This window comes from Nicotiana tomentosiformis, chromosome 2 (genome assembly GCF_000390325.3).
Source record: "Nicotiana tomentosiformis chromosome 2, ASM39032v3, whole genome shotgun sequence".
Lineage (NCBI taxonomy): Eukaryota > Viridiplantae > Streptophyta > Magnoliopsida > Solanales > Solanaceae > Nicotiana > Nicotiana tomentosiformis.
The window spans coordinates 139,576,706-139,648,794 of NC_090813.1; the positions used below are offsets into that span (position 1 = coordinate 139,576,706).

The 72,089-nt window shown below is 38.7% G+C and overlaps 3 protein-coding genes, 1 non-coding gene and 1 pseudogene across 5 annotated transcripts; 3 read left to right on the top strand and 2 right to left on the bottom strand.

The window, feature by feature from the left end:
- Window positions 1-17,485: 17,485 nt before the first annotated feature.
- On the bottom strand, window positions 17,486-24,355 carry LOC104106961 (probable pectinesterase 53; annotated as a pseudogene).
- A 1,891-nt stretch (window positions 24,356-26,246) lies between these two features.
- On the top strand, window positions 26,247-28,304 carry LOC138905716 (uncharacterized). The gene is made up of 5 exons (XM_070194240.1): window positions 26,247-27,081; window positions 27,165-27,365; window positions 27,468-27,596; window positions 27,819-27,926; window positions 28,132-28,304. The coding sequence occupies exons 1-5, from the start codon at window positions 26,247-26,249 to the stop codon at window positions 28,302-28,304; spliced, it is 1,446 nt and encodes a 481-aa protein (XP_070050341.1).
- Window positions 28,305-29,137: 833 nt separating this feature from the next.
- Window positions 29,138-29,210, bottom strand: TRNAE-CUC (transfer RNA glutamic acid (anticodon CUC)). Its single transcript has one exon. It is a non-coding gene; the product is annotated as a tRNA-Glu (tRNA).
- An 85-nt stretch (window positions 29,211-29,295) lies between these two features.
- LOC104106959 (protein CHAPERONE-LIKE PROTEIN OF POR1, chloroplastic) lies at window positions 29,296-35,219 on the top strand. Of its 2 annotated transcripts, none has more exons than XM_018774403.3 (5): window positions 29,296-29,432; window positions 31,269-31,418; window positions 31,528-31,631; window positions 34,025-34,469; window positions 34,861-35,219. In XM_018774403.3, the coding sequence occupies exons 2-5, from the start codon at window positions 31,306-31,308 to the stop codon at window positions 35,009-35,011; spliced, it is 813 nt and encodes a 270-aa protein (XP_018629919.1). In that variant the 5' UTR covers window positions 29,296-29,432; window positions 31,269-31,305; the 3' UTR covers window positions 35,012-35,219. The 2 variants fall into 2 exon arrangements, with proteins under 2 accessions (XP_018629919.1, XP_009613924.1); XM_009615629.4 differs by having other exon boundaries at window positions 31,531-31,631.
- A 1,640-nt stretch (window positions 35,220-36,859) lies between these two features.
- LOC104106960 (fructose-bisphosphate aldolase 1, chloroplastic-like) lies at window positions 36,860-40,711 on the top strand. The gene is made up of 6 exons (XM_009615631.4): window positions 36,860-37,124; window positions 37,918-38,187; window positions 38,311-38,420; window positions 38,702-38,792; window positions 39,898-40,167; window positions 40,250-40,711. Exons 1-6 carry the CDS (start codon window positions 36,957-36,959, stop codon window positions 40,526-40,528), a joined length of 1,188 nt encoding a protein of 395 aa, XP_009613926.1. The 5' UTR covers window positions 36,860-36,956; the 3' UTR covers window positions 40,529-40,711.
- The last annotated feature ends 31,378 nt before the right edge of the window (window positions 40,712-72,089 follow it).

Sequence of the window (72,089 nt, forward strand, 5' to 3'; positions counted from 1 at the left end):
TAAGAAAGCTTAAGAACATAAAATGGGTATTGATATTTACTGATATTTGAGCCAAACTGTGCTCCTGATTGCTGCCTCTGAGTCGTGTGTTCCAGTGAGGCCTTATTCTATTTCACTTTTCTTCTCGAATGGGCTTCAAAGTTGCATAAGATGAATTTGGAGCTACTAGTTGGGGTTTGAATTTTGTGATTTTGATTGTGAGTTTGTTGATGAATTAGAGGATGGGGATTGGGTAACTAATATTTTAGTGGGATTTGCTGAATTGGCGGCTGACATGCACAAATTAATAGAGGGGTCGGGAGCCACAGTGGAGGAACATTAGGGCTAAGAACAATTTTGAATAGTGTGTTAATGGTAGGGGTGGATCTATACGAAAAATAAAACGAGAGATACAAATTGTATATGGTTAAAATCGGGGCCATCCGATTTTACTATTTGATCGAGATCGGGAGATTGCATCGAAGGACAGCTTCGTAATAGAACATACTAAATCACAAGGATTAGGTACCAAGTTCAGAACTGAGGTACCTGTCGAGATCAAGGCTAGTAGCGATCAAAGCCAAACGAGACAGACATCGAGCAAGATCGAAGATAGCACAATAACAGAAAAGCGAGATATCCGTGACTGGTCGAGAGTCATAGCATAAATCTCGGAACGGATCAAAACAGAAACGGTTAATTAGCTAATCATGGGATTTCCTTCTGTAATTAGAGTTATACCATAAGTAGAACTCATCTACTATATAAAGGGGAGTATTGACCATTTGTAAGACACATTGTTCTCGCATAAAAAAGCCAATATAACTCTCTATCTTTAGCTTATACTCTCTTGTCCATCAACTTGCTTTATTCTTAACTGTTTTGGTATCAATCAATTCGAGGACATCTGTCACGACCCAAAATTCCACCACAGGCGTCGTGATGACACCTAGTCTCTAAGACTAGGTAAGCCGATTTCTATTATATTTTGAAGCAATTTTTTTAATTAAATAAGTAACCAAAACTAACAGCGGAATAAATATGAATATACAACCTCCCAAAACTGGTAGTACTGAGTCACGAATTCTAACTGAATACATGGAATGATCACGAGGACCGAATATACAATACTGTTTGATTAAAAATTAACAGTACAATGAAATGAAAAGACTCCAAGGGACTGCGACGACTAAGCAGCTCTACCTTGAATCCTTACGGTCCCGCTTTAACTCTGCTCAAGTCCAATATCTTCAATACCCGGCTCTGCACAAAAATGTGCAGAAGTGTAGTATGAGTACACCACGATCGGTACCCAGTAAGTATCAAGACTAATCTCAGTGGAGTAGAAACGAGGTACAATCAAGACACACACTAGTCTAATAGCCTATGCAATATAATATATGAAACAGATAACAATAAGGATATCATAAAACAACCAGTGATATGCACAGCAAGACAACAAAACACCATTTAATATCGCTCAACAAATAATAAATATAAGTACACCCAATTAAATCAAATTCTTCAAATAAATGTCCTTCACATATAATTCTACCAAATAACTCTCTTTCAAATATAATTTTCCTCAAATAAATATCTTTCAAATATAATTCTTTCATATAATACTTTCTAAATAAAAATCCTTCCAAATAAATATTTTGAATATAATTCTTCAATTAAAAAGTCACCATGTGACACCTCATTTCATAATCATAAAAATACGGGTCTCAACCCATTTTCATATTTTTCATAAACACGGTTCTCAGCCCATTTTTCATATCTCCACAGCGCTTCGTGCCCATAATTAAATCATCATATTTTTCCGGCACCTCGTGCCCTAATTTCATATCACAACTGCACGGACAATTCACATGCCAATATCCTCAATATATATAAGATCCACATGATCAATTTATTTGCACTAAAGTGAGTTTAGAATTTTTTTTAAATCAAGTAAGAAATCAACAAAGAATTAAATTTATTTTTTTTTGAAATTATTTGGGTGAAGAAAATAACATTGCACTTAAATTAAAGCATCAGATAAACTACTGGTTTAGTTATAAAACTATTTAATTTAAAACATAATAATAATTCATTTTATTTAAATCAAATCAATCATCGAAAATCAGTAAGAAAACCAGAAACATACTTCTTCAGAGTCTCGTGCTAAAAGGCCAAAGCCAACACAATATAATTAGGAGCACAAAACACATAATAATAAAGTCAACTAGTACATCACGGAAGAAGACAAGAATTTACATATTAAATGAAACAAAATCACCCAAGGCAAGAACATAAATAAACAAATATCAACAGGGCACTCCTGAGGTACCGCCTCGTAGTCCCAAATCATAAATAAATTCACAATATCTCATTTTCTTATATCACCGCGGGAACCTTCACATTTAATTTTAAGGAAATCATTTTTTTCGAAATAGCATCCCGCATTTTAGCCATCCTTATCACACCGCATGACTTCTAGTAGTTCCCCTACTAGCCACGCGTTTCAAGCCACCCTTAACTCACCACATGCGTTTCAACACCCTGACCTTATATCACTGCATGACTTCTAGTAGTTCCCCTACTAGCCACGCGTTTCAAGCCACCCTTATCTCACCGCATGCATATCAATATCACAATATTTCACAAATTGCACCTCAAGTGCCCAAATATCACAGCATAATACAATTTGCACATCAAGTGCCCAAATATTATAACATTTCACAAATTGCACATCAAGTGCTCAAATCTTACAACATATCACAGATTGCACATCAAGTACTCAAATCTTACAACATATCACAAATTGCACATCAAGTGCTCAAATCTTACAGCATATCACAAATTGCACATCAAGTGCCCAAATATTACAACTTGCCACAGAAATCAACAATACATTATTTTCCACAATAAGCAGCCCATGGCTCGACCATAATGTGCACAAAATCTTAACAAAATTATCCGGAAGTGAACAACTCAACAAAATAATATTTCACATAAAATCAAGGTGGCAATCACACCAAATCATCGTATAAAATAATTTCAACAAACAAGGATCTAGGCATCACAAATAGAGGATTTAATAAGTGTCATTAATTTCCAATTTAATATCTAAGGGAGTCTAAGGATTTTAATCAACGAAATTTACACATATAAACCAAGTACGTACTCGTCACCTCGCGTACATAGTTTTCAATTACACAATTTGCACATAATACTCGATGCCTAAGGGGTATTTCCCCCCACTTGAGGTTAAGCAAGACACTTACCTTGTTGAAGTTATCCTGATATTCCAAAATCGCCTTCTTGCTTGAATTGACCTCCGTACCGCTCAAATCTATCCAAATTAATTGTATAACTTCATTAAAATTCATTGGAATCAATTCCGGATAATAATACGTCAACTTAAAAATTTATTCCAAAAAGTCAACAAAAGTCAACACGGGGCTCGCCCTCGTACCCAACATAATTTTCATGAAACCCGAACACTCATTCCGATACGAGTTCAACCATACCAATTTTATTGAATTCCAATAACAACTTGACATCCAAATCTTAAATTTTTGTTTTTGGAAGATTTTACAAAAATCTTGATTTCTTTCATTAAAATCCGAATTAAACGATGAATATAATCATAGACTCATGAAATATAAACACTTCAGTATATGGAACACTTACCCCAATCCATATGGTGAAAATCGCCTCAAAAATCGGTTCAATCCGAGCTCCATAGCTCCAAATATGTTAAAAATGGCTGAAACCTCAAAATATAGCTACTGTCCAGGCATTTACTCTTCGCGATCGCGAAGCACAAAATTTTTCAGCCCCAAAATTGCTCTTCGCAATCGCAAAAAACCAATCGCGATCGTGAAGAACAAACTCCCCAACTCTTCCTGACAACCTCTAGTATAATGGTCATAACTTTTCGTACGAAACTCCAAATAATGAATGGTTTAACTTTCTGAAAATTATACTCCAAGGGCTATAACCTTTATTTGTTGCTCATCTCCCAATTCCTTATATATTTCTAGATATAAGCTTTCAAAGTCAGCCCTATGCAACAGAGATTTCCAAACTCTTCCCGGATAGCCTATAGTGTATCCACTATAACTTTTTGTACACACCTCTAAATGACAAATAGTTTACCTTTCTGAAAACTAGACACAAAGGGCTAAAACTTGTATTTTTGGATTATCTCCAAATTCCTTATATATTGCGAGATATAAGCTTCCAAAATCAGGTCAGTGCGGTTGGAGTTTCCTTTACGCGATCGCGAAAAGTCTTCCGCGATCGCGTGATTCACAATGTCGAAACAACAAAATTTCTCTTCGCGATCGCGATGCATACCGCTGTGGCCAAAAACCAGCAACTAAAAATGGCCTAGAAATGGTCTGAAACTACCTCGAAACTCACCCGAGCCACTCGGTACCCCGTCCGAGCATACCAACAAGTCTCAAAATATATTGCGGACTTAGTCGAAACCTCAAATCACATCAAATAACGCTAAAACCACTAATCATACCCCAATTCAAGCTTAATGAAACTAAAAAATTTTAACTTCTACATTCGACACCGAAACCTATCAAATCAAGTCTGATTGATCTCAAATTTTGCACACAAGTCATAAATGACATAACGGACGTATGAAAATTTTCAGAACTGGATTCCGACCCCGATATAAAAAAGTTAACTCTCCGGTCAAACTTCCAACTTAAACTTCCTATTTTCGCCATTTCAAGCCTAATTCCACTACAGGCTTCTAAATAATTTTTCGGACATGCTACTAAGTCCAAAATCACTATACGGAGCTATTAAAATCATCAGAATTCGAATCCGAGGTCGTTTATACATAAGTCAAATCTCCGATCAACTCTTTTCATTTAAGCTTCAAAAATGAAAATTGTTCTTTTAATTAAATTCTCAATCTTCCAAAAATCAAGTTCGACCACACTCGCGGGTCATAATACATATTATAAAGCTGCTTGAGACCTTATGTCACTGAACGGGGCGTTAATTCTTAAAATGACAAGTCGGGTTGTTGCATTCTCCCCCTCTTAAACATACGTTCGTCCTCGAACGTGCCAAAAATCTTTCTGAGGACTTAATTTACTAAATGTATTTACTGCACACATACTCGTGGGTGATTCTATGTCACCATAAATTTAACAAGGGTCCAACAATACCATCTCAGTTGAGATTACTTCTTTGATCCACATTTATAAACTTTGAAACCAATTTCTTACACTCCAAACATTTCAAAAAGGCCTGATTTTCACATCAACGCACGGTATTAGTCTCAACTGCTTATAGCAACTCGTGTCTACACACATCAACTTTCTTGATAGTGTTGAAGTACTTTAAAAAATTTTCGGGGTATTACATATCCCCCGCTTAGGATCATTCGCCCTTGAATGAGAAGTAGAGTCCGCCCTCAAACATATAACATAACTTATCTCTTCTTTCGCACATCTCAATCCCCAAAATTTTACTAACTCCCAAATTTTTCAAAAATTTCGGCAGAGTCTCCCCTGTAAATGGGGCCTATCCACCTGCCAGAGTAACACCAAAACAACTCCTAACATCACATCCACAACCCAACAAAGCACCATAATATATATATATATCAATAGCACTAATCTTAACATTACAAGCACTGCATTATCATAATGATATCAGGACATGAAACACATCATATGTATGCCCATCACCACATCTCTGGTCTTAATAGTTGTTCATAATCGATTACAACATCGCCAATTAACCTCATATTAACCAAAATCTCATTTCAACTTCTCGTAACACTGACAGCAAATGCGAGACATGAATACCTCATAATTATTTATCCAAAATAACGAGTCACATTTAACGCCACCCGGGCACTCACCTCGTAGGTTAAAACTCAATAATTACAACACAATTATGGCTAAATATGCACAGAAAGATATACAAGAATTATCAAATAAGCCCATCAGGCATGACTTCCTATTAATACTATAGTACAAATTTAAATTTTACAAAGGGAGAATTTAAACTCATAAAAATTTTCATCACAAGGACCTCGTCCTTATACAACTTCCACCTATCGCCCTGAATGCAAATTTGGGTGTTGAGCCCGAAGGTAGTATACGCAGGGAAATTCGATCAAGTGGTCGAGGTAGCGGAGAAGATGGTGGAGTTAGCCTCCAATTGATATTCGAAATGTTACAGGCTTAACAAGTCGCTATAGCACAACTACAAAATCAACACCAAACACCGAGTATGATTGAACCAGAAGTCATTCAAAGGACCGAGCTTGTACCGAAAAGGTCAAATGCCAACGAATTGGGGACCAACCCCACCATTATGAAAATGTTCGAGGAGCTCACTAAACAGATTGAATCGGGAGAAAAGAAAATCGAGGCAAATAACAAGAAAGTTGAGACATACAACTCCCGAGTTGACCAAATATCGGGGGCACCGCCGATTCTAAAGGGTATAGATTCAAAGAAATTTGTACAAAAGCCTTTCCCTTCAAGTGTGGCACCCAAACCGATTCCGAAGAAGTTCCTAATGCTAGAAATTCCTAAGTACAATGGGACCATCGACCCTAATGAACATGTCACTTCTTATACATGCGCAATAAAGGGAAATGACTTAGAAGACGATGAGATTAAATCTGTTCTACTGAAGAAATTTGGAGAAACCTTGTCAAAATGAGAAATGATATGGTACCACAATTTGCCGCCTAATTCCATCGATTCCATCGCCATGCTTGCAGACTCCTTCGTAAAGGCACATGCCGGAGCAATAAAGGTCGGGACTAGAAAATCGGACCTCTTTAAGGTGAAACAAAAAGTCAACGAAATGTTGAGGGAATTCATATCTCGGTTTCAGATGGAACGCATGGAACTACCATCGGTCACAAACAATTGGACTGTTCAGGCCTTTACTCAAGGTTTGAACGAACGAAGTTCGGTGGCATCACGACAGCTAAAGTAGAATTTAATTGAATATCCAGCGGTAACCTGGGCCAATGTACATAATCGGTACCAGTCGAAGATCAGGGTCGAGGATGATCAATTGGGGACCCCTTCAGATTCTGCTTATCCAAACAGTCCCGTCGGTAGAACTCAAAGGGATATCGACAGAGAACCCCGATCGAACAGAGATCGGTATCTACCATACAATACATATCGTAGAAATAAAGTTCTATGTGATCGAGGGCGATATGAGATACAACGCACTGCTTGGAAGACCCTGGAGTCATAACGTGAGGGCGGTCCCCTCAACCCTTCACCAAATGCTGAATTTCCCAATACCGGATGGAGTAAAACTAGTGTATGGGGAACAACATGCTGCAAAAAAGATGTTTGTGATCGATGAAGTATACCGGTATCGGCGCTTTCGTCAACAAAGGGATCGGAGTCCAAAGGAAAATAGGAAGCTAAATAGCAACCACAGCCACCATCCTCGACTCAGTCAGAGAAGAAAGGAACAAACGAGGACAATGACTACTGGATCCCTCGATCCTTCATAATCCCCGAGGATTCCGACGATACCAAATCTACTGTCGAGGAACTGGAGCAAGTCATATTGATCGAGCATCTATCCGATAGAAAGGTATACCTGGGTACGGGGTTAAGCCCCAAGCTCGGGGAAAAACTCATTAGATTTCTTATCAATAATATGGATTATTTTGCTTGGTCCCACCTAGATATGACAGGGATCCAGCCGGAGATCACTACACATCGACTGAGCTTGGACCTGAAGTTCCGCCCAGTAAAACAAAAGAGAAGGCCTCAGTCCAAGATAAAACATGCATTCATCAAGGACGAGGTAACCAAACTTCTCAAAATAGGATCCATTCGGGAGGTAAAATATCCCGAATGGTTAGCAAATGTTGTCGTAGTCCCTAAAAAGGGGAATAAACTTAGAATGTGCGTAGACAATAAAGATTTAAACAAAGCATGTCCTAAAGACTCTTTTCCTCTACCGAATATCGATTGCATGATCTATGCCATGGACGGCCACGAGACCCTTAGGTTTCTCGATGCCTACTCGGGGTACAATCAAATACAAATGAACCCGAAGGATCAGGAAAAAACTCCGTTTATCACTAAGTACGGTACCTATTGTTATAATGTAATGCCATTTGGACTAAAATGGTGGTGCCACTTATCAACGCTTAGTAAATCGAATGTTCGAAGAACAAATAGGTAAATCAATTGAGGTTTATATTGACGATATACTAGTTAAGTCCCTACGAGCAGATGACCATTTGACACATTTGCAGGAGACCTTCGATATACTAAGGAAATACAACATGAATCTCAACCCGGAGAAATATGCATTTGGGGTCGGCTCGGGCAAGTTCCTCGGCTTTATGGTATCAAATCGGGGAATCGAAATCAACCCCGATAAGATCAAGGTAATCGAAGATATCACGGTTGTGGACAATGTTAAGTCCGTACAAAGATTAACAGGGCACATAACTGCCCTAGGCCGATTCATCTCGAGGTCTTCAGATAGAAGTCACAGGTTCTTCTCACTGCTCAAAAAGAAGAACAGTTTTGCATGGACACTGGAATGCCAACAAGCATTGGAAGAATTAAAGCGGTACCTCTCGAACCCGCCATTGCTTCATACCCCAAAAGCGGACGAGCGACTCTACTTGTACTAGCAGTCTCGGATATCGTGGTAAGTGGGGTCCTAGTTCGAGAAGAGCAAGGTACGCAATTTCCTATTTACTATGTTAGTCAAACTTTAGGTGAGGCCGAGACTCGGTACCCACACTTAGAAATATTAGCTCTTGCCCTAATAAGCGCCTCTAGGAAATTAAAATCATATTTTCAGTGTCACCCAATCTGCGGTGACTACGTATCCTCTTCGCAATATTTTGCATAAGCCCGAACTTTCGGGCTGATTGGCCAAATGGGCTGTCGAGATCAGTGGGTACGATATCGAGTATCGACCCCGAATGGCCATCAAGTCTCAAATCTTAGCGGACTTCGTGGTAGACTTTACGCCAACCCTCGTACCCGAGGTCGAAAAAGAACTATTAATAAAGTCGGGTACATCATCGGGGGTGTGAACCCTCTTCACAGACGGTGCTCGAACGTGAAGGGGTCCGGGTTAGGCATCGTTTTGAAGCCACCCACGGGTAATACAATTAGACAAACTATCAAAGCTGCCAAGTTAACTAACAATGAGGCTATCAAAACTGCCAAGTTAGCTAACAATGAGGCCGAGTATGAGGCCATGATTGCAGGTTTCGAGCTAGCTAAAGGTTTGGGAGCAGAAGTCATTGAGGCCAAATGTGACTCCTTGCTTGTGGTAAACCAAGTCAACAGAACCTTCGAGGTTCGAGAAGATCGAATGCAGAGATACTTGGACAAACTACAAGTGACTCTACATCGGTTTAAAGAATGGACCCTACAGCATGTGTCTTGAGAACAAAACAGCGAGGCCGATGCCCTCGCAAATTTGGGATCATCAGTCGAAAACGATGAGATTAGCTCGGGGACAGTCGTACAACTTTCAAGGTCAGTAATCGAAGAAGGCCACGCTGAAATCAACTCCACAAGTCTGACCTGGGATTGGAGGAACAAATATATTGAATACCTAAAGAACGGGAAGCTTCCATCGGATCCTAGGTAATAGAGGACTCTACGTACGAAGGCCGCACGATTCACATTAGCCGAAGACGGAACACTGTATAAAAGGATGTTCGATGGACTATTGGTAATATGTTTGGGACCAGGAGATACCGACTACGTCCTATGAGAAATCCGCGAGGGCACCTGCGGAAATCATTCTGGTGCCGAATCATTGGTTCACAAAGTCATCAGAGCAGGAGACTATTGGGTCGATATGGAAAAGGATACAAAAGAGTTTGTTCGAAAGTGCGACAAATGTCAAAGGTATGCGCCGATGATTCACCAACCCAGAGAGCAACTCCACTCAGTCTTATCCCCATGGCCATTCATGAAATAGGGAATGGATATCGTCGGCCCTCTACCATCGGCCCAAGGTAAAGCTAAATTTATTTTGTTTATGACTGACTATTTCTCTAAGTGGGTTGAAGCACATGCTCTCGAGAAAATTAGACAGAAAGAAGTCAGATTTCATCTGGGACCACATTATATTTTGATTCGGGATGCCTGCCGAGATCGTATGTGACAATGGAAAGTAATTTGTCGGCGGAAAAGTGACAAAGTTTCTCGAAGATCACAAAATAAAAAGGATCATGTCGACGCCATATCATCCTAGTGGGAACGGACAGGCCGAATCGACAAACAAGACCATCATTCAAAATCTAAATAAAAGATTGAACGACGCTAAGGAAAAATAGAGAGAAATATTGCCCGAAGTCTTTTGGGCGTATCGAACAACTTCAAAATCCAGTACGGGGGCAACACCGTTCTCTTTAGTATATGGTGTCGAAGCTCTAATCCCGGTTGAAGTCGGGGAACCTAGTGTCAGGTTTTGATATGCAACAGAAGAGTCAAATCATGAGGCTATGAATACAAGCCTCGAATTTCTAGATGAAAAACGGGAAGCCGCCTTCTTTCGGATGGCTGCACAAAAACAGCGGATCGAAAGGTACTACAATCGAAGAGCCAATCTTCGACACTTTAAAATCGGGGACTTTTTTCTGAGGAAGGTCACTCTCAATACTCGAGACCCAAATGAAGGAAAACTTGGCCTGAACTGGGAGGGTCCGTATCAGGTCCTCGATATCATCGGAAAGGGATCCTACAAACTTGGCACGATGAACGGTGAACATTTCCCAAACAATTGGAATATATCACTCCTCAAATGATATTACTGCTAAGGTATGACCTTTTCAATTTTCATTTATATTTCATACTAACCATTTGCAGGTGTTTAATCGAAGACATCGAATGATTCTTCAAACACAAAGTCCTTAGGTCTGAAAGCACGCGTTGCACTTTTTTTCCCCTTAAACCGGTTTTTGTCCCAAATGGGTTTTTCCGGCGAGGTTTTTAACGAGGCAACCATTGTTCGTGCTAACTTAAAGAAATTCAACAGTATCCGAGGCTCTTTTACAATCAACCTCGAATACTAGGGGGCATCACTCTCGGATAGAAAAATACTTCGTGTCGACAGGGTCTCGATAGACAAATTTTATAACGGTCAAATGGTTGAATGAACCATGCCCATATAGATTACTCGAGCCCTAATGGCAAACATGTACGCATGTTAATCTATTGAAAAAAGTATTTTTCCTTACCGGATATTTCATGCCTTAAAGAAATTTTGTACTTTACAATATTGTGCTTGCGATCTATTGTGGAAACTGGCTTAAGGGACAGTCACAACTAAAGTTCGAACAATTGACCCCGCACTCGGGGACCACCATCAGAAAAATCGACATGATCGAATTACTAAAACCTCGAGATCATAAGACCTTAAAAAGGCAATCCTCGATTTTATAGGCCACGACCACCCTACTCGGGGACCTTGATCGAAGTATAACAGGGGAACAAGCCCAAAAGACGAGTCCCAAGCTAAAGTCTACGACCAAATTAATACGGTTCGGAGACGTCCGATTCCGTTATAAAACTGGCCTTCGAATATTTTTATAAACCGGTTAAAAAGGCTACCCTCGGCTGAATTACTAAGGGTCTCGATAATATTGACCCTCAAAAATCCTAATGGGTACAAAGTCGTTCGAACTCTCGAACAAATTCTTTATTTCATGCTAAGGCACAACAGATTTTATATGATTAAACAATAAACTTTTCAAGCCGAAAAGGGGGAGAAAGCCATTCTTTTTACTATGGTCGTATCTGCCTAATTCAAGAGCCTAAAGGACCATTTTATTTTTGAGTTCGAGAAATCATCCTCACTCAATTAAAACCTAAGGGTCACCCTACTCCTAGTTCGAGCAAGTACTCACTCGATTATAAAAACTACACTAGTCCGGCTTCGATCAAATTGCCTAAGCCTCGAACTTATGAACAAAATTTTCATAAGGCATGAATGAAAAAAAATTTTCACAAGGTAGAAAATGAAATAAAGACAAGTCGGAAAGAGATCTTTATATATATGAGAATATTTACAAGGTCCGATCAGGATCCTACACAAAAAATCAAAAGTAAAAAATCCCAAGGTTCCTAATTTTCTGCGGGGGCAGCTTTTTCTCCATCGAGGCCCCCCCCCCCCCCCGCTCTAGGACCCGCTCTTGCTCTCGGCGTCATCATCATCATCATCATCGGAGGCCAGCTCTCCAGCATCGGCTTCATGCTCTCTAGCCTTTATTATCTCATCGATAAGATCGAAACCTCGAGCGTGGATCTCCTCGAGGGTTTCCCTCCGAGATTGGCATTTGGCGAGTTCAGCAATCCAATATGCTCGAGTTTGAGCAGTCTTAGCTGCCTCTCTCGCTTGAACTTGAGCGGCTTCAGCATCATCTCGGTAGACAGCCACGATCGCATCTGCCTCGGCTTTAGCCTTTTCGGTTTCAGATTTGGCCTTTGCAAGTTCGGAAGCCAACCGAGCTTCGAGCTCGCCTATTTTCTTTTCCTGAGCCGAGCTCTTCTCCTTCATGCCTCGAGGCTGACTTTCGGCCGATGACAATTGGGATAAAGCAGTATCTTTATCTGCAGCAAAGCGGTCCATACCTTCTTTCCACCCCAAGGTTTCCGCCTTCATCATATTGACCTCCTCGCGGAGCTGCTCGATCCTCTCGACCTTGTGCTGCTATTGTGAGATTGAAATGTTAGCCACCGTTCCCGAATTAAGCCCATGAGCTTTTAAGATTTTTATTACCTGCTCGATCAGGTCGGTCTGATCTTGGTGAGCCTTGGCCAACTCGGCTCGGAGGTCCTTGGTCTCATCTTCTTTTTGCCCACAGAGAAGTCTAAGGGCATTTCTCTCCTTCGTGAGCCCTCAGAGGTCGGCCTCATACTGACTCAACTCAGCTCGAGACCGAGAAAATGCTTCTCGATAAAGCGCTGAGGCCTACGCAGAAAGAAGAAAAGAAGTTAGACAGGAAGAGAAAAATGAACACAAGGGTAATACCAACAAGGGGAGTTAAGGCTTACCTGATTCAGAGCTTGCTGCACTTCGTTGAAAAGGCTCGATGCCTCACCCGAGTCCTTCCTCGAGACCTCCAAGTTGCTCAGGCCGGTAGCATCTTCGACCCTAGTAAAGTAATCATGGAAGAGATCTTCCCTTCCGCGGGCTCCTTCGATGGAGAGGGTCTTCAAGGACCGAGCCTCTTGAATCATCTCCTCGAAAAACGAGGGGAGCAGCGGGGAGCCTCCAATTTCTATTGCCCCAAGTGGATCACTTGGGGCGTTCTCTCCATCTCGAGAGGCCTCGAGACCAGCCCCTACAGCCGTACCCACCGTTGGCTCATTTTGGTGGGAGGCATCGTCAATCCTCGATGACTTGGGGACTTCGCCCAAGTCTCTTCCCGAGACCCTCTCATCTCGAGACACAGTCTCTGCAGTCTTCACCGATTCAGTGGCTTTTGGGGCCTCAGTGCTCATTCCCACTCGGGCCACCAGCCCGGAGCCGTCTTCTTCCTCTTCTTCGTCATCATCTCTTAGATGCCGAATAGAGTCTTCGATCAGAAGGATGATGTTCTTTCTCGGCTTACGAACGTTCTTCTTCTTAGGTTCTAGATCCTCGGAGGTTGAGATCTTTTTCCTCTTTTTGTCCTTCACCAGTTTCGGTGCCGGGATCGAAGTCCCCTCATCACCAAATAAGGGCCTCATGACAGTATCTTTGCCAAGGCATGTATGAAAAGAAATTAAGTAAGAAACGATTTAACAAAATCATCAAAGACGTGGAAAAGGGGCTTACCATGAGTTTTGGCCTCCCATCGGCCCTTTGATAAATCGCGCCATGAGTGCTCGGCATACGTAGAGGTCGAGGCCAGGTCCCGAACCCAGCTCTTGAGGTTAGGAATTGCACCAGCTATCCAAGCAACCTCTACATCATGGAAAAGGATATCGATGAGAAGAAGCAAATGAGCAAAACAATAAATAGGAGCTAACAGTGGGATTGCACTTACGCTTCATATTCCATTTCTCGGTAAATGGCATCTTCTCGGCCGGAATTAGGTCGGAAGTCCTCACTCGAATGAACCGACCTATCTAGCCTCGGTCCTTGTCCTCGTCTATGCTCGAGAACAGCACTTTGGTAACCCGGCGTTGGAGTTTTATTAACCCTCCTCGATAGAGGCGGGGGCTGTATAACCTGATGAGGTGGTCGAGGGTGAAAGGCATCCCCTCGACTTTGCTCACGAAGAATCGGAGCAGAATAACAATTCGCCAAAAAGAAGGATGGACTTGGCCTAGGGTTATTTGGTATTGATGGAAAAAATCAACGACGACGGGGTCGAGGGGGCCCAGCGTGAAAAGGTAAGTGTAAACACTTAGAAACCCTTCCACATGGGTGGTGATGTTCTCTTCGGGGGTCGGGATCACCACCTCCTTGCCCTCCAGTTGCAGTCTTTTTTTACCTGCTTAAGGTATCCCTCGATTATCGAGCATATATACATCGACACTGGCTCGCATCGACCAGGAATCAACGAGGCTTTATCAGTTATAAAGTCGGAAGTGAGAACGCACCCCCCGAGAACACACTCCTCAGGGCGCTGCTCCACCGGTGTTTTGTCGCCGGCCGGCCGCGATGAAGAAGCGTTTTCCTTTTGAAGAACAATTTTTGACGCTTTCGCCATTTGGATTTGAAGTTAAAAATAGATGGAGATGATAAGATTTGGTATTCTAAGAAGAGGTTAGTAGTAAAATTCGTAGATTTGCAGATGAAGAACTTAGAAGATGTAAAAAACTTTGGAGATTGGAAATTTGAAAGTAAAAGTTTGAAATGTTGAAGATAGGAGCTATTTATAGATTTCACAACGACGGTTCAAAATTAGCGGTGGCCGACCATCGACTGACGCGCATTTAATTCCTTGGTAACTGTACAGATGGAACGTTTTGGTCACTTCTGTCGCTTACGTCACGAGGATGACGTCATGACAGGTTGAGGTAGAAAAATCGAAGGCTCAATTCGTTTCTTGTCATTACATTCCAAAAAAATGAGGGGACTATATGTATACGGTTAAAACCGGACCCACATGATTTTACTATTTGACCGAGACCGGGAGATTGCATCGAAGGACGGCCTCGTAACGGAACAGACTAAATCACGAGGACTAAGTACCAAGTTCACAACCGAGGTACCTGTCGAGATCGAGGCCAGTAGCGATCGAAGCCAAACGAGACATACATCGAGCAAGATAGAATATAACACAATAACATAAAGGCGAGATATCTGTGACTGGTCGAGGATCACGATGTAAACCTCGGTGACTGATCGAAAATCATGGCATAAATCTCGGAACGGATCAAATCAGAAACGGTTAATTAGCTAATCATGGGATTTTCTTCTGTAATTAGAGTTATACCATAAGTAGAACTCCTCTACTATATAAAGTGGAGTATTGACCATTTGTAAGACACATTGTTCTCGCATAAAAAAGCCAATATAACTCTCTCTCTTTAGCTTATACTCTCTTGTCCATTAGCTTGCTTTATTCTTAACTTTTTTGGTATAAATCAATTCGAGGACATCCTAGCTCGAGGGTCGAATTCCGTTTCAACACTGGTTCGCTTTACTTTATAGTTCATTTCTGTCATTAATCTTCATATTTATCTATTGATATTAAGTGAAATTACATATTCTTAAAACCTCATTATAAGTTTAATTGTTATCAAATTTTAAGGATAAACACATATATAAACTATATACGATAGCAGATTGGCAAATCCGAACCTCTTTCCTTTTTATCGGGGAGGAGGAGGAGAGGGGAAGGTCCAAATATACCACTAGACCATCCAAAATGATCATTTATATCATTAAAAATCAGTCAATTTGTGGTGCTAATCATTTTCCTTTGTGGAAAAGGACAAATGTAGCCTAGTTAGGCAACGATAGAGGCAATATCGACCCGAACTATTAACAGAGGTAAACATCCACCAAACAGTTCAAGAGCAAATTCAAAACCTTCTTTTTTGTCCTTTTGAATATTTAAATTTTGTGTCAGTATGTGGAGATTGATAAAAGACGATAGTTTTTCCATATGCTTCGAGCTTGATTTTACAGTGGGATTTACTCTCGTGTTGTTGTATTTAGTGGTTGTGGGTGGACTTATAAGGAGCAAAAGGAAATGAAAATCAGGATAGAACAATTGGTCCAAAATAACAGCCACAAGAAGAGAACATTTTATAGTATATTCGGATACAATTAAATGTGTTACAAAAAAACTAAATATGTTACAGAGGATAAAAAAAAAGGGAAAAGGCCCAAAAATGATCTTGTGGTATTCGAAATAGATCAATTATAACCCCCGTTTAAACTTGAGTCCACAAATGACATTGCCGTTATAGAATGGGTCTAATAATGCCCTTGTATTATTCGAAATGGATCAATTATAACCCTCGTTTAAATTTGAGCCCACTAATGACCCCGCCGTTAAAGAATAAGTCTAATACTGCTATTTTCCTCAGTTAGTAATGATTAGGGGTGTAAATGGATATTTAAAAACCGACTAAACTGACAGAACCGTACCGTGCCGAACCGATTTTTAGGTTTCTTTTAATAAAACCGTAGGTTCTTATATAAACCTATAATTGTACCGATAATTAGGGTAGGTTTTTTATTTTATAAAAAATAAATCGAAAAAATATTGAACCGTACCGAATAAATTTACATGTGAATATATTTTTCACATGTAAATATATCGGACCTATTATTAGACCCAGTATAAATATATGTTTCGCATGTAAATTTATTCGGTACAATTCGATATTTATATATTGAGTTTAAAAATGATAATGTGTCTAATATTTATAAAGAATGGGTCAAATAAGTTTAAAATTTGAGCTCACTAATGACCCTGCCGTTAAAGAATGGGTCTAATATTTATATTTGTAAATAATAATGTATTAATATAAATAATGTATAAATTTTAATACATTATTATTTTTAAACTTAATATATAAATATATGTTTCACATGTAAATTTATTCGGTACGGTTCGATATTTTTCGGTTTATTTTTATAAAATAAAAAACCTACCCTAATTATCAGTACAATTCTAGATTTATATAAAAACCTACGGTTTTATTAAAAGAAACCTAAAAATCAGTTCGGCACGGTACAGTTCTGTCGGTTAAGTCGGTTTTTAAAAATCCATTTACATCCCTAATCATTACTAACGGAGAAAAATAGCAGTATTAGACCCATTCTTTAACGGCAGGGTCATTAGTGAGCTCAAATTTAAACGAGAGTTATAATTGATCCATTTCGAATAACACAAGGGCATTATTAGACCCATTATATAACGTCAGGGTCATTTGTGGACTCAAGTTTAAAAGGGATTATAATTGATCCATTTAAAATATTTTTCGGCCTTTTCCCAAAAACAAATTGATAGCAATTTTAGAGGAGTATCAACTATCAAGTATGACTTGTCACAAAGAGTCACCTAGTTGATGAAAAATCCATTAAGCCATTCATGGCCATCAATAAAGCTGAGTGACATAAATGGTTTGGCCTCTTGTTCCGTGAGCTCCCTAAACCATTTCACTCTGCCTCCAAAATTGGCCCCTGGTCCTGAACACTTATATTGCACATAAAACACCGTCCTGCCACAATAACGTAAGTAAGAGTTTAAGTTATATATGCCGTAGCATATAGACTTTTTATATTATTGGTGAGATTTAACAGTAAGCAGATTATTATTATATATTTTTTAGGTTATCATATCAGTCTTGATACAGAGAGTTACATGTTATTGTAGGTCAAATTAATCCGATAGTGTAAAAGTTCTTTACACTAACATTAACTCTGGTAAGAGTTGAAGTTTAATCAGGTTAAGTTGACCCATTACAACAATGACTTTTAGCAACCCTAATAAGGTAATTTTGGAAAATAGAGTAATACATGCTATACCGGGTTAAATTGCATATGGTTAATTTAATGCCAAAACATGATTTAGCATGTAAAAGATTGACATAGTCATTGTAATATCAAATTAATAAAATAAATATAGGTAAGGAAAAGGGACATACATTTGCCTGTTTTTATGGCCCAATCGTACCATCCATTGGGCATAATAACCTTATCCATGTAAGTATAGAAAATACTACCCTAGAGAAATTGCCCCAAGCTCTGCCCAAGTAAAGAGCACCAGAACCAGTAACTTTGCAATTCACAAAAGAGAAGCCTGTTTCCTCTAGTAAGCTCTCCATTTTCTGGGCTGTCAATGCCCCGTAACTTTTGGTTTTGGAACGTAAATGACATTTCTCATAAAGGGAAAGACCATTTCCAAATATAAAATCTACTGAACCGTTCTTGAAATAATGCCTGCCTCTGTGATCATATTGTTGGGAATAAACTCCTTACATAAATAATATTCACAATAATAAAAGCGGAATAATAACGTAGCACCAAGATACGGTAATTAACAAGAATAAAAGAGTGACTACGACACCAAGAATTTTACGTGGAAAACTCTTTTGAATAAGGGAAAAAACCACGGTCCCGAGACGAGCAACCGATATCACTATAGCAAGGAATTTTACACTTTGTAGGTCGAAGTCAAATACTCCAAAGACCACTACAACACTTAAAAGAAATAACCCTCTTTTGATATTCCCACATCACTACAATATTGCTCACTCTCTATTTTTCTCACAGACTATTTTCTTATACCTTGTATTTGAAACCTCACTCTTTCTTTCTCTCTTTGTTGGTGTGTAGAAATGAGAGTTGAAGCTCTCCTTTTATAGCTGAAGCCTCACTCTCTAAAGCCTACTAATTTGACAATTTGCACACACTTTTTCTTCTTTTTCTTCAATGTTGACAATTCAACAAAATTGGCTACCAACCCAAAAAAATTCAACAAAGTTTGCTATCAAACCAAAAAAATTCAATAAAATTAGCTACCAAGCCAAAGAAATTTTTCTTAGGCACATGCCTATTACTTTGGCTATTGAATGAGATGGATCCCATCAATCTCCCCCTCTAGTCTCATTCATCTAGAGGATGTAGCATTGTCTTCTAGTTTGAGTGCATGTCGACAAGTTCTTTGCATAGTTCGAACTTGTCTCTTGGTACTACCTTGGTCAACATATCAGTAGGATTTTCACTCGTGTGAATCTTTTTGACCTGTAAAGATTCGTTCTCCGCCTGCTCATGAATCCAATGATATCTCACATCTATGTGCTTTGTTCTTGCATGGTACGTGGAGTTCTTGCTCAAGTCTATTGCACTTTGACTGTTACAATAGACGACATACTCCTTTTGATGAAATTCCAGCTCTTGAAGAAACCGCTTGAGCCATACCATCTCCTTGCTAGCTTCTGTAGTGGCAATGTACTCTGCTTCAGTTGTTGAAAGTGCAACACACTTCTGCAATTTAGACTGCCATGATATAACTCCCCCTGAAAATGTAAACAAATATCCAGTAGTGGATTTTATGTTATTAATATCAGTATCTGTATAGCCCTTCAAGTTTGGATGAGATCCTCCAAATCACAAACAATCTCCCGTGGTACCTCTCAGGTACTTGAGTATTTACTTGACTGCTTCCCAATGTTCCTTTCTAGGATTTTTAAGGAATCTGCTAATAACACCAACCGCATGAGCAATATCATGTCTGATGCATACCATTGCATACATCAAGCTTTCGACTACTGAAGAATAAGGAACTCTAGCCATGTTCCCTTTCTTCTTCACTGTTGTAGGACACATCTTCTTGCTCAACTTTAGATGACTAGCAAGATGTGTGCTGACAGGCTTAACATTCTTCATGTTGAAGGGTTCCAGTACACGTTCAATGTACTTCTCCTGAGACAGCCACAACATTCTGCTTGTTCGCTCTCGAACTATCGTCATACCCGTAATTTGTTGTGATGGGCCCAAGTCCTTCATATCAAATGACTTGGACAAATCTCCCTTCAACTTTGCGATCAGCCCTTTGTCTTTTCCTATAATTAACATGTCATCCACATATAACAACAATTTAATAAAGTTATTTTCAGAAAATCTTTTAAAGTATACACATGGATTAGAATATGTCTTTGTGTAAGTTTCACTTTTCATGAATGAGTCAAACTTCTTGTACCACTGCCTTAGTGCCTGCTTCAACCCATAAAGATTCTTATTCAGTTTGCACACTATGTATTTCCTTTCAGCTACTTCAAATCCTTCTGGTTGCTCCATATAGATCTCCTCTTCCAAATCTCTGTGAAGAAATGTAGTTTTCACGTCCAACTGCTCAACTTCAAGATCTATGCTAGCTTCTAAGCTTAAGATTGTTCGAATAGAAGTCATTTTGACGACAAGTGAGAAATTTTCGTCAAAATCAATACCTTTCTTCTGCTCAAAGCCTTTTACCACCAATCGGACTTTGTATCTGACAAGCTTGCCATTTCCATCTTTCTTGAGTTTAAAGACCCATTTGCATTTGAGTGGTTTTTTTCCCTTTGGAAGTTCAACCAGCTTGTACGTGTCATTTTTTTGTAGAGATTCCATCTCCTCTTGCATGGCTTTCATCCACTGGTTCTTTTTTGGATGGGACAACACCTCCTTAAGACTTTCTAGCTCCCCTTCATCACTGATGAGGAAATACTCTGTGGAAGGGTACCTACATGACTCTACCCTTGGCCTCTCTGATATCCTCATAGGTTGAGGTTGTTCTTCTTCCTGAGTGGGGTGCTCCACTTGCTCGACACCATCATTAAGTTGCTCCTCCTACTCAATAACCTCATCAGGTTGCTCCCCCTGCTCGGCAACCTCATTGGTCCTACTTTCTGCACTTGTGGGATTGTTAGAAGTAGAAGAAATAGTAACAAGGTTAGGAATTATACCATTTTTGGTGTTCTCTGGCATATCATCGGCAGTTCCAACTTCACTTTCTCGGAAGACTACATCTCTGCTTCTGATGACCTTCTTCTTTACAGGATCCCACAATCTGTATCTGAATTCTTCATCTCCATATCCGATGAATATGCAAGGAGCAGATTTATCATCCAGCTTTATTCTCTGCTCCTTTGGTACATGTTCAAAAGCTCTACAATGTAACACCTTCACATGCGAGTAGGACACCTCCTTGTTGGTCCAAACTCTCTTTGGGATGTCAAATGCCAAACGGAACTGATAGACTCCTATTGATCAGGTAGCAGGTTGTCTGAACTGCTTTATCCCAGAATGACTTAGGCAGTTTAGCCATTCTAAGCATGCTTCTCACCTTCTCCACAATAGTGCGGTTCATCCTTTTGGCTACGCTATTGTGTTGTGGGATTCCAAAAACTGTCTTGTCATGTCTGATCCCATGGCTCGAACAGTACTCTTCAAATTCCCTTGAAGTGTACTCACCTCCATTGTCACTTCGGAGACGCTTTAGCTTATTGCTTGTCTCCCTTTCCACAATAGCATGAAACTTCTGGAAAACTTGAAACACCTGATCTTTGGTTTTCAAAATATAAACCCATAATTTTCATGAAGCATCATCAATAAAAGTAACAAAATATTTGTTACCGCCCATCGATTCAATTTTTATTGGACCACAAATATCAAAATATACCAAATCAAGTATATTCAATTTTCTTTCAGACGATGTCTGATATGAGACTTTATGCTGCTTACCAAATAAACAGTAATCACAGGGTTTTACCGTTGTACCTTTGGCATAAGAAATGAGTGATTTCTTAGTAAGAATCGGTAATCCCTTCTCGCTCATATGACCCATTCTTTTGTGCCACAAATCTGCAGAAATCTCATCTTGTGTCGCGTTCAATTTACCTTGGCATATTTCTGCATTTTTCATGTACAACATGCCATGAGCAACTCCCTTTTGCAATCACCAGTGATCCCTTGGTGAGTCTCCAATTTTGATTTGCAAAATAGTTCTCGTATCTATCTCGGTCTAAAGCGATTCCCGAGATCAAGTTCATCCACAAATCAGGTACATGTCGTATGTCCTTCAGAACCAATGTGCATCCGATATTTGTCTTGATACAAATATCACAAATCCCCGCAATCTCTGAGTAACTTGTGTTACCCATTCTCACAAGGACGGAATCACCTGCTATATATCTGCAAAAAATATCTCTTACCGGTGTGGTATAGTAAGATGATATTGTATCAACCACCCATTCTGACTCTGGACCTGATAAGTACATGCATTCCTCTTCCTCATTTATATAGAGGACAATATTATCATTGTTTTGCACCATGGCGATTGAGTTGTCGTCATTCTTCTAGCCACTAGTTTCACCTTTGCCCTTCCTTGGATTTGAAAAATCTCTTTTGAAGTGACTTGGCTGATCACAATTGTAGCAATTTCTAGCTCTTGATTTGGATCGGTTCTTAGACTTCCCACGAGCTCCGCATCTACTATAGTTGCTCGAACTCATTTGATAACTCCTGCCTCTACCTTCTGTGATGAGAGCATGTCCTTAATTTTCAGGCTTCTTTCTCATCTTCTCATTGAGTAGAAGAGCCGATTTGACATCTTTTAACTCAATAGTAGTCTTACCGTGCAGGATGGTTGTTGCCAGATTTTCGTACGAAGATGGCAACGAGTTCAACAACAAGATGGCTTTATCTTCATCCTCAATTTTCACTCCGAGATTGGCGAGCTGTGTGATTAGTTTGTTAAACACATTTAAATGTGACAAAAAATTCATACCTTCACCCATGTGTAGGGCGTATAGCTGCTTCTTCAGGTACAATTTTTTTGTTAGCGTTTTGGACATGTATAGGCTTTACAATCTTGTCCAAATGCCACGTGCGGTGTCTTCATCAATGATTTTATTTACCATATCATCCGATAAGTGTAACCTGATTGCACTAGCAACCCTTTCATCCAAGTCAGCCCAATCCTCAGCTTTCATGGTATCAGGCATTTTGGCATCAGTATCTAGTACCTTGTGTAATCCTTGTTGGATGAGCAGATCTCTCATCCTTCTTTGCCATGTTGATAAACCGCTATATCCATTAAATTTTGCTACCTCGTACTTTACTCTAGATATTTTTATTTTTCACCGAGTATAGTACTACCGACAGTGAATAGTATTTTTGTGAACGAGCAAAAAATGTGCTCTGATACCAGTTATTGGGAATAAACCCCCTACAGAAATAATATTCACAGTAATAAAAGAAGAATAATAATATAACACCGAGATACGGTAATTAACAAGAATAAAAGAGTGACTACGACACCAAGAATTTTACGTGGAAAACCCTTTTGAATAAGAAAAAAAACCACGGCCCCAAGACGAGCAACTAATATCACTATAGTAAGGAATTTTATACTTTGTAGGTCCGAGTCAAATATTCCATAGGCCACTACAACGCTAAAAAGAAATAACCCTCTTTTGATATTTCCACCTCACTACAATATTGCTCACTCTATTTTTCTCACAGACTATTTTCTTATACCTTGTCTGTGAAACCTCACTCTTTATCTCTCTCTCTTTGTTGGTGTGTAGAAATGAGAGTTGAAGCTCTCCTTTTATAGCCGAAGCCTCACTCTCTAAAGCCTACTGAATTTGATAATTTGCACATACTTTTTCTTCTTTATCTTTAATATTGACAATTCAACAATGTTGGCTACCAAACGCCTATTACTTTAACTATTGAATGAGATGGAACCATCACATATAATGTGTCTTGTGATCCCATGAACTTTCAATTTATGAATGTCTGAGATTCTTAATGCCACTGCTTGCTTTCCTAGTGCTTCACATGGTGGCGGTTTTGCTTTATTCTGTTCGCGGAGGAAACAAATATTAATGCAAAGCTTGCAACAAGAATGCATGTCCAGATTCTAGTATATGATGGAAAATAATACTATATGTTATTTGCTACAACATATTAAAATATAATGATAGCGTAAAATTTATGTCCACTAGTTTTAGCTTATGTGAATTACATCCTACCTAAAAAAAAGGATTAGTTGTTAGAAAATTCTGAGTTCTAAAAGGCTTTAGGAGAATTAAAATGCCACTACCTATGCTTATTAACACGTTTTTGTATATGAGATCATGAACCTATGATAAATACTACTACCGATGAAATTATGCTGTATTACAAAAATTGGTTATTTGAGAAATCATAGTTATAAGTAGTACATGGATTGAACTTACCAGACCTTAAATGTGATGTTTTTGGCAATGAAGTAGGGAAAATTAACAACAAAAGTTGCAGAACCGTAAGTACCCAATGGCTTGCCATTCTTTCCTATCTTATCTACAGTGTCATCCCACTGTATAATTGTTTTGCCTGAACCTTTTCCTTCCAGGCTAATGTAAGCATTGTTGCAGGTGTTTCGATTTTGTCCCCGCATTTTAATTTTCTACCTCATTAAGACAGATGATTATCATTCTCAATGAAGAGTGATGATAGAAGCAGAGGCAACTGCAATGTAATTCTATTTTACACATAACATTAATATATATGAAAAAAGAATCACTAACTAAGTTCTTAATCCATTATTGTAATAATTGCAATAGATTCAATGTGAGGGCATAAATATTCAACGCATCAAATTTAAATCATGAATTCACCTTTCGATGAAATTACAATGTACATTACATGTAAATACTAAGACTAATGGAGATAACAACTCGACAATAATTGATAATTGGGATAGAGTCAATAGTCTGTTGCACTATAGTAAAATGTCCCAATCATGGGTTTTTGTTCACCTTAATGCATTTGCAAGGCTCATACTTGTTTTTTCCTTCCTGAAATACAAAATGGTTGCATGAACCCATGCGCTTGACCCAATTCAAGTAGCCAATTTGATTAGCCATCTTCACTTTATTAAACCTCCAGGACTTATTAGCATTTGCACTAACGACAAACAAGATTAAGACAAGTAGCAACTTTAATAAAATAAATCTCCAAGAAGCCATGGCCCAATGGAATTAATTCTGATGAAGACCGAAGACTATGAGAGCTCTCCTCTCTCTCTATATATAAATATAGTACATATATGTGTGCGATAAAATCATGAAAAGTGTGAAAACAGATTAATGTAAAAAATAATTTGTCTGGGAAGAAGAAAGAGTATTATAGTTAGATACGATCTGACAAGTCGTGGATGTAGTCTGCAAGTGATCATGTGAATGTTATCTTTTTATTTCTACACTCACTCAACGAGACCTATATGTTAAGTTTAGAATTTTAATAATGATCAATATTCCTAAAAAAGTCTTGACTAATATTATATTAGTATATGCAGATTCGGGTGAGCAACAACATTTCTAAAAGGAATGAAGATCCATTCAACGGCTATGTATCTTGAACCATTGCCTTACATGTAACTCAAAGAAGATCCAGAAATAATGTGAAATAACATAATAGATGATATACTTGCAGTAAAATGGTAGATTCAAAATGGAAAGAAAACACAACATAATGGGAGACAATTTGAGTGGGAAACACAACATAATAAGAGACAATTTGAAGTGCTGCTCCTTTTTTCAATGAAACATAGAGCATGGAAGCATTCCCTAGATTAGTTAATCCAGCCCATCAAATGGAGACAATTTGAAGTGTTGCTCCTTTCTTCAATAAAGCATGGAAGCACTCCATGGGTTTCGGCATGGAGTAGAGCACTCCCTGGTTTAATTAATCTAGCCCATCTCTCATGAAGAAATCGAAGTCACCTTTCTTGAATCAAATATCAGTAAAATATTGTGGGCATCAATTAAAGACCAATCTACAACAGCTCTCAAAACTCACCTATAAGAAGATAGACAAACTCAAGGATTGACTACGCAACCACACAAATTGTTTCTAAACCTTTCTAGTTCTTAGTACAAACACTGTATTCTTGAGTCTACAAGTGTCATAAAAGATAGGAAAAGATAGAACACAAAAAGAGAGTTGTGTCAACATTACAAAAGCTATTGTTGCTGAATATCATTGATGGTGAGCGAACCAAAACCATCACCATTATAACCTATTATCAAAAATCTAAGGAAACCCTTATGACCCAAGAAAAACTGGACGTAAGTACCTCACCGGTATAAAAATTGTTGTGTCTTGTTACCTTTCAGTTTGCTTGGTTTATTTCCCTTTAATTGTTCACTGTGTAGAATCTAGTCGACTAAACTCATATTTAGTCAACTAAGTTTTAATCGACCACAGTTCACCCCCCATCTTGTACTTTCAATTGGTATCAGAGCCAAACTCACAAACTTTTCTTAACAACTAGTGAGGAAAAGATCATGGGATCAAACACAGTCGTCGGTGCATTATTTCAAGAGAGAACCTCTTATGTACGACCTCCATATTTCAACGGACAACACTTTTCTCACTGGAAAATTCGGATGGAAACATACATTATGTCATATAACATCAAAGTTTGGCGTGTGATCAAAAAGGAAAACCTTCCAATTCTGTTAAAGAAAGATGAGAATGGTCAAGTCGTAGTATCAACTGATCCACTTGACTTGGATGATTACACTGATGAACAAAGCTGCTATCATAATTGTGAATGCCAAAAAAAAAATCTTCTATATAATGCTATCGGTGGAGAAGAATATGAAAAGATTTCAAGTTGTGAAACTGCTAAGGAAATGTGGGATAAATTGGAGGTCACATATGAAGGAACCAACAAAGTAAAAGAAACAAGGATCAATCTTCTAGTTCGTGACTATGAGCTATTTCACATAAAAGATGGAGAATCGGTGGAGGAAATGTTCTCCAGGTTCAGCAAAATCCTTGGAGATCTAAAATCCCTTGGTAGACCAATCAAAAGCGGAGAACAGGTCAGAAAAATTCTTAGAAGTCTACCTATAATTTGGCAGCCCAAGGTTATTGCTCTGGAATGTCAGGACCTTAACAAAATATCCTATGATGAACTTATAGGTGATCTAATTGCCTTTGATACAACTCACTTGGACAGGAAAATTCAACAAGAAAAGAAGAAAACTGTTGCTTTTAAAGCAACTGTGGCTGAACCAGAAAATGAAGAGAAAGGAGGAGAACAAGATGAAAACATAGCAATGCTCTCCCAAGTTGTAACAAGCATGATGAGGAAAAACAGAAATAGCAAGAGAGGTAGATCAAACTTCAGAAAAGAAAGGACAAATAATAAAAATGATGGAAGATGCTATGAATGTGAAAATATGGACACATTCAAGCTTATTGTCCCGAACTGAAGAAGAAGCTCAGCAGGAACCTTCGAAAGAAGAAGCCCTTTAAAGCCTGGAGTGGTGAAGAAGAATCTGACCATGAAAAAATTGCAGATATGTGTTTTATGGCCATAAAAGAAGATAGCAATAAGGACTCAAGTGAGCTTGGGCTCATGGCAGACGAAGGAGCAGATGAGGAAGGAGACTCAGGTAGACTTGGTCTTATGGCAGACGAGGGAACTAGTGAGGTACGTCTTCCTACATGTCCCAATTGTTATGAACTCTAAGAATTTATTGATATTGCTCTTGCAGATATTGAAAGAACTCTAAATAAACTCAGAAAAATCCAAAGAGAAAAGAATGACTGGGCCTTGAAGCTGGAAGTTTGTGAAATTGAGCATGACATGCTTCAAGATGAAGTTAATGAACTTCAACTGAATGGTTTACGAAAATCCACAAGTCATAGTTCTGTCAAATCAAATTGTTCTTTATACATCTTTGATTAGAACTAGAAACTCTCAGGCATGCTCTTATTGTGGTAAAAATGGTCACAACACTAATCAGTACAAGAACAGAATCAAGGCAGAAAAGGGGCTTTGAAAATCCCCAAAATCCATCGTGTTTTTATTGTGGAAAACTTGGTCACACTTCTAACCGTTGCAGGTTCAAGGACAACAGGAGATGGGTCTGGTGACCTAAGTCCTCTAGTCAAGCTAACATTTAGAAATCTAACCATTCAGGACTCAAGCAGGCTTGGCTACCTAAAAACAAGTAATTTTGTTTTGCAGGAACACCGCAAGAAGAATCGAAAAGAAAAATAGTATCTTAACAGCGCGTGTTCCAGACATATGACTGGTGACAAACAATTATTCAAAACTGTCACCAAACTAGATGAAGGAATAGTTACATTTGGAGATAAATCAAATGGAAATGTAATTGGAGTTGAAGGTTTCTCTCAGCTCAACATGTGATGTAGATGAAGTGTATCTGGTTGATGAACTTGGTTACAATCTTCTCAGCATTAGTCAACTATGTGACAATGACTACGAGGTTCGTTTCAAAAAACATGGTTGGTTTATTGAAAATGAATCAGGTAAAGTTATTCTCTCTGGAAATAGGACAAAAATATTTATACTATCAGTAACTTAGATAGTGGCGGCAATCAAATTTGTCTAGCTTCTATTCTTGATGACCCTTGGGTATGGCATGGAAAACTTGGTCGTGCCAGCATGCATACTATTTATAAACTTTCTAAAAACGATTTTGTCATTAGTCTTCCAAAATTAGAATTTTCAAAAGATTAATTTGTGATGCATGTCAACTAGGAAAACAAACCAGATTCTCTTTTAAAGTCAAAAATATTGTTTCCACTACAAAACCACTTCAACTACTTCATATGGATCTTTTTGGACCTACTAGAACTGCTAGGATAGGTGGATGAAAATATGCTTTAACTCTCAACAGTAAAAGTTGCTTTCACCCAGCCTAACTTCCCGAAAGGCCAAGGTAAAACACTGTCGTGTGGGAAAATATTTATTCCAGCTTGCTTCGTACATCAACGTAATAACTAATGATTTGTCCTGTTTGAAAAAATTTACCCGGATCTGGTTCATATTTCATACCCTTAAAAAATGAGTGCATATCATGTTTGATTCATATAGAATTTATGACTTAATTCGTGAATAAATGCTATATGTTTTTGTCAGAACTTATCATTTAATCATTAGTAAAATTAGCATGGTTTGATACATGACAGGTTCCACATAAATATGTATTTTCTTTTGCCTGATTTGACGAGCTCCTATGTAATGGCGCTTTACTTAGTATGGCACAAATCTTCCACTTTGGCCCCTACATTATTTGTGAGAAGAACGAAGGAAAAAAGAGTGAGTAATTTCTAGTGGAATTTATAAAGAGCGATTTTGTGTTTTCGTAAGGAATACATATTTCTTTTTAAGACAATTTAAAAACAAAATAGAGCTTTCCGTTGCCGGGACTTGAACCCGGGTCTCTCGGGTGAGAGCCGAGTATCCTAACCACCTAGACTACAACGGATTTGTTAAAGGTGTGGTAATATTATTAAAATTATAATAAAGTCACATGAACAACAGATACTCTCAAAACCCTCAAATCCCTGCTTCGACAATACAATAGCTGTTTCTTTCTGCTCCTATCCATTGGGAACTCGAAATATACTTCAAAGAATTAGCCCCCATAGAGTTCACCTTTTTCATACTACAACGACAAGAAGAACGCAGCAAAGTGTTTAATCACCAGGTAGGATTTTCTAAGCTTACTTGTATGTTACCCATTTGCATTTTTGTTGTTGTTTCAATTCGTTAAAATAGCTCCAATCAGTCAAAAGATTTGATCTTTTAGCGAATTTCGGGTAGTGGGGTTTCATATATATATATATATTTGTTTGATACCGTGTTGTCCGGACCAGATTGCGTGCACCTCGACTAATTACACGGGATACCTGCCAGCTTCCACCAGCAACAGGTACCAGGTAACTCTATCCACCAAGGCTTGGATAGATGTTAATAAAATCACCTACTATTTGCCTCCACTGGTATTTGAACCTGAGATATCATGTTCTCGCCCACTTCATTGACCACTAGGCCACACCCTTGGGTGCGTGGGGTTTCATATATGTTGCAAAACTATTGTACTTGTTGAATGTGCTATAGTCATTGGAGCCGAAAAAAGCTTCATATATCCAAAATGAAAAATTGAGTACCTGAAGTAAGAACAGCAGGTAGGAACCGCTCAGTTGTCACTAGTCAGCAGGCATGGTTCTTTCTCAATTGAGATTAAGAAAAATATAATACTTGAAGAAAAGTGGGTTGAGAACCATGAGGGTCTCAGGTTTAAATCCTAGCGAAGACAAAAATACTAGGGGATTTTCTTCTCATCTGTGTAAGTCTTGGTGGACAGAGTTACCTGGTACCTGTTGTTGGTTTGGTGGGAGGAAGTAGGTATCCCATTTAATTAGTCGAGGCGCACAAGTTCGACTAGACACCACGGTTATCAAAAAGAAAACATGAATAATCAGAATGTTCAGTCGTCAAACTCCCATTGTGTCATTGGACAGCAAAACCTCGCAACCGTATAAGTATCATACTGCTACTTGTTTTAGTATGGACTTGTAAAAAAGGAAAGCCAATAATGAATTGATTTGCTAAATGGGCATACAAGAAGATTGTATCATGGGTTCAAATCCCATTTCTTCTAGCGCTGAAATGAAATGGGAGAGAAAATTTATGTGAGAGAACGAACCTATTTGGTGGCGTCGCTCCCTCTGGGGGACAAGATAGAACTTCTTAATGACTAGGAGTTGAGAGCTTGTTGCGCCTTGTTTTTCTTTGACCGGTTCCTGAGCATGTTGGTGGATTAGGCGGCAGTTGAAAGAGCTACTCGAGAGCTTTACGAACAAGCGGAAAAATGATTATCTATTCTATTTTGTTAGTTTAGTAAAAGGCTTTTCCTTTACTAGTAAAGTGGTATGGTATCCTCTCTACCTTTATAGGATAGGGGTAAGGTCTGCGTACCCACTATCCTCCCCAGACCCCACTTATGAGATTAAACTTGGTTTTTTGTTGTTGTTGTTGTTGTTGTAGTTAGGTGGTATGGTATGAAGCCAGTGTAGTGGTAAACCAAATTATAGTTCTACTTCCTCCCCAGTTCTCATATGATTGATGCTTTCTGGAATGGTCTTACTTGGGACAGTGCTCTCAGATATTTTAGTTAGTAGAATCTGCTGAATGAAACGTTGTATAAGCAACGTTTTAGGATTGCAGGTTACCTGTATGTGAACTACGCATTTGACTGCTTTCCACAGTTTCTATCTTCTTCCCTTTTCGTTCCTCCCTACATGTGCTTCTGGCGGTACGGAGTTTCATGCTAATGCTTCAATAAACAGTTCTGTTTGAAGTGTTGGGCTTTCTTCCTCAGCATGCAACATTGGAAGTTATTCTTTTTCTTTGTAGGATTTGATTCTTTGCATAGAATCTGCTTCGAACTTTTTAATTACATACATCACTTACTAATGGACTTCTAGGAAGATTTGTTCTAGTTGGCTCTTCTATTTATTCTTACTCAAATTATATGCAGTTTCACAGTTTGTCAGCAAATACCAAGGTGGGCTACAATGACAACATCAGGATTAGCTGCTAGTCCTATAAAATACTGTCTTCATTTACCTGTACAATGTCCAAGATTGCTTGCGAAGAGAGTTTCAGCTTCTAACTTAGGGAGATCAAGGTATATGCTCTATCAAGAATGGGTTTGATAAGTTTACTAATTATAGGAGTTGACTCATATGTAGAATGTATCGTGATTAGTTGCTTTCGTTTCTTTGTTCATATTGGAGAAGTCCCTGGACTGGTTCTACACAGAAATATGCCCTAAGAAGAATACCCTTAGTCAAGTGTGCAATGGAAGCTTCTTTTGGTGATTCTGCAGATAATTCTGCTGGTAATTTTGATGGCTCTTCTCATAATTTAGCTTCTTCGCAGTTTGCAGAAGTTATGCTTGAATTACATGGCTTTTGAGATGCATATAAACTGCTTTTCTGAGGTTGACTTGTGATGACTTTCTTCCCTTTTTTTGGGGCATCATTCCCTTTTTTTTATCTGGCTCAAGAACTTTATTGCCATACCTTTAGGTATCTTTCTGTTGAAAGATGTAATGAAAGCAAAATTAGTTGTCCATCGGATTATCATCAGTGATATATAATCAGGAGAAGAAGATGGAATCTTGATAAACAAGTCTTTCATATCTTATATGTATTTGCGTCTTTTTCTTTCTTTTGTTTATGATGGATCCATTGAATTTTGATAATTTTTTTTAGCAGATTAAGATGCTGCGCTTATAGCCAGGGTTATCTCCTTAGATGCATTACATCAATAGACATAGTCAATTTTGGAAAAACTCAAGTTTGAAGATTTCTGTGCTAGATGGCTTTGTAGTCAGGGGCGGAGCTATAGTAGTGGGTGCGGGTTCGGGCGAACCCGGTGACTTTTTCCGGAACCCTGTATTTGTATTGAAATAATTACTAAATCTATATAAATATATACTGCCGAACCCAGTAACAAAAGGGGTCTTGGTTCAACGGTAAGGGTTGTGGGTTCGCTGGGAAAGATGGGGGTTCGATTCCCCCTGAAAGCAGTATTTTATTTTAAAATTTAGAACCCACACACTTAAATCCCTAGCTCCGCCTCTGGTTGTAGTTGGACTCAAAATTGACTTCATTCCTCTAAGTATAGAATGACACATTCAGAAAGTGTAATGTATCTGCTTTAAATAGATGAGCTTTTCTCCTGGAGTTGGTTCTAACAGGAGTTCTTTGGACTGATGCAAACATCATATCAATGAATATCAGAAAGAAATAGTTGCCTCTCAACCTTTTCTTTTGTGCATTTCAAGACATTTTATTATTATAGCTTCTTGCGAGTTCTGTAGTCTTTGTTAGGGGTGGGCATAATACCGACCGAACCGAAAATTTCGGTTTATTCGGTTTTTCGGTTTATTCGGTCGGTTTGCGGTTTATAATTATAAAAAATTCGGTGTTCGGTTTGGTGGTCGGTTTTAATGGTTCGGTTTTCGGTTTAACCGAAAAATTGAATTTCGGTAGAGGTGGCCGATAGGCTGGCCACTGCAAGGCATTATGCAGGGAAAGAAAGTGAATCAAGACATTAATAATGCATTATTCCCACATGCATTGATCGGCTATTATGTTGACACATTTTAGGAAATGTGAATCCTTGATAATATGGTGCTGTAAAACATCCATTGATTTTAGCTTAACTAGTCTTTTCTTCTTTTTTTTTTTTACCAAAGAAATTATTCAATTTCTTAAAATAATCGTATTATTAGTAGTTAAAGATTTAAAGTGGCTCATTATCTTTGAAAGAGAAATAAACTTCAGAAGACTGGTAAAAAGATTAATTACACTAACATCTCAGATAACTGTACATGGTATTAGTATATAATTTACTGTTTCATTTGTTTTCTTTTTTTTGGAAGCTTTGAAGTGATAAATGGAAATAAAGTATGCCTTGTAATATTTATGAACACTTAGCTAGCTAGCTTTGTCCCCACAGATATTCTCTTTAGCTACCTTTTGAAGCTTTCCATATTGCATGATGCTCTATGAAATCATTGGCATTAAAGCTTGCACTTTATTCTTCATTTACATCATTAAATTTTGATTTGTTTGCTTTTTGTGGGTTCTAAATTAGCTTTGGATAAGCACATTTAGATTCACGCAAAGCAGGAGATCCTTTGTTTTTCACTCAAAATCTAGTTTTCTTGTTGCATCAAAGTACTCAGTTCGTTTTATTTTATATAATTGTGTTTGATTAATCATGAAATTTAAGAAATACATAAATATTTACATATTTGTGTGACTATAAAACTTTTGAAACTTGTCGTCTTAAATATGTCGAAACAATTATGATGATAAACGCTTGTCGTTAAAAATAAAATAAATTTTTTGCCATGGCTTGAAACCGAAAACCAAACTGATTAAACCGAACTGAACATGAATAAACCGAACCGAAGTTATTATGGTTCGGTTTTGGTTATTAAAATCACAAACCGAAAACCGAATTAACCGAACCGAAATACTACAAAACCGAACCGAACCGACCGATGTCCACCCCTAGTCTTTGTGACTTTTCATACGCACGCTACAGCAGAGAGCCTGCTATTACTTTCTATGGTTCTTTTCTTTTCATACTGCATTTGCATCTGCTTCAGCTTCTTAATTGTCTTCAGTTCAATAATCCTGGTTTCTATTACTTTTGCTTTTGTACTTGCTCTTGTTTATACATTTTTTTTCTCTGTGTTTTGCTTATCAATCGCAGCTATCTTTCCGAGAATCAATGTTGGGGACCCATACAAACGACTTGGTATTAGCAGGGAAGCTTCGGAGGATGAAATCCAAGCTGCTAGGAACTTCTTAATACAAAGATATGCTGGTCATAAACCAAGTGTGGATGCAATTGAAGCAGCCCATGATAAAATAATAATGCAGCAATTCTATGATAGGAAAAACCCAAAAATTGACTTTAAGAAGAAAATCAGGGATATAAAACAATCTCGTGTTATGCAGGCTGTCACTAGCAGGTTCAGAACACCAGCTACAAATTTCGTCGTGAAAACTTCTATCGCTTTCATAGTCCTTGGAGCTCTCACAGTTTTCTTTCCTACTGAAGAAGGTCCAACGCTTCAAGTTGCCATTTCCCTGATCACTGCCATATATTTCATTCATGATCGGTTAAAGAGCAAACTTCGAGCTTTTCTATATGGGTATGCTTTTTAATAGTCCTCTGACTTGACAAAGAAAACTGAATTTTAATACCTATGTTGCATAGTCTCTTAATTTGACCTTGATGTATTCATGTCAAATGTGTCGGAGAATGGTAATGGTTATTTTTAAGTTCTTCAAAATACACTAGATAGCTGCAAAAAAATTGAACATACACGGGTCTTCCGTCCTCTTCATACTTGAATCTAGTACTAGTATCAGAGATGATGTATTGCTTGATAAAGCACTTACTCAAAATTAGTTGTAGTCACTTCATGGAATTAAGTCTTAATTTCTTGAATTCATAGACTTCTTACATATATTGCTTTACTATTTGATAGGCCTGGTGTTCTGTTTATTGCTAAATTGTTTCTGGATTTTATTATGGTGCAGAGCTGGTGCTTTTATTTTCTCTTGGCTTTTGGGGACGTTCTTGATGGTGTCTGTGATTCCTCCTATACTTAAAGGGCCAACGAGTTTGGAGGTGACAACTTCATTAATTACGTACGTACTTCTGTGGGTTTCTTCTACTTACCTCATATAGGACCATGGCATCATCTCAATTTTGGTAGGGAAGTACATTAGTTTCTCAATACTAAAAGAGAGGAAGATTATTGAAACTCAGGCCAAGTGTCATGATTGTCTGTGACAGCTTTTATTGCTAAGTTCTTGTGAAGTTTTTGACACGAGGAAGTGTAGATTTATGTAATGAAACCTTTTTCTCTGCTTAGAAATTGGTGATTCTTAAGACAGATTCTTCTTATTCCGAGGCCGAAGAGTAGCTAGCCTTATTCTTAGCACTGCTGTTTTAGCTAAATGTACTGTTCGCTTGACATTCCTTGTCACGTATCTCCCATATGTCAATGCTTGATGAGGAAAAACTTACCCGCTGCAGGCGTTTGAACGAGACCAATAGAATGCATGTCATTCCTTTTTAAACTAAAATTTTATAACTTGACCATGATTAACTAATGGTTGAATTTGTGACTATTGTTCCTCTTAAGGAAAAAACTGGTTTAGTGCAAACATGGAGTGTGAATTAGTATAGAATGCCTATGACGTTCTTTACATTTGCACGTATGGGCTTGTCCTAAGACATATGTACACCTAGTTTTCACCTTTGATATACGCACCGCTATGTATACTCTGAATGTTGTGGTTGTAGAAGTTTTGCAATCTCCTTTTGCGTGAATGGGTATGCATAAGCACAATCTCAGCTGTAACAGTTGAGGAAGAAACAAAGAAAAGGAAATATGATTACAACTGTAGTCTGGTGGTCGTTTGTCATGGGATGTGTTTGAGTGGCTCATGAGTGACGACATTATTTCTGAAAATTTCATGGGCCATTATTGAATTCAAGCCGTTAACCTGAAACTGGGATTGATGTGATATATGTGCTCACCTTTTCTTGATTAGAGTGGTGGAATGGAGTGGTACATCTTTTGCGCATTAACATTGAGGGTTGTGGTGGGACTCCGCGCATAGCGGGAGCTTAGTGCACTGAGCTGCCCTAAAGACCAGATACTGGATGATCTTTTCCCATGAAATGTTCACCTAGTAAGTTTTCTCCATATATTTTTTTCTTGAGATATCACAAGGGAAAGAGGAACAAATTCTTACGTCTGGTTAATTGCCAAATTGCTTCGGTATCTTTTTGGCATGTCAAAAGGAAAACGTTCGCATCCCTCAATTCTCCAAATAAAATCAATTAGGTAGGACCTGCCAATCTCATCACATCAACCTTTCCTTGTAAGGTTGTTAATCTCCCTCTTCCAATGAAACAAAGATTGAGGACTTACAATCGACCATCCATTTTTTTCTGAAAAGGAGAAGCCCAAATTTGACTGCATTAGAAATTCTATTCTTGCGTTTTAGAATAATCAGAGCCCCAAATCAACCAATGCTTGATAGTTTGTACCTTGTCCCTTCTACTGCGAATATTCGAATAGAACTAGGTGTTACTTAGGTGCAGAGTTCCAAACAATGTTTACACCTCCAATAATTTTAACTTTAGTAGTTACAAATTAGAGTATGAATACATGATTAAAGTTATAAATGTGTGATATAATAAATACGGGATTGAACAAATTCTTTTTTACTGTTTGGCATCCGTTTTTCCATTTCCACGTGTCAGCTCTTCAATCTAACGGTCCACATTTGTTTGATTAAAAATTAATCTTAACCACAAATCTCCATCTCTTTAACCACCTCCAAGAGGAAGCTCTGGTTGGACACACTTCACCTCCTATCAGCGCAGCGTCATGCAATTCCTAGTTTTGCCCAAGCCCAGTCAGCAAGTTATCAAGCCACTTGGCACTTGTTGCTTGGCCAATGTATTATGGCCTCAAATTACATATCTCCCTGGAACTATATAAATGTACTGAGCATGAGGCTCTCTATTGTATTATTAAACACAGAAAGCAAACAACCAAAAAGATAAAAAAAAATCTTGTAGCTGAGGAGAGAAAGATAAGGAAAGAAAAAAAAAAATGGCATCAGCATCTCTCCTCAAGACATCACCAGCCATTGGCAAAACTGAGTTCATAAAAGGTCAGGCCCTTCGCCAGCCATCAGTCTCCGTCCGGTGCCACCCTGCACCTCCCTCCGGACTCACTGTCCGCGCCAGCTCTTACGCTGACGAGCTCATCAAAACCGCGGTACGTGTTGGTGTATCTACCATTTACTTTATTTATGCTATCAGTGTATTTTAACGTGTTGTAGTGGATAAATAGATTAATTTAATACAAGTAAATTATTGCTCTAGTACTTACTGAGTTGCTTCACTTGACACTTGAGTCTTGCAAGATTGCAGCTTTAATTACCATCTCACTGTCCTTTAATTTCCACTTCTTACTATCATCTCATCAACTTCGTTTTTACTCCTGTCAAACAACTAAAGCATGGTCTGGTTACATGTACTAGCAAATACTCCCACCATCTCAATTTATGTGGCCCATTTGACTTGGCAAAAGAAATGAAGATTTTTGAAACTTGTAATATGAAACAAGCCTTAAATATTTGTGTGGCTTTAAATCATCTCGTTAAAGGGTACAAGAGGAACTTTTGAGTTAAATTGTTTCTAAATATAGAAAGATAGACCTTTTTTTGGGACAAACTTAAAAAAAAAGAGTGCCACATAAATTAGGACGGAGGGAGTAACTTAGTTCCTACCCGCTAGTTGCATTCCCTGTAGAAGATTGATATCATGTGAATGATCAAGCTGACAAAAGAAACCCATTAAAATGTTTGTTTTTCCTCCTTAAAAGGTTATACTGTGCTATATCTGGTTTATGCACAAGCTTCTAGGGAAATAGCATGTGAATATATCATAAGTGCTACTCAAGAATTATGAGAAGTTTCAAATAGTATTAGTGGTTAAACCCCAGTATGAAATATCCTCAAGGTGAATGAAGCATATAGCTGATATAAACTAATGGTTGATTAATGTAGAAAACCGTGGCATCTCCTGGCCGTGGAATTTTGGCCATGGATGAGTCAAATGCTACATGTGGGAAGCGTTTAGCTTCAATCGGACTGGAGAATACTGAAGCTAATCGCCAGGCATACAGGACCCTTCTTGTTTCAGCTCCAGGACTTGGTAAGTACATCTCAGGTGCCATCTTATTTGAGGAGACACTTTACCAGTCCACCGTTGATGGAAAGAAAATCGTTGATGTACTTCATGAGCAGAACATTGTTCCTGGCATTAAGGTTGACAAGGTAAAGATCATACTATGTGAACTAGTCTTAAATTCTTGATTTAGTTAGGTGGTGAAGAAGTTTAAGAATATTTTGATTGCCATGTTTTAACAAGTTTTAGTTATGGTTCAACGAAAACTACAGGGTCTAGTTCCCTTGGCTGGCTCAAACGATGAATCCTGGTGCCAAGGTCTTGACGGCCTTGCCTCGCGCTCTGCTGCTTACTACCAACAAGGCGCTCGTTTTGCTAAATGGTAGCCTACCATTCTACTCTTGTATATAAATTGAATGGGATTTAACTTTATATCCATTGACAAAATCATTGAATTTTCACACAATTAGTGCAATTTAACCTGTTTTAGAAGCCCACTTACCTTGTTTTCTAGGTTACTGATTCCATTTATTATGAATTACTAACTTCAGTTACCTTTTAAGTGACCTGATAGTATAAAAAAGATTTTACATTATCAGTGAAAATTAAACTCAATGTGCTTTATTGAATCCCTTCTTATCTTCTTTATTATGAATCTTACAGGCGTACTGTGGTGAGCATTCCCAATGGTCCTTCTGCACTTGCAGTAAAGGAAGCAGCCTGGGGTCTCGCTCGCTATGCTGCAATTTCTCAGGTAAGTTGGCATACAGGAAATGGAGACCACAATAAGGGTGTTTTTGGTATGAAGCCATGTTTGGTTGTCTTAAATGTTTTGGAAAACATTTTGGAGGAAAATGTTAGAAGGGAAAACATTTTCCAAAACTATTTTTCAACCTTCTCCGCCCTATTTCCCATCCGCACCAACCCTCATCAACCCACCCCACCCCCAAACCACCCCAACCCCACCCACCCCCTACCCCCACCCACCCCAACCTTCGCCCACCACCCACCCTAAATAGAAATATCATTAAGAATATTTTCTTTTCATGTTGTAAATAAAATATTTTTTTATTTCAACAAAATGAATATATTCTTTTCATGATGTAGAAAAAATATTTTTTTTCATTTCAACAAAACGAGTACTTTTGTTTCATGATGTAGAAAAAACATTTTCTTTCATTTCAACAACATGAGTATTTTCTTTTCAAGATGTAGAAAAAGTATTTTCTTTCATTTCAACAAACTAAGTATTTTCTTTTCTTGAAATAGAAAAAGTATTTTTTTCCAACAAAACGAGTACTTTCTTTGTATGATGTAGAAAAAATATTTTCTTTCATTTAAAAAAAAAAAAGAGTACTTACTGAGTATTTTGTCTTCATGATACAAAAAATATTTTCTTTTATTTAATAAAATGAGTAATTTCTTTTCATGTCGTAAAAAAGATACCTTCTTTTTCAACAAAAAAAGTATTTTCTTTTTAGTTATCGAGCTCAAATTTCAACATTGTTCTTGTGTGAAAAAGTAAAGTTGCACATTAGTTCCTTTGGGTTTGTGTGAGTTTTGAAAAGAATAATTAAATTCTTGAAGAAAATAGAGTCCCGGAAGGGGGGGGGGGAGAAGTACAGAAAACATGATAATTTGGGGGAAAGTGCGTGGGTTGAGGAGAGTAGCATAAAAAATTATTTTCCTAAAAATATTTTATACTCTCTAACCAAACATTAAAAAATATTTTTCACTCACCAACCAAACAAGGTGAGTGAAAAAAAACATTTTCCTTTGTACCAAACACACCCTAAATGTGATGTAATTGTCTATTCTTTTGTGGTTTCAACAGAAAAGTTTCTTGTCAATTATTGCAGGACAATGGGTTGGTACCAATTGTTGAGCCAGAGATATTGCTTGATGGTGAACATAATATCGATAGGACCTTCGAGGTTGCCCAGAAGGTGTGGGCTGAAGTTTTCTTCTACCTTGCCGAAAACAATGTCATGTTTGAAGGTATCCTCTTGAAGCCTAGCATGGTCACCCCTGGAGCCGAGTGCAAGGAAAGAGCTACCCCTGATCAAGTTGCTGATTATACCCTCAAGCTCCTCCAGCGAAGAATTCCCCCCGCTGTCCCTGGAATCATGGTAAGTACCTAAACGTCCTATTATATACAGACAGTGCCAGAATAGGCTGACTATTAATTATTCATGGTTTTGCTATGTACAGTTTTTGTCAGGTGGACAATCTGAAGTGGAGGCTACTCTTAACTTGAATGCCATGAACCAATCTCCCAATCCATGGCACGTGTCGTTCTCATACGCCAGAGCCCTTCAGAACACATGCCTCAAGACATGGGGCGGAAGACCAGAAAATGTGCAGGCAGCTCAGGAAGCTTTGCTTATTAGAGCCAACGCCAACTCTCTTGCCCAGCTTGGCAAATACACTGGCGAAGGTGAATCTGAGGAGGCCAAGAAAGGAATGTTCGTGAAGGGATACGTTTACTAAGTCATTTTCGACGAAAACCTTCACATGTTTCATGATGAAGCTTGTGATGTGACCAAGATGAAGTGGATAAAAGCTTATAGCTCCTCAAGAATACTGTCTTGTTCATATAACATGTACCTTTAGCAATTAATGACATTCATGCTACTGAGTTCAGTTTTATGATATTCTTCAAATTCTTCTCCAGATTAAGATGCACTGTGTCAAATGCCATACAATCAATTTCTCCGGTGCATACTTGTAAAGACGTTACTATTTCTTTTTTGTGTTGCGTTTTCTTCTCTCTATGTTCCCAGATCTAACTTCCTCTCTTTTTGCTTCTCTCTCTCGTATCCTCTCTCTTTCCTCCTCCCTTTTTGGCTTTCCTCCCCTTTTTTGACTTTTTATTATATACATAGTAGATTGAAAATTGGGGAAGGAGAAATTGGATTCCTACAGTTTTTTGAAGAGTGGGTAGCCAATTGGAAAAAGTACATATGCAAGATTTGTGCAAAATTTTCAACGCCACATTGCTTGCCACCGTTTCGTTCATTTTTCTTTTTACTCTTTTTTATTTATTTATTTAGAGATAATAGGTAAATAACGTAAAATATTACATCTTACTAACCAAAGGATTAAAATACTAAATATTCAATATTTATTTATACAAAGTCTTTAGACTAACAAAAAATATACTAATAAAATATATTTTAAATTATTATTATTATTTTTTTAAATTTCTTAAAAACGTATAATAAGATAAAACAAAGATTTAAAAATATTTACCAACTAAAAAGTGGTGAAAAAAATTCAAATATGAACAAAAATTAGGTGATCATAGTACTCGGTGGATTAGGCGAGATAGTTGGTACCCGGTAGATTGGTGGAGGTAGTTGGTATCTTTTGGACTAGTCGATTAGGTGCAATCTGGCCTGGGCACTAGCATTTTAAAAAAAAGGATGCAGTTTCAAGATTTTGCTTGCATGGCGTTTACGTTGTTAATGTTGAACGACATCTAAACTTTTTATGTTGAGGAGGTCTGCTTGGGCTGGAGAGAACATTATGAGCTAGTGTCAAAATGAATAATTGATCAAAACAAATAAACATCTGTAATTGCATATCTAAATCCTCAATAAAGTAAGCCATATAGTGGAGATTTTGCTTGCTCAAGGTTTTGTTCCTTTTATATGATAATTTCTTCCCCTATCCACGTGGATAACTTCATTCATGCTGACATGCATCCTGGAAACATTATCAAATGACATTCACTAACATATGTTCATGTCATCAAATATGAGATTGGATCTATGACATATCTAATATACCCTAACAATCTCCCACTTGCACTAGAGCCAATTGCTCTTGTACTTCATTCCCAATTTCCACTTGTGCTTGTCAAACTTCTTTGCTCCAAGAGCTTTAGTGAATGTGTCTGCAATATTTTTCTTTCCATCAACCTTTTGAATCTCGACGTCTCCACGTTCAATTATCTCTCTTATCAAGTGATACATTTGCAGGACGTGTTTGGATTTTTGGTGTGATATTGATTCTTTTGCTTGAGCAATGGCTTCAGTATTATCACACAATAATGGAATTGCATCTTAATTTGAAGGAACCACACCAAGTTCAGTTAAGAACTATTTCATTCATACTACTTCCTTAGCAGCTTCACTAGTTGCTATATATTCTGCTTTAGTCACTGAATCAGCTACTATAGCTTGTTTGGAACTTTTCCAACTCACTACACCATCATTTAAGGTAAATACATAACCAGAATAGATTTGCTATCATCTTTATCTGAAGAGAAACTTGCATCAGTATAACATTCAAGTTTCAACTCAGAATCTCCATAAATGAGGAATTGGTCTTTAGTCTTTCTTAAGTACTTAAGAATGATCTTCACCACCTTCTAATGTTCCTCACCCGGATTTGCCTGATATCGGCTAGTCATTCCAAGTGCATAAGCCACATCAGGACATGTACATGTCATGGTATACATGATATCTCCCACTGCACTAGCGTATGTGATCCTACTCATGTGTTCTCTTTCTTCAGGTGTTTTAGGACAATCCTCCCTGCTCAGAGTAATTCCAGTGCCTATCGGTAGATAGCCTCTTTTGGAATTATCCATGTTATACCTCTTTAAGATTCTATCAATGTATAAGGATTGGGAAAGCCCAAGCAGCTTCCTAGATCTATCTCTATAGATCTTTATTCCCAATATATAAGTTTCTTCTCCCAAGTCTTTCATGGAGAACTGTTCAGTTAGCCAAATCTTGGTACTTTGTAATGTCGGTATATCATTTCCTATGAGCAATATATCATCAACATAAAGTATTAAGAATATAATTGTGCTCCCATTAACCTATTTGTACACATAAGGTTCTTCTTCGCATTTAACAAAATTGAACTTTTCAATTGTCTTGTTAAAGCGAATATTCCAACTTCGAGAAGCTTGCTTTAGTTCTGTGATGACCCAAAATGTTATCTTTAAATTTAATAAGTAATTCTGTGTTCTAAGAACTCTAAAAGCACCATTTATCATTCTTCGATTTGCGTGCGCAGTCCATACAATTTTTCGGAAAGTTTTTATGTAAAAATTGGATTAAAATGGAAAATAGAGCTTTAAAATTCAAGTGAGTTGACCTTAGTCAACATTTTTAGCAAATAGAGCCGGATTGGTGTTTTGACACTTTCGATAACTCCGTATCGAGATTTGGGACTTGGGCGTATGCCCGAAATTTAATTTGGAGGTCCCTAACTCAAGTTATGATCATTTAACGGAACTAGCAATTTAAAGGCAAAATATTCCAAGTTTGACCACGGGGTTGACTTTTTGATATCGGAGCCGGAATCCGATTCTAGAAATTTGAACAGCTCCGATATGTCATTTATGACTTGTGTGCCAAATTTGAAGTCATTCCGGATTCATTTAATATGTTTTGGCACGAGATTTGCAAATTGAAAGTTTAAAACTCAAAGTTCGAATCGGGGTATGAATTCTAATTTCAGTGTTGTTTGACGTGATTTTAGACCCCGAGTCAGTTCGTATTATGTTACGGGACTTGTTGGTATATTCGAGCGGGGTCCCGAGTACCCCGTGAGTGAAACAGATCGAAATCGGAATAAGAATTGGACTTAAGCAAAATCTGAAATTTTGAGTTCTAGTGTAATCGCACCTGCGGAATTTTGACCGCAGGTGCGAGCTTGCAGAAGCGAGACTTCCATCGTAGATGCGGTCTTCGCGTGTGGCCCTTTTGCACAGAAGCGGACGTCACAGGTGCGACAATTTTGTCTGCAGATGCGGAACCTCGCCTGGCAGCCCCACTTCGCAAATGCGAGCTTTGTCTCGCAAATGCGAGACCGCAGATGCGAAAATATAGTCCGCAAATACGAAAATGCTGGGCAGAATACATAAAATCGGGTCTTAGCCATTTTTACTCATTTTTTTAGTTTTAAGTCTCGGATTTGGGACGATTTCAAGGGGGATTTTCACGACTTTGAACTGGGTAAGTGATCTTTATCATAAAGTGATTATATGTCACAAATTCATGTCTATATTCATCATTTATTTCGGATTTAGGTGGAAGAAAATTGAAATTTTTGTAAAACTTTCCAAAAATAAAAAAAATTAAGATTTGAAGGTCCATTTGATATCGGAATTGGACAAATTTTGTATGGTTGAACTCATATCGGAACGGGTATTCGGATTTCGTAAGTTTTTCCGAGATTTGAGATGTGGGTCCCACTGCCGAATATTTTAATGAATTTCAGATTTTTATCCGAAAAATTTGTAAATTCATATGGAATTAATTAGTATTGAATATATTGAATTGTTTGTGAATAGATTTGAAGCTTTCGGAGGCAAATTTAAAAGGAAAAGTTGTGGTTGAATAATTGATTGGAATTTGCGAAACGAGGTAAGTGTCCTGGTTAACCTTGGCTTGAGGGAATAGAACCCCTAAATTATTTGTTATGTGAATTGCATGTAAACGACTTATAGGCTAGGTGACGAGTGTCTATACGTCGTCAAATTAATTGTTTGCCTGCTTACTTGAAAAATCATAAATTGTTTTTAATCATAAATTAATTATTGTAATAATTGTTTCTCTCTTATTCATTGCAAATATAAATTCTTGAATTCTTGCATTAATTGTTACATGCTATTTGAATTATGTGCCTTAATTGTTATTTGACATTTAGCATATTAAATATTAAACTGCCTATTTGCTCCCTGATTTCCATAATAATTTGCTATTTGTCATTGTTTGCTTCATAATTAAACCATAATTATTGTATGCTTGTTGTCTTGAAATTTTATATTAATTGTTATATTTATTGGGAAAATTTCTTCTATAAGAATTGGTAAATGAAAATGTTGGAGGAGCGGGTTGCATGTCGCAACATGATTGATTATAATGAATATATTGGAGGATCGGGTTGCACGCCGCAACAGACTTATTAAAAGTCAATATTGGAGGATCGGGTTGCACGACGCAACAGACTTGATTAATGTGAATATATTGTGAGAGCGGGTTGCACGCTGCAACAGAATTGAGTGTGAATATATGGATAATATTATTCTAACGTTGGCTTGCCTAGCAAGTGAAATGTTAGGCGCCATCACGGTCCGAAGGTGAGAATTTTGGGTCGTGATAGTTGGTATCAAAGCACTAGGTTACATAGGTCTCACGAGTCACGAGCAAGCTTTGTAGAGTCTGGAGGATCGGTACGGAGATGACTGTGCTTATCTTTCAGAGGCTATGAAGTTTAGGAACAAGTTTCACTTCTATTCTACTCTGTCTTGCGATTTATTTCTATCATTGACGATTGAACTCTTCTATTCTTGTCCTCTCGCAAATGGCGAGAACACGCACTGCGTATACAACTGGATAGGAGCCAGAGCTCCCAGTGACAGATACAATTAGGGGCAAAGGCCGAGGTCGAAGTCGCACCAGAGGCCGAGGTAGAAGCAGAGGTAGAGCTCAGTCCAGAGCTCGAGCATACGCACATATTGTAGAACCTTAGGTGGATCTTCAGGAGGATGTTGCAGTTCAAAATGAACCAATTGGACTAGTTCAGGTCCCGGAAGGTTCATAGCCACTCCAGCAGCCCCGCCAGTTGGGGTTGTTCAGCCAGTTATTGCGACACAGACCAGTGATAGGCTGCCATGTCTTTTGAGGCCTTATTGAGACTGGATAAGTTCACTAAGCTCTTTCCAGTTCATTTCAGTGGTACACCTTCTGAAGACCCACAGGATTATCTTGAATGCTGCCATGAGGTGCTGCGGAACATGGGTATAGTTGAGACCAATGGGTTTGATTTTGCTGTATTTCAGATGACGGGTTCCGCCATGAGGTGGTGGAGGGATTATACATTGACTAGACCAGTTGGATCGCCTGCACTTACCTGGGAGCAGTTCTCTCAGCTATTTCTGGAGAAGTTCCTTCCTATCACACTGAGGGAGGATTACCGAAAGCAATTTGAGCGTCTACAGCAGGGCAGTATGACTGTTACTCAGTATGAGTCCCATTTAGTGGATTTGGCCCGTCATGCTCTCCTTTTACTACCTACTGAGGGAGAGAGACTGAGGAGGTTTATGGAGGGACTCACTCATCTTATCAAGCTTAAGATGGCCAAGGAGACCGGGAGTGAGATTTCTTTTCAGGCGACTGCTAATGTCGCGAGAAAGATCGAGATAGTTCTTGCACAGGAGAGAGGACAGAGGTCTGATAAGAGGCCTTGTCAGTTCGGTGGTTTCGGTGGTGCCTTGTCTGGAGGCAGGGATACTTATGCCAGGGGTTAGGTACCTAGAGGTGGAGGTCAGACCGTTAGAGGTGGAGGACAAGCGGGTAGAAGGCATCCTAGAGGTGGAGACCCAGCCGTTGTTATATTTGTTTTATGGTATGGCGGAGGTCGTTACATCAAATGGTCTTGTTATGGGTACGACCTTAATTTAAAATATAGGAATAATTTCCTTAACTTGATTCGATTCTGAGTGTCAAGACGAGTCCTCCTATTGTGTTCCACGTATGTGAAAGCTTCGTAATTCTATAATCTACTTATGTGTTTACTCCTGTTGGGAGATTCTATGGAGATAACTACGCCTATCATTCCATGCTGGTTACTAATAAGAGCTGTGAGGCTAAATGTGGCTTTCTGTTACTCATTTCGGTAAGTTTTAATGTGATTTACGGATAATTAATTACAAATTATGAATTATATGCCCTATCGGTGTGGGGTTCATTATTTGTTGTGATTTTGGGTAACCGAAATTATTTAAAAGGAGAAAAATGAAATTTTTTGAATGACACAATATGCGTATTACTTGTGATTCAGAACTGAGGACGAGATCCTCCCTTTTTAAAAGAAAATAAATTGATATGTTTAAATCGGGCTACGAGCTGCGGTGGAAGTTATATAAGGACGAGATCCTTGTGATGAAAATTCTTGTGTTTAAGCTCTCCTTCGTGAAATTAAATTTGTACTATAATACTAATAGGGAGTCATGCCTGTTAGGCTTATTTGAGAATTCTTGTATGAAATTCTCTGTGCATACTTGCCAAATTCGTGTTGTAATATTGAGTTGTAACCTACGAGGTAGGTGCTCGCCCAGGTGGCGTTAAATGTTACTCGTTAATTCGGGTAAATAATTATGAGGTCTTCATGCCTCGCATCTTGTTATCAGTATTGTGAAAGTTTGCAACGAGATTTTTTTAACATGAGGTTAATTTGCAGTTCAGTAATTAATCATGAACAACTATTAAGAACAAATATCCATTGCCAAGAATTGATGACTTATTTGATCAGCTTCAGGGTGCCAAGGTATTTTCGAAGATTGATTTGAGATTTGGTTACCATCAGTTGAAGATTAGGGCGTCTAATGTCCCTAAGATAACTTTTCGAACTCGGTATGGGCATTACGCGTTCCTAGTGATGTCATTTGGGTTGACAAATGCTCCAGCAGCATTTATGGATTTGATGAATCGGGTGTTCAAGCCTTATTTGGATTCTTTTGTGGCTGTATTCATTGATGATATCTTGATTTACTCCAGCAGTCGAGAGGAGCATGAGCAGCATCTTCGAAGTGTGCTTCACACCTTGAAGAATAATCAATTATATGCCAAATTTTCAAAATGCGAGTTTTGGTTAGACTCAGATGCCTTTTTGGGACATGTTGTATCGGTAGAAGGCATAAATGTGGATCCTAAGAAGATTGAGGCTATTCAGAATTGGCCTAGACCTACCTCGGTTACAGAGATCCGGAGTTTCCTGGGTTTGGCAGGTTATTATCGTCGGTTCGTGGAAGGGTTTTCATCTATAGCAAGCACATTGACTAGACTAACCCAGAAGGGTATTCCATTCAGATGGTCAGACGAGTGCGAGTTGAGATTTCAGAAGCTCTAGACCAGACTACGGCGCCAGTATTCATATTACCCACAGGTTCAGGATCGTATACGATATATTGTGACGCATCTCTCATTGGGCTTGGTGCAGTATTAATGCAAGATGGCAAGGTAATTGTATATGCGTCGCGTCAGTTAAAAGTTCACGAGAAGAATTATCCTGTTCATGACCTAGAATTGGCAGCCATTGTTCATGCGCTGAAGATTTGGAGGCATTACCTCTACGGTATCTCGTGTGAGGTATTTACTGATCATCGTAGCCTTCAGTATCTGTTCAAACAAAAAGATCTTAATTTGAGGCAGAGAAGATGGTTGGAGTTGTTGAAAGACTATGATATCACCATTTTGTATCACCCCGGAAAGGCCAATGTGGTGGCCGATGCTTTGAGTAGAAAGGCTGTGAGTATGGGCAGTCTTGCATATATTCCGGTTGGTTAGAGGCCATTAGTTGCATATGTTTAGACTTTGGCTAACCAATTCATGAGGTTAGATGTTTCAGAACCCAGTCGAGTTCTAGCTTGCACAGTCGCTCGGTCTTCTTTACATGAGCGCATCAGAGAGAGGCAGTATGATGATCCTCGTTTACTTGTCCTTAAGTACACAGTGCGGCACGATGATGCCAAACAGGTTGTTGTGGGGGAAGATGGGGTTCTGCGAATGCAGGGTCATATTTGTGTGCCTAATGTGGATGGAATTCGTGAAATAATTCTTGAAGAAGCACACAGTTTTAGGTATTCTATTCATCCAGGTACCACCAAAATGTACCAAGATTTGCGGCAACATTATTGGTGAAGGAGAATGAAAAAGGATATAGTTGCATATGTAGCTCGGTATCTGAATTGTCAACAAGTTAAGTACGAGCATCAGAGACCTGGTGGTTTGCTTCAGAAGTTAGAAATTCCTGATTGGAAGTGGGAGCGTATCACTATGGATTTTGTTGTTGGACTCCCACAGACTCAGAGAAAATTTGACGCAGTTTGGGTCACCGTGGACAGATTGACCAAGTCAGCACATTTCATTCCAGTGGCAGTTGCCTATTCTTTAGAGAGGTTAGCTAAAAATTATATTCGTGAGATTGTCCGTCTTCACGGTGTGCCCGTGTCTATCATTTTTGATCAAGGCACGCAGTTTACCTCTCACTTTCGGAGGGCAGTACAGCGTGAGTTAGGTACGCGGGTTGAGTTGAGCACAACATTCCATCCTCAGACGGACGGACAGTCCGAGCGTACTATTCATATCTTGGAGGATATGCTTCGCGCTTGTGTTTTAGACTTTGGAGGTTCTTGGGATCATTTCTTGCCACTTGCGGAGTTTGCTTATAATAATAGCTACCAGTCGAGCATTCAGATGGCTCCATATGAGGCATTATACGGAAGGCGATGCCGATCGCCAGTTAGCTAGTTTGAACCGGGAGAGGCTCGGTTGTTGGGTACCGATTTGGTACAGGATGCCTTGGATAAGGTTAAGATTATTCAGGATCGACTTCGCACAACTCAGTCTAGGCAAAAGAGTTATGCCGACCGTAAAGTTTGTGATATTGAATTCATGGTTGGATAGAGAATATTGCTCCGGGTTTCACCTGTGAAAGGTGTAATGACGTTTGGAAAGAAGGACAAGTTGAGCCCTAGGTATATCAGACCCTTTGAAATTCTTGAAAGGGGTGAAGTAGCCTACAGGCTTGCATTACCACCTAGTTTATCAGTGGTTAATCCGGTGTTCCATGTGTCTATGCTCCGGAAATATCATGGTGGTCCGTCCCATGTGTTAGATTTCAACTCAGTCCAATTGGACAAAGATTTGACTTACGAGGAGGAGCCGGTGGCTATTCTAGCCCGACAGGTCCGACAGTTGAGGTCAAAGAGTTATCCTTCAGTTCGGGTGCAATGAAGAGGTCAACCGGTAGAGGCATCTACCTGGGAGTCCGAGTCGGACATGCGGAGTAAATATCCACACTTATTCAAATGCTCAGGTACTTCTTTCTAACTCCGTTCGAGGACGAACGTTTGTTTTAGAGGTGGAGAATGTGATGACCCAAAATATCATCTTTAAATTTAATAAGTAATTCTATGTTCTAAGACCTCGAAAAGCACCATTTATCATTCCTCGATTTACGTGCGCAGTCCGTATAATTTTTCGGAAAGTTTTTATGTGTAAAATGGATTAAAATGGAAAATAGAGCTTTAAAATTCAAGTGAGTTGACGTTAGTCAACATTTTTAGCAAACGGAGCCAGATCGGTATTTTGACAGTTCCGGTAACTTCGTATCGGGATTTGGGACTTGGGCGTATGCCCAGAATTTAATTTGGAGGTCCCTAGCTCAAGTTATGACCATTTAACGGAACTAGCAATTTAAAGGCTAAATATTCCAAGTTTGACCACGGGGTTGACTTTTTGATATCGGAGCCGGAATTCGATTCTGGAAATTTGAACAGCTCTGTTATGTTATGTATGACTTGTGTGCCAAATTTGAAGTCATTCCGGATTTATTTAATATGTTTTGGCACGAGATTTGCAAATTGAAAGTTTAAAACTCAAAGTTCGAATCGGGGTGTGAATTGTAATTTCAGTGTTGTTTGACGTGATTTTAGACCCCGAGTCAGTTCGTATTATGTTACGGGACTTGTTGGTATATTCGAGCGGGGTCCCGAGTACCCCGTGAGTGAAACGGATCGAAATCGGAACAAGAATTGGACTTAAGCAAAATCTGAAATTTTGAGTTCTAGTGTAATCGCACCTGTGGAATTTTGACCGTAGGTGTGAGCTCGCAGAAGCGAGACTTCCATTGCAGATGCGGCCCTTTTTGCGCAGAAGCGGACGTCGCAGGTGTACCATTTTTATCTGCAGATGCGGAACCTCACCTGGCAGCCCCACTTCGCAAATGCGAGATCGCAGGTGCGAAAATATAGCCCGCAAATGCGAAAATGCTGGGCAGAATACATAAAATCGGGTCTTAGCCATTTTTACTCATTTTTTAGTTTTAAGTCTCGGATTTGGGGCGATTTCAAGGGAGATTTTCACGACTTTGAACTGGGTAAGTGATCTTTATCATAAAGTGATTATATGTCACAAATCCATGTCTATATTCATCATTTATTTCGGATTTAGATGGAAGAAATTGGAATTTTTGTAAAACTTTCCAAAAACGAAAAAATTAAGATTTGAAGGTCCATTTGATATCGGAATTGGACAAATTTTGTATAGTTGAACTCGTATTGAAATGGGTGTTCGGATTTCGTAAGTTTTTCCGAGATTTGAGACGTGGGTCCCGCTGCCGAATATTTTAATGAATTTCAGATTTTTATCCGAAAAATTTGTAAATTCATATGGAATTAATTCCTATGATTAGTATTGAATATATTGAATTGTTTGTGAATAGATTTGAAGCTTTCGGAAGCAAATTTAAAAGAAAAAGCTGTGGTTGAATAATTGATTGAAATTTGCAAAGCGAGGTAAGTATCGGGGTTAACCTTGACTTGAGGGAATAGAACCCTTAAATTGTTTGTTATGTGAATTGCATGTAAACGACGTATAGGCGAGGTGACGAGTATCTATACGTCGTCAAATTAATTGTTTGCATGCTTACTTGAAAAATCATAAATTATTTTTAATCATAAATTAATTATTATAATAATTATTTCTCTCTTATTCTTTGCAAATATAAATTCTTGAATTCGTGCATTAATTGTTACATGCTATTTGAATTATGTGCCTTAATTGTTATTTGACATTTAGCATATTAAATATTAAACTGCCTATTTGCTCCCTGATTTCCATAATAATTTGCTATTTGTCATTGTTGCTTCATAATTAAACCATAATTATTGTATGCTTGTTGTCTTGAAATTTTATATTAATTGTTACATTTATTGAGAAAATTTCTTCTATAAGAATTGTAAATAAAAATGTTGGAGGAGCGGGTTGCACGTCGCAACATGATTGATTATAATGAATATATTGGAGGATCGGGTTGCACGCCGCAACAGACTTATTAAAAGTCAATATTGGAGGATCGGGTTGCACGCCGCAACAGACTTATTAAAAGTCAATATTGGAGGATCGGGTTGCACGTCGTAACAGACTTATTAAAAGTCAATATTGGAGGATCGGGTTGCACGCCGCAACAGACTTGATTATTGTGAAAATATATTGTGAGAGCGGGGGGTGCACGCTGCAACAGAATTGAGTGTGAATATATGGTAAGAACGGGTTGTACGCTGCAACAGAATTGATGAAAATGATAATTGGTTATGACTGCTGAGTTGGCTTCAATTTCTATAAATGAGTTACCTGAATTATTTCTATTATTGTTGTTGTTACTAATATTGCGTACAGGTTAATGTAAGTGACCCGCCTTAGCCTCGTCACTACTTCGTCGATGTTAGGCCCAGCACTTACCAGTACATGGGGTCGGTTGTACTGATACTACATTCTGTACTTCTTGTGTAGATTTTGGAGTTGGTCCCAGTAGCGTGCCATAGTTTTGCTCGGATTTTAGCTACTCGGGGGAGACTTGAGGTATAACTGCATGACGTCCGCAGTTTTGAAGTCCCTGTCTATTTCACTTTAGCTGTGTCTTTATTTTCAGACAACTTTACTTTATTCAAACCTTTAATTGTATTTATTCTAGAAGCTCGTGCACTTGTAACACCAATTCTGGGATGGTATTTAGACACCGTTGTTTGATGGATTATTTCACTATATTTCAAACTTTGCTTCCGCATTTATTTTCTTGTTATTAATACATTTAAAAATTATTTTAAAATGGATAATATTATTCTAACGTTGGCTTGCCTAGCAAGTGAAATGTTAGGCGCCATCACGGTCCGAAGGTGGGAATTTCGGGTCGTGACAAGTCCATAAATGGATCTTTGTAGCTTGCAAATTTTATTATGATCATACGGAGATGTGAAACTTTCAGGTTGTGTCATGTACATATCCTCTTCTATCTCACCATTAAGGAAAGCTGATTTCACATCCATTTTTCATATTTCATAATCATAGTAGGCTGCTATAGCAAGCAAAATCCGAATTGATTTGAGCATTGCCACAGGAGAGAAAATCTCGTCATAGTCAACTCCTTCTTTCTAACGATATTCCTTGGCAACAAGACGGGCTTTGTAGGTCTCCACCTTTCCGTCTGCTACTATATTTTTCTTAAAAACCCATTTACAACCTATAGGTTTTATATCCTTTGAAGGTTCAACTAAAGTCCATACTTTATTTTCCTTCATGGATTCCATTTCGGATTCCATGGCCTTTTGCCATTTCTCATAATCAGAACTTTGTATAGCCTCTTCATAGGTCTTAGGGTCTTCATCGTTATGATCATCCTCATTTGATACATCATCATGTACCAACTAGATTTAATCTAGTTGGTACATGATGTCCTCGTGTAGACCTTCTAAGAGGTGCTTATATAATTTGTTCACCTTATGCTGGATTTGGTTGTTGTTCAATTTGGTTTGGAACTGGTTCATTAACCTGTTCTTGAACTACATTTAATTCTTGAACTTCAACCGTTAAAGATGGCAACTTCCTTATCAACTTCAAAATATCCAATAAAGGTTCTTCGACTTGTGTCTCATGATCTTGATTTTGTGTTGATTCATTAGTTTCTTGAACTTCATCAAGTTCTATTTCTCCACTATAATTTCCTTCCAAAAGAAATTCCCTTTCCAAAAAGGTTGCTCCTCTAGCCACAAACACTTTATAGTCATAAGGGTGATAAAAATAATATCCCATTATTTCTTTGGGATACCCAATGAACCTATACTTATCAGATCTTGAGTTAAGTTTATCAGATTGAAATCTCTTAACATAAAACTTTAATATGCTTAAGATTAGGCTTACATCTTTTCCATATCTCATATGGTGTTGTAGAGACCGACTTAGTGAGAACTTTATTAAGTAAGTATGTTGCTGCTTCCAAAGCATATCCCCATAAATTTATTGGAAGATCAATGAACCCCATACGGATCTCACCATATCTAATAAGGTTCGGTTTCTCCTTTCAGACACACCATTGTGTTGTGGTGTTCTTGGAGGTGTCCACTGTGAGATAATCCCATTCTCTTTGAGATACCTAGTAAAATTTTTACTAAGATATTCTCCACCTCTATCAGACCTTAGTACTTTAATACTTTTATCAATCTGTTTCTCAACTTCACTACGGAACCTTTTGAACATTTCAAAAGATTCATATTTGTGTTTTATAAGATACACAAATCCATATCTTGACATATCATCAGTGAAGGTGATGAAGTAAGAATATCCACCTCTAGCTTGAATTTTCATGGGCCCACAAAAATCTGTATGAATTAGTCTCAATAATTCAGTAGCTCTTTCTCCACTTCCAGTAAATGGAGATTTGGTCATTTTTTCTTTGAGACAAGATTCACAAGTTGGATATGATTCAAAAATCATACTTGTCAAGGTAACCTTCCTTGTACAACTTGTTAATTCTTCTCTCCCCAATATGACCAAGTCTACAATGCCAAAGGTATGTATGATTTATTTGATCATCTCTTTTCCTCTTAAGACTTTAAACATACATAATCGAATTAGCATTTACATTAGGTAACACATTAACATCATGTTGGAGATAGCCATTCACATATAAATTATTGCCATAATAAATAGAGCAAATACCATTGCCTATGTTAATGCGAAACCCACGCTTGTCCAACATAGAAGTTGAAATTATGTTCGAAACAAATTTAGGAACATAATAACAATCATCTAACATAACTACTTTGCCCGAAGGCATTATTAAAGAAATTGATCCTACAACTATGGTTGCAACTTTTGCACCATTTCCAACATGTAGATTAACTTCTTCTTTCTTTAGTCTCCTACTTATCTTGAACCGTTGCAACATATTTCAGATGTTATAACCACTGCCAGTATCAAATACCCACAATGAAGAATTAGTAGTAGCTAAATAAACCTTGAAAATATTTTTCATTAATGTCTCACCTTGTTTCTTGTCCTTTAGAGTTGCAAGATACTCCTTGCAGTTTCTCTTCCAATACCCCTTCTTCTTACAGTGAAAACATTTGGCATCATATACTGACTGCAATATCAATTCTTCAGAAATCTCTTTTCCAAGCTTGTACCCCAACTTCTCATATTCTTCAGTAAGAACAATCACATGATTGACAAGGGGTTCAACTAGAGAGTTTTCAATGTCCAACCGTGTAACAACCATCTTCTTAACATATTCAATGATTACAGTTGGATCCATATTCTAATGTTTCCTCTAGAGTTCATAACTCATAGAAGCGAGAATGATGCGTTTAATAGCAAGGCTTTCTTCCAAGTGTTTCTCATAAACCTTGGTGCCTTGAACATCATTATCTGGTGGGATTATCTTTGCAGGATTATCGATCACATCAAGGAGCTTTTCATGCATGAGAACAATTCTCAAATTTCTATACCAGTCATCAAAGTTTGGTCCTACCAACTTGTTGGTCTCAAGTATTTCACGTAGTGATATAACAGACATATTGAGAAATCTAAAATATGGAAAGGAAAATGCAATAATATAAGAACATATTTACATATATATCATAAAGACATGGACTTTTATCTAAATGATATTTCCACTAATTATTTTAAACTATTTACCCTCATTATAGTTTAAGAAATCTCTATTTCTTTTAGTAGAGTAAAGGAATGCTTTAACAATATGTATGATCCCCTTGGATGTCAAGTCGTTTCTCACGTATATTTTAAAGGTAGGTACTTTTACCAATTGTATCCCCATACAATATCCTTAAATAGCTCTATGTCAAATAGTCCCATGGTAGTCAGGTCGATCCTATTGGCATAGTTGAGTTCAACCATCATGAAAGCAAGGAACTTATTAAATTTTATACTCCCCCGGATAGTCCAGACGTCTAGTGTAAAATTAAATAATTCTTCCAATCCATATATCTAGTGCAATAAATAATTTTAACATATTCTCGAACTATAAGTCTCTTGGTTGTCAGACCGATCCTTATAAATAAGAAATAAATAAAATTATTTATTTTGATGGATAACTTTACAATAAAATATCTTATATTTTATTATTTAAGAACTCAAATTTTAGTAGGAGGGAATTGTTATCAAAATAATTTTTAATAACATAAAGATCAAATCTTTTATAGAATGTGAATTTAGTTCAAGTTGTCTACATGCTTAGTCCTAAATTAATTTACATCACATGTAATAAATAATTTAAAATTATGTAATGAATAAGCACGTGACATAAAAACGAAATTCAACATCTTCTAACATGTTTATCGTATATGCCACATAAAATAATTCATGCTAGAAAATTATTATTAATTTATATCTCATAAACTAATAACAATTAAAATAATTGTATAATATAATAACTTATTATAGATTACCGTCGTATTTTGTACTAAATTTCAAATTTCAAGTTACGAACTATCTCAATTGTTTAACTTATATGAATACATATTTTATTCACAATAAAATAATATCAATCCATATGCATTCAAACAATTTGACTATTGCACAAGACACATGTATTATGGCTTGAACTCTTCAAATATAATCTTAAAATATTTCGTAAATTTTTTTTAGACACAATAAACCACGGCTCTGATACCACTGTTGGATTGCATAGAGGTATTCATAACAGGCAGCGGAAGACAATAACAATCCTAGGCATATCTTTTCGTGTTTAAAATTTATTTTGCATGTCAAAGATCGGATCTAAGACGTACCTGGTGAAGAGAGTCTCGTTTTAAATTTCTTCGATAGTATGAAGGCTCTATGCGTATCCACACCGAGACTGATCCTTGCTATCAACTCTTTGATCAATGAAATCCCGCGAACAAATTTAATAAAAATATTGTGTTGAATTTTTTCTCAAAAATCTCAACTCAAAGGTAAAAGAAGATGAAATAATTCTCTTGTACTAGTATTTTCTATCTTGGCTTTGTTTTGCACTATTACTTTCTCAAAGCAATTTTCTTCTCAAGAATAACTCTCTTGGTTTTTACACGACTTTACAATATGTGTAAGATCTATTTCACCCTAGTTCTTAATTAGGACTCACACACACATATATATATACACATAATTCCCATTGAAAAATACAAATCACATGCTTTATGGTAAATATTTTAAAAATATGTAACTCATTTATGGAATTCAATTCTAAATTGAATTCTACAACTTAATCATACTTTTAAAATAAAAACATATAACTTATTTATGAAATTCAATTCTAAATTGAATTCTATAACTTAGTCAACATTTTAAAATAAAAACACGTAACTCATTTATGGAATTCAATTCTAAATTAAATTCTACAATTTAGTCATACTTTTAAAATAAAAACATGTAACTCATTTATGGAATTCAATTCTAAATTGAATTTTACAACTTAGTCAACATTTTAATATAAAAACATGTAACTCATTTATGGAATTCAATTATAAATTGAATTCTACAAATTAGTCAACATTTTAAAATAAAAACATGTAACTCATTTATGGAATTCAATTCTAAATTGAATTCTACAAATATTAATTATAATTACCAAGTGCATATATATATATATATATCAACCAAGAGATGTAATTTAATTTTCTTATTTAAAATAAAAAACTTTAACTTGTCCACAATATTAATTATATCCTCTGTGATAGCAAAATATATAACAATATTTCATTTGGACTAATAACTAAATTTATTTGACTAATTAAATTCTTTAATTTAATAATCAAATAATAAAGTAATTAATCATTTAGCAAAGATCAGAACACTCGTTAGTGTGCGACCCCATAGGTTCAATACTAAACCGATAGTAAATTGATCACATCAATATACTAATCAAGGGTGGCGTCTAGAAACACTCCTTAACGACCGGATAACACGAAGTATACAATTTACTCTCAAGAACCTGTAGAAGAATAATGTATTAATTCCTTCTGTCTTTATAGCTCTAGGTCACCCTAGGATATGGTTCAACTATTAAATCCTAATAGGCGACCGACTATGTGTTCATGTAAAAAATAATTGACCATTAAATGACCTAAGAAACTCTTTTCTTCTTTCATTCAATCACACTGGCCAAGGTGACAGATTCCATCTTGATCAATCACTAATTCTACAAGTATTTAATCGTACCCAATATCCTTTTAACTATCGCCCTAGGGCCATAGATATCTAGTATCAAAGCACAATAAATAACTTGTCAATTACTATGATGATATCTGGTCAAATGAAACTCTTACATCACATTCTTCAAGAGAAGATCCTATTGATAATTTATGGTAATTCTAACCATTAGGAATTATCCAATGAATCGGTTCAGTGATCATATCTCTATATATATGCATCATCTATTTATGTTATTTAGTTAATGAGATCAACTAATCTTTATCACATAAAGACGATCACATAAATATTGATCTAACTGGATTACTAATGTCCAAATTAATAATCCTACGATCAAGAACAAAATTTAGGTTAAATTGTAAGAGACTTTACTTTTATTATCATAATTCCATCATGATGACAAGTCTCAAAATTTAATCAAGGACCTTATTTAATTAATCAAGTAATTAATAATAATTATGATAAATGAATATCAAATGCCATATATATTTTTATATCAAATAACATTCACTAACATATTGTAACGACCCAATTTCACCTATAGGTCTTGATGGCGCCCAACACTACATCTAGGCAAGCCAACTTAATAAATTAAGCATATATTGACAAAATTTAAAACCAAGAAAATAATAAAACACCAATTTTTACCAATGTGTGTGCCAAGACCTGGTGTCACAAGTGTATGAGCATCTAGTAGATTATGCAAAATCTTAAATACTGTCTGAAATAAAAATAGACAGGATGAAAAGTACAAGGAGAGATACTAGTAGGTGCAGAACGACTCAGAAATGTAGCTCACCACTATGCCCCTGGAAAATATGGTGTAAGATGATAGGTCACCCACTAGTACTTACTTCAGGTCCTGCACAAAAAGTACAGCAAGTGTAGTATGAGTACGTAAACAACATGTACCAGTAAGTATCAAGCCTAATCTCGAAGTGGTAGAGACGAGATGACCAACTTTGACACTCACTATGGGTCAATCATAATAACTAAAATACAACTAGAATATCTAAATCAACATGATTCACATAATTTACAATAATTTATTTAACCAGTGAAAATAATCATATTCCTTCAAATGCAACAATTCTCAATATATTAATTAAATTTCTTAATTTCAAATAATTTCTAATTTATCAATTAATCTCATTTACATGAATAACAATTCATTCCTTAACAAGCAGGAATAATAATTCATTAAATTTCAAGGATTCTCCAATTTATCAATTAGCTTCGCAAGCTGAAATAACTATTAAATTATCTCGTAATTATTATTAAGCACGATTTCTGCCGAGGACGTACGGCCCGATCCAGAGTGTCGTGTACACTGCCGAGGGACGTGCGACGCGATCCATAAATCCATCTATCCTGCCGAGGCGTTCGGCATGCTCCACAAGAAATGAGGGTATTTTCTTATGTACCTCCGGAAGGAGAGTATATTTATTATAAGATAAATTCGGGAGGAAGAACCATTTCTTTTAACAATTAATTAATTTAAACAGAAAATCAAGCATATGAGATTTTCATCTTTTAATATCTTTATCTGACAATTCACAATATATTCATATATATAAATTAATATTAATTAAACAAAGAATATAATGTACACATGTAATTCATGCTTTAAGTCCTAAACTACCTGAACTTTAGCATTAATAGTAGCTACGCACGGACTCTCGTCACCTCGTGCGTACGTAGCCCCGCAATTAGCAACAATTATTCAATTTAATCCCTATGGGGTAATTTTTCCCTCACAAGATTAGACAAGAGACTTACCTCTTTTCAAAGTCCACTTTTCGATTACCACGTCGCGTTGAATTGTTGATTCGACGCCGAAAGATCCGAAACTATTCAAATATTATACACAATAATTACTATATGATAAATGATTTGAAATTTATCTATTAAATAAATTACCTTATCCAAAATGGTAAAATTTTTAAAAGTCACCCCGGGCCCACGTGCTCGGATTCTGGAAATTTTTGGATGAAAATGTTACCCATAATATCAAGAACTTAAATATATAATTTCTACCCAATTCCATAACTATTTTCGTGGTTAAAATCTCACTTTTATAAAAATCTAGGTTTTTTTATCTAAATCTTTGATTTCTAAGATTTACTAGTTATAATCTACTTATTTAACTCAAAGGATGTGAAATTAACTTACCTCCAAGTTGATAGTTGAAAATTCCTCACAAAGAGCTCTGAAATCGCCAAACAATGGATGAAAAATAGAAAGAAATGAACTGAGTTTTCGTCCGTTTTTAAGGTTCTGCACAGACAGGTTTTTCGCACCTGCGGAAGGAGTACCGCACATGCCGTTTTCGTACCTGCGGAAATTCCTCGCAGGTGCGCATTTTCCTGGTTCTGCACTTGCGGAAGAAGTGCTCGCTTTTGCGCAAGCACAGGTGCGCCCATCCCTTCGCACCTGCACATATTTCTGCTTCTGCGCACAAGGCCATCGCACCTGCGCGTTCGCAGGTGTGCCAAATGCTTCGCATCTGCGATGGCTGGGCAGTCTTCTCTCGTTCGCACCTGCGATTGGTGGCTCGCACCTGCGAGCTCGCACATGCGGCTGTCCAAGCGCATGTGCAATTATGACAGTAGCTGGGATCTTCAGTCCTTGCTCAATTTCCCAAAATTGGTTTGAGCCCCGCCCGAACATACCAACAGGTTTGAAATTATAAAACAGACTCGCTCGAACTCTCAGAACGCGTAAAACAACATCAAATCTAAAAATCATACCCTAAACCAAATTGATTCAAACTTAAGAATTTGAAGTTCTTCAATTTACTTCCAATGCGCCGAAATATACCTTAATTACTCGGAATGATACGAAAATTTGCGTGCAAGTCTTAAATCACTATACAGAACTATTCCCAAACTCGGAATTCCAAACGGACTTCAATTACTCAAAATCCTACTCCAAACTAAATTTAAAGAATTTTAAACCTTCAAATAGTTGATTTTCACTATTAAGCGTCAAAACGCTCCCGGGTTATCCAAAACCCGATTCGTACATACGCCCAAGTCCAAAATCATCATACGAACCTATTGGAACCATCAAATCCCGATTCCGGGGTCGTTTTCTCAAAATATTGACTGAAGTCAAACTTGTCCATTTAAAGCTAACTTAAGGAACCAAGTGTTCCGATTTCAACCCACACACTTCCAAATCCCGAACCAACCATCCCCGCGAGTTATAAATTAATAAAAGCATGTTCGGGGAGTTTTATTTTAGGGAACGAGTTTCTAAAAGTTAAAATGACCGGTTGGGTCATTACATTCTCCATCTCTTAAACAAACGTTCGTCCTCGAACGGGTTTAGAATAATACCTGGAGTGCTAAATAAGTGTGGATATTTGCTCCGCAGGTCCTCCTCGGCCTCCAAAGTCGCTTCCTCGACTGGTTGGCCCCTCCACTGGACCTTTACTGCAGAAATCCTCTTGGACTTCAACTGGCGAACTTGTTTATCAACAATGGCAAATGGCTCTTCTTCATAATCCAAACTCTGATCTAGCTGATCTGTGTTGAAGTTCAACACATGTGATAGGTCAGCATGATACTTCAGGAGCATAGATACATGAAAAACCGGATGAACTCCCGATAGACTGGGAGGCAATGCAAGCTCTTAAGCGACCTCCCCAACTCGTCTCAACACCTCAAATGGGCCTATAAACCTTGGGCTCAACTTGCCCTTCTTCCCGAATCTCATAATTCCCTTCATCAGCGAAACCTTCAAGAGAACTTTTTCACCTACCATAAATGATAAATCACGTGCTTTCTGATCCGCGTAACTCTTCTGTCTAGACCGTGCTATACGAAGTTGTTCCTGGATCAACTTTACCTTTTCCAAGGCATCCTTTACCAAATCAGTACCATATAACTTAGCCTCACCGGGCTCAAACCATCTGATAGGTGAACGGCATCGACAGCCATATAAAGCCTCAAATAGAGCCATCTCGATGCTGGATTGGTAACTGTTATTATAAGAAAACTCGGCCAAAGGCAGAAAACGATCCCACTGACCTCCAAAGTCAATCACACATGCCCTGAGCATATCCTCCAAAATCTGAACTGTCCGCTCTGACTTCCCGTCGGTCTATAGATAAAAGGCTGTGCTGAGCTCTACACGAGTCCCTAATTCACTCTATACTGCTCTCCAGAAATGTGAAGTAAATTGAGGGCCTCTATCTGATATGATGGAAATTGGCACACCGTGCAACCGAACTATCTCCTGAATATAAATCTGGCCAACCTCTCTGAAGTATACGTAGTCACAACAGGAATAAAATGTGCCGACTTGGTCAACCTGTCAACAATCACCTAAACCGCATCAAACTTCCTCAAGGTCCGCGGCAACCCAACTTCAAAGTCCATAGTAATTCGTTCCCATTTTCACTCTGGTATAGTCATCTGCTGAAGTAGGCCGTCTGGCCTCTAGTGCTCATGTTTAACTTGCTGGCAATTTAGACACCTAGCTACATACTCAACTATGTCCTTTTTCATTCGTCGCCACCAATAATGCTGCCTCAAGTAACGATACATCTTCGTAGCACTTGGATGAATAGAATACCGAGAACTGTGTGCCTCCTCCAGGATCTTTTTCCTCAGTTCATCCACATTAGGAACACACAAACGATCCTGGAGTCGTAGAACACCATCCGCACCAATAGTAACTTCCTTAGCACCACCTCGTAGTACCGTTTCTCGAAGAACCATTAAGTGTGGGTCATTATACTGGCGAGCCTTGATTTGCTCAAATAGTTAAGACTGAGCTACGACACATGCAAGAACTCGGTTGGGCTCTGAAATATCTAGCTACACAAGTCTGTTGGCCAAGGATTAGATATCCAAAGTTAATGGCCTCTCTTCGGCTGAAATGAAAGCCAAACTACCCATACTCTCCGCCTTTCTACTCAAGGCATTTGCAACTACATTTGCTTTACCTGGATGATATAGGATAGTAATATCATAATCTTTTAGTAATTCCAGCAATCTGCGCTGCCTCAAATTTAGGTCCCTCTGCTTGAACAAATGCTGGACACTGCGATGATCATTATAAACTTCACAAGACACCCCATAAAGATAATGCCTCCAAATCTTAAGGGCGTGAACAATCGCAACTAACTCCAAATCATGTACCGTATAATTCTGCTTGTGGGGCTTTAACTGACGTGAAGCATATGGAATAACTCGCCCTTCCTGCATTAATACATAACCCAAACCAATGCGTGAAGCGTCGCAATACACTGTATACATTCCCGAACCGGAAGGTAACACTAACACTGGTGCTATAGTCAATGCTGTCTTGAGCTTCTGAAAGCTTGACTCACAATCATCGGACCATCGGAACTGAACACCCTTTTGGGTTAATTTGGTCAAAGGTACTGCAATAGATGAAAAACCTTCTATGAACCGACGATAATAACATGCTAAACCCAGAAAACTCCTGATTTCAGTCGCCGAAGTAGGACGATGCCAATTCTGAACTGCCTCAATCTTTTTGGGATCAACTTTAATACCTTCGCCCGATACAATATGTCCCAAAAATGCTACAGACTTTAGCCAAAACTCACATTTAGAGAACTTAGAATATAGCTTTTGTTCCCGCAATGTCTGAAGCACTACTCTCATATGCTGCTCATGTTCCTCCTTACTACGCGAGTAGATCAAAATGTCATCAATGAAGACAATGACAAACGAATCATTATATGGCCTGAATACCCTGTTCATCAGATCCATAAACGCTACCGGGGAATTAGTTAAAACGAAAGACATTACCAAAAACTCATAATGACCATATCTAGTACGGAAAGCAGTTTTCGAAACATCCGTAGCTCGAATCTTCAACTGATGATAACCCGACCTCAAGTCGATCTTAGAGAACACCCTAGCACCCTGCAACTGGTCAAATAGGTCATCAATACGCAGCAACGGGTATTTGTTCTTAATAGTAACTTTGTTCAATTGCCGATAGTCAATACACATTCGCATTGTGCCATCTTTCTTCTTCACAAATAATACTGGTGCACCCCAAGGCGATACACTCGGTCTGACGAACCCTTTGGCTAGTAACTCTTCAAGTTGTTCTTTCAACTCTTTCAATTCTTTTGGAGCCATGCGATACAGTGGAATAGATATAGGCTGAGTATCTCGAGCCAAGTCAATACAGAAATCAATATCCCGATCAGGTGGCATACCTAGAAGATCTGGAGGAAATACATCGGAGAACTCCCGAACTACTGGCACTGAATCATTAGCCGGAGTATCCGCAGTAGTATCCCGAACATAGGCTAGATAAGCCAAACAACCCTTCTCAACCATATGTTGAGCCTTTATAAAAGAAATAACCCGATTAAATGAACTAACCGATGAACCCTTCCACTCCAGCCTAGGCAAAGATGGAATAGCCAAGGTAACAGTTTTGGCATGACAATCTAGAATAGCATGATATGGAGATAACCGGTCCATACCCATAATAACTTCAAAATCGCAATCTCGAGCAATAAAAGATCTGCTCTAGTTTCATAACCACAGAATGTAATAATACAAGACCGGTAGATCCGGTTCATAATAACAGAATCACCGACAAGAGTGGACACATAAACAGGAGTACTCAAGGACTCACGAGAAACACCTAGGAATGGAGCAAATAGAGATGACACATATGAATACGTGGATACTGGATCAAATAATACTGAGGCATCTTTGCCGCAAACAGAAATAATACCTGTAATCACAATATCTGAGGCCTTTGCATCTAGTCTAGCCGAAAAAACATAGAACCGAGCTGGAGCGCCAACTGGCTGGCCTCCGCTTGGCTGACCTCCACCTCTAAGACGACCCCTACCCACCTGTCATCCACATTTTAGTGGTCGAACTACTGGTGGACCAACTGGTCTGGTAAGCATAGGCTGCTGACCCTGCTGTACTGGTCTACCCCGAAACCTGGGGGAAAACCTCCGCATGTGTCTGGGATCCCCGCACTCGTAACAACTCTTCGGTGTGATGGGCTGCTGACTAAGAGTCTGGCCCTAGAGACCTGAATACCCACTAGGAGGACCCTGAATTGCTGGTGGGCGGTAAGAACTCTCTGGTATAACACTGAGATAAGGTCGCACTGGAGTACCCCGATGAGGCGGTGGTGCTGGATATGGGGGCCTGCTGGACTGCCCTCTCACGAACTGACCTCTGCCCCCAGACGGAGCACCTCTGAACTCTCCAGAGTACCTGAACCGTTTATCTCTCATAATCCGCCCTCGGCTCTGCTGATGTACACCATCAATCCTGCGGGCTATCTCCACAACTAGCTTATAAGAAGTATCCATCTCAACCTCTCGAGCCATAGTGGCCTGAATGCCAGTATGTAAAGCCAGCTACAAACCTCCGCACTCTCTCCGCCTCAGTAGGGAGTATCATAAGTGCATGGCGAGATAATTCAGAGAACCTCGCCTCATAATCGGTCACTGACATGCTGGAGCTACTCAAACTGAAACCGCAACTCTTCCCTCTGGGAGGGTGGAATATACATGTCCAGGAAGATACAGATGAACCTGTCCCAAGTCATGGGAGGAGAATCTGCTAGTCTTCCAAGAACATAAGACTGCCACCATCTACGGGTCATGCCCTCTAGCTGAAAAGTAGCGAAGTCAACCCCATGAGATTTCAATATCCTCATGTTGTGCAGTCTGTCCCTGCAACGATCAATGAAGTCACGTGGATCCTCATGTCGCTCGCCCCAAAAACAAGAGGATGTAGTCTAGTCCATCGGTCCAATAGTTTCTGAGGATCGGCGGCTACAGCTGGCTTGGGCTCAGGTGTAGCTGCTGCCACTGGCTGGGCTCCACCCACGGGTAGTGCACCCTGGGTCTGATATATAGCAGCTGCCTGTCCATGAGCCTACGCGGTAGGGTCTGTGCTCCCCCGCCCGCCTGAGATATGGTTTGGTCTGCCGTAAATAAACCGGCCTGAGTCATATTGTCCATGAACCGCAGCATACGACCCATGATATCCTGAAATCCCTGTGCAGATATGAAATCTATCGGAGCTGGCTCTGCCACACGCACCTCATCCTGTTCCTCTACAATGGGGTTTTCTGCTGGACCCACTGGCGGCATAACTGGAATAGTCCTGGAACGTCCTCGCCCTCTACCACGGGTAAAGGTGGCAAGTGGGCCGGTCCAGGCCCGGGACCGCGGGCCAGGACCGTTTGGCCCGATTTTAGTGGGACTGGACCGGTCTCGTGGGCCGGTCCTATGCTTTGGGCCCGCCAGGACCGGGACCATTTAGTCCGCCAGGGACCGGGACCGGCCGGTCCCTTAGCGGGCCAAACGATCCCAACGACTATATTTTAAATTGTTTTTTTTAAAAAAAAAATATAGCCGTTGGGCTTAAACTTACAATTCTACTCTTAATGAGAAGTTTTATAACCACACAAATACGTTGGGCCCCTTTTTGACTTGTTTAGGACCACAAATTCCAAAAGTCTTTATTTTTTTCTTAAACTCCGTGCCCAATCAAATATGTTCACATAAATTGGAACACAGGGAGTAATAATGCTGGAACTGGAATTGGTAGAACATTCTATTTGTTATACACCAAACATTATACTGAAAAGTAATATTGTATCAGTTATGAGACGTTTATACCAGGATTGTATATTCTTATACGGGAAACAAGACAAACCACAAGTACTTGGCCTTTTATTGATGGATATCTGATTTTTGCCTATATCCAAATTGGCTAATTTGGTTGACATTTATGGATAGTGAGATACTATTTAAATTTGTCAGGAATATGCATGGTAAAATTCTAGTGGGAAGATATGAAAGTGTGTTACAATTTATTTTGACTTTTTAAACCTTTTTTATCCTTTTTGTAATTTGGCTTTTTAAAAATTGTAATTTTGCTAGAGATAAAGAGTCCAATCTTATTGGGATGCACTAAAATGAAAAAAATAGATGAGACGAAGTAGGAAGCAACGAGTAATATTTTATTTCTTCAATCCCTTTTCTGATGACCACCTCTCTGACCCCCGAGGCTAAAGAAAAAGGGAGAAGAGACTTTTGCAATATAAAAGAAATTAGAGTATGATGATATGATCTGATTTATATGGCAGAGTTGTTACATTGATCTAAATGCATCAACAGCATGTACCATGGTTATGTCTTTTGAAGCATTTCACTATCTTGTAATAATTGGTAAACATGCTTGTTCCTTTATTCTGATTGGTCATCTTATTTTATGGACATACCCGATGACTATTGCATATAATGATCGATACTAAAAGGTGCAGTTGCTATATGGACAGTGGCGGAGCCAGAATATTTCCTAAGGGAGTCAAAATATAAATAAGTAAGCATATGAAAAAATTAAGGGGAGTCAACACATAGTATATATACATAAAAATAAAATATTTAACCTATCTACGCGGTATAATTTCACGATGAAGGGGTATCATTTGACTCCCCTTGCCAATGAGTGGCTCCGCCACTGTATATGGATCAAATGCATCAACGAGATTTATCATTTTGGTTAGCGATGCTATAATGATCTTGGATTATGATTTGAAGTTTTTCAGTATTGCTGGATATTATATTGACATACCCGATGACCACGAGTAGCTTTATATGGTCCCTGCATGCATGTTGAAGGAGATGGATATATATTTGCCTTTAATTTGTGCTCTAATGATGATGTTGAAGGGGAGTCATTTGATTTTTGGGGGAGTCCAGACTCCAGAAGGTGATCTGGTCCACCCTGCTGAGTGCATGCAACAACTTCTTGAGAAAGTAAGGCGTCACAGAGTAAACATTGACGGCAATGTGTGCACTGCCATTATATTGGTCCTTGAGGTAATTCTTCTGTCAATTGATGAATGTGGTGTTCCTGAATAAGAAAAAAGGTTGATATATAGGTGCAATTTCTCTGCTGACTAGTGTTATAAAGTTCAGTTTTATAAAGATACATTTGGTTGAAGCTTAATTGGTCCTTGAGGTAATTCTTATGCACACGCTGCAGAAACTGCTGCTCAAAGCTGATTGGGCAGAGTAGTGCCATTGACGGACTCATGTCTCATGATCCCTTGATAAGCTCGTCTCGTCGTTTCTCTTACTACAACTGTTTACCCGAAAATTCGGATAACGTTAAATTTAGATATGGTTCTAAGGGTATGCAAATTCCTTTGATACAAAATGACAATACAGGTATTTTTGCTATAAAATGGGAATGATGGACGGGAAGACTGAAATAAATTAGAAAAACAAGCACAATGAAATCTTAATTTATCTTGGAGGACCTGCGTCTATTGCAATCTATCCCCCTTTAAATAGTAGAGGGTCACTGCTTTATCTATAACAACATAATAAAATAATACATATAGTGGAGGACCTATGATGGTTTGTCTCTTCCTTGATTCTCGCCAAGATTCTCTCCCTCAGTGCGGTTGTAACGGCTTTTGTCTGCGAGCTTGGCACTGGCTCGAGCTCGGTGTTAGATCGAACCCCCAGTCTTGGTTCGAGCTCGGTTCTGCCTTGGGGCATCGATATTCGGGGCTTGTGTCGATCGGTGTTGCCCCGTAGTCCGATTCGGACACGGGCTCGATAATGATATTGAGTTTTGCCGTTGATTGGTCTTATAGCTCGAAACTCGACGTCCCTACTTCGGAATTCGTCAGATCTTGTCACGTGGATACCCTTCGATTGAAACGTCATTATCTCGACCGGTCTTTATGACTGAGAATCGGTTTTGACCGTACACAGATAGTCCCCTCGTTTCTCGAAAAGGATGTGGCGAGGAACGATATGATTTCCCTGCGGCTCGATCAAATTTATGCTGACGTTTCTATCTAACCCGATCTTGACGTATGTGATAGCTGTCCTATCGGCTTGATTTTACCGAAGCATTTAATGTGTGTCAGATGGTGGTCGGCCACCGCTGATACCGAACCGTCATGCCTTAGTCTATAAATAGTCTTTCCATACAACCTTTACCACTTTTGCGCCTTCTCTTCTTCCAAACTTTCTTATTTATCCTCTCTATTCCGCTGCTACGGGGCCGCCCATACCAGAATTCTGGTGCTGTCTATTTCTTCACCTTCCTTTGCACTCTTTCTTTTTATATCAATGGCGAAAACTTCCAAAACCGTACCTCAGAAGGAGAAAGCTTCTTCCTCATGGCCGTCTGATGATAAGGCGCCGGTGGAGCTGCCAGTTCATGACTATGTTCCTGGCCCGTGCACTTTGAAGACCGATTTTAAGGTGGAGAATCCTTCCTCCGTTCCGGGTCGATGTGAACACGTATTGATGTATACGTGCTCTATAACGGAGGATCACCTCGAGGCCGTCAGAAAAGACTGGAACTGGGGTTCTGAGGTCGTGTTACAAATTCCATCTTCCGACGAGAGTGTTACCACTTATGTGGAGGGATTTTTGAGTGTTTATACTTATCCCTTCACACTGGGACCCGTCGACCCGGTGATTATTGATTTCTGCAAAAGGTATCAAGTCACCCTTGGCCAAATTCATCCCTCTTTATGGCGTATAGTGATCTTATTGCGCTTCTTCTCTATCAAAGCCGGGGGTTGGATTTTTCTCTGAACCACCTCATACGACTGTATCGGCCTCAGATCTTTCGAGGACTAATCAGACTTCATCGTTGGGCATCGAAGGCTTTGATGTCGAGCATCGATGAAGATAAGGATCGGGGTTGGATAGGTCGTTATATTCGAGTGAGGACCCGTGATCTCATTCCGGAGGAGAAGATGTCGTTCCCTGAAGAATGAAATTTTGACCGTAAGTGATTTTTGTTCACTTTTTCATGTCCTTTTTCGATTTTTTTTCTGATGTCCTTCCCTGATGTTCAGCTGCCCCTTGGATGGCACAAGCGGTGCCTGACCTCGAGGATTGGCTTTGGAAGTTAGCCTCGACCTCCTCTTACGCCGAGCGCGCTGGGCGTGATTTGGCGAAAGGCAGATGGGAGGCCAAGAACCATGGTGAGGTTTGCTTCTTGTTTCTTTCGAAGTATTCTTTGCATTCTATTCGTTACCGATTTCCTTTTGTGCAGGCGTAACCAGGGATGCCGCTTTGAGGCCTTCGAGCAGTGAAGAAGGAAACAAGTCCCTAGTCCCTAAACAGGGGAAAGATAAGAAGCGAAGAGCTTCCTCTCGGTCAGAGGACCCCAAGCCCAAAACTCGAAGGGTGAGGAGAAAAGCAATTGCCCATTCGATTGACTCGGTCCAACGACTGAGAGAAGAAGAAGAAGAAAATAGCTCCTCGGCTTTGGTAGTCCGATCTACGGAGGCGATCGAGGTTGCTAGAGATCCCGAGCCGATGACGGCTGTGCCTGTCGGGGTTGTTTCCGAAGACCCGAGTCTCGACCAGAGTACTCCGAGTGATTTGCTCGGGGCTATGACAATGGGTCATTCGCCTTCTCTTCCATCTTTTTCTGAGGAGGCGTTGAAGGAAGCTCGAGAGTTGAAGACTCCCGATATCGGCGCAGGCTCTGGTGCAGAGGATCCTTTTAGGGATTGTTTTACTGGAGTCGACGATGGTTCAGATATCGGTGACGCTTCTATTTTATTAGAGGAGGCTCAGCGTTTCATTACTCGGGTAATGATTCTTCCATACTTGGTTTCTTTGTTCTTTTTCATACTTGACTCGTGTTTCTTACTGTGCAGGCCATTAGTAGATTTCGAGTCGATCTTAGCCAGTGTGAGGCCGAGCTCCGGAAGGTCTCAGGTGAGAGAGATGCCCTACGGCTTCTTTGCAGCCAAAAGGACGAGGCTATAAAGGACCTCCAAGCGGATTTGGCTAAGGTCCGTGAAGAAGGAGTCGAGCTCGATAAGCAGGTAAGCCTCGTTCTGTTAAAGTATGGGTCTGACTCAACCGTGGAAGTTAACCCTTCGTTGTCTCAGTTGCAACAAAAAATCAAAAAGATCGGGTTACTTCGAGAAGAAGTCGATCAAATCCGAGCTAAATGCAATCGGTGGAAGGAGACCCTCGACCGCCTGGCAGCGGAAAAAGAAACCATCTTAACAAAATTATTATCGGCCGACGTTCAACTTCGAAGTGTCAAGCAAAAGGGGTCGGTTCAAGCTAAGAAGATCGAGGAGCTTGAAACACGACTTGCTGAGGCTAAGGCGGAGGTTGAATCGTCGAAAGTCTTGGCGGATAAGTCCATTGCTGTATATCGGGCTGATGCTGAGGCTGCTCAGATGGAGGCCCGGGAAGCGGCGAAGACCGCCGATACTCGAGCTCATTGGGTTGCCGAACTTGCTAAGTGTAGGTCTCGGAGGGAGACCCTCGAGGAGATACACGCTCGAAGTTTCGACCTTACCGAAGAGGTAAAAAGGCAAAAGAGCTCGAAGCGGAAGCTGAAGCCTTGGCTTCTAATGATGATGGTAGCAAAAGCGGATCCGAGGACGGGGAAGAGCTTGACCAGGAAGCTTAGTTTCTAATTCTTCATGTTTGTAAATTAATCACGTAGGCAATTTTTATATATATATGTATAACGAGGTCGACTTGTTTTTGTTTTGTGAAGACTTTTAATCGAATGTTGACCTTGTAGTCTCTCTGATCGATCAGATTTGTAGCCCCTAGGTTTGCTTGTTGAGTCGATGATTCAAACTTTGAAGGAACATAATCCGTAGGTGTAATGTAATGGTTGAGTTAATGTAAACTCAGAGTAAAAGTAGCTTATTAGCCGTTGAGTGAATGTTTTGAACTTGAAATATTGTAGCCTGTAGGCGTAATGGTCAAGTGAGTGCTTGCTCGAACTCGGAATAACAGTAACACGTAGGCTTAATAGTCGAGTGAATGTTTTGAGCTCGAGATAATGTGGCCCGTAAGCTTAATAGTCGAGTGAATGTTTTGAACTCGAGATAATGTGGCCCGTAGGCGCAATGGTCGAGTGAGTGTTTCGAACTCGAGATAAAGGTAGCCCGTAGGCTTAATAGTCGAATGATTGTTCCAAACTTGAAATATCGTAGCCCGTAGGCGTAATGGTCGAGTGAGTGCTTTCTCGAACTCGGAA

Coding starts and splice junctions, on each gene's coding strand:
- LOC138905716 (XM_070194240.1), top strand. CDS start 26,247: ATGGGATCAAACACAGTCGTCGGTGCATTATTTCAAGAGAGAACCTCT. Junction 27,597..27,818: donor TAATGAACTTCAACTGAATG/GTTTACGAAAAT, acceptor TAACCGTTGCAG/GTTCAAGGACAACAGGAGAT. Junction 27,927..28,131: donor GCTTGGCTACCTAAAAACAA/GTAATTTTGTTT, acceptor CATGTGATGTAG/ATGAAGTGTATCTGGTTGAT.
- LOC104106959 (XM_018774403.3), top strand. CDS start 31,306: ATGACAACATCAGGATTAGCTGCTAGTCCTATAAAATACTGTCTTCAT. Junction 31,632..34,024: donor TTCTGCAGATAATTCTGCTG/GTAATTTTGATG, acceptor TATCAATCGCAG/CTATCTTTCCGAGAATCAAT. Junction 34,470..34,860: donor CTTCGAGCTTTTCTATATGG/GTATGCTTTTTA, acceptor ATTATGGTGCAG/AGCTGGTGCTTTTATTTTCT.
- LOC104106960 (XM_009615631.4), top strand. CDS start 36,957: ATGGCATCAGCATCTCTCCTCAAGACATCACCAGCCATTGGCAAAACT. Junction 38,188..38,310: donor CTGGCATTAAGGTTGACAAG/GTAAAGATCATA, acceptor CGAAAACTACAG/GGTCTAGTTCCCTTGGCTGG. Junction 40,168..40,249: donor CCGCTGTCCCTGGAATCATG/GTAAGTACCTAA, acceptor TGCTATGTACAG/TTTTTGTCAGGTGGACAATC.